Source organism: Aotus nancymaae, unplaced genomic scaffold (genome assembly GCF_030222135.1).
Source record: "Aotus nancymaae isolate 86718 unplaced genomic scaffold, 86718_ANA_hifiasm-v0.15.2.pri h1tg000014l, whole genome shotgun sequence".
NCBI lineage: Eukaryota > Metazoa > Chordata > Mammalia > Primates > Aotidae > Aotus > Aotus nancymaae.
In genome coordinates this window covers 19320266-19392354 of record NW_026988425.1, presented here as the reverse complement: position 1 = coordinate 19392354, position 72089 = coordinate 19320266, and the positions used below count along the sequence as shown (strand labels likewise).

At 37.5% G+C, this 72089-nt stretch overlaps 2 pseudogenes; both read right to left on the bottom strand.

Annotated features, from left to right (window-relative positions):
- Positions 1-3741: 3741 nt before the first annotated feature.
- On the bottom strand, positions 3742-11413 carry LOC105733003 (protein-arginine deiminase type-6-like; annotated as a pseudogene).
- Positions 11414-13057: 1644 nt separating this feature from the next.
- On the bottom strand, positions 13058-65134 carry LOC105733002 (U4/U6.U5 tri-snRNP-associated protein 1-like; annotated as a pseudogene).
- Between the last annotated feature and the right edge of the window lie 6955 nt (positions 65135-72089).

Below are 72089 nucleotides of genomic sequence, written 5' to 3'. Positions count from 1 at the left end.
AGCTACAGATAGGCTGTTGTGTTAGTATATTTGTGGAATGAAGATGGAAGGGGTTGACTTTTTCTGATTGTTTCTACAATATCTGTAACTTAGGAGACAGTATAATGTGTTGAACTTGTATATTTAGGAGGAGTGATTAGAGGACAACAATGAATTTTTAAAAGTAATTTCAAAGTATAAGTTATTTGGGAAAATTAATAGAATCCCTCAGGGTGTTGGGGGTCATCTGAATTTTGTGATAAATTTTACCTGCTCTGATGAAACTGTCTCCAGCAACTCTCACCTGGAGAAAATAGAAAGTTGAGTTTAGTCAAAGTGAGGATATTGCCAGTCAAGTCCAAAAAAAAAAAAAAATAGTCAAAGGTCTAAGGGAGTTGGAAGTATTTTAAGTATTGTTGTTGAGCTCATGATCTGTGAAATCTAATCAAGAAATGAAGAAATGAACATACTATTGAACTGGGAAGTTTATTCTATTATAAACATGCATGCATGTGTATGTTCATTCTAGCACTATTCACAACAGCAAAGCCCTTGAATTAACCCAAATGTCCGTGGGTGATAAACTAAACAAAGAAAATTTGGTACATATACACCATGGAATCCTATGCAGCCATAACAAAGGACGAGATCATGTCCTTTGCAAGAACGTGGATGGAGCTGGATGCCATTATCCTCAGCAAACTAGCATAGGAACAGAAAACCAAATACTGCATGTTCTCTTTTATAAGTGGGAGCTGAACAATGAGAACACATGGACACAGGGAGGGGAACAGTATACACTGGGACCTGTCTAGAGGAGCGGGGGAAGGGATAAATAGCTAATGCACGTGGGGCTTAATACTTAGGTGACAGGTTGATAGGTGCAGCAAATCACCATGGCACGCATTTACCTATGTAACAAACCTGTATGTCTTGTGCATGTATCCTGGAACTTAAAATCAAATTTAATTCAAAAAGATTAACGAATTAGAATTTTTTAAAATATCTGATGTCAATGGACTTGAGGTACCTGTGAAGTAGAAAACCAGCCCTAGTGGTAAACTTGGTGGAAGACAAGGAGCTGTGGCTTCCAAACAAATTATTGTGGGTGAACAAATTGTCTATAAGGTTTTAAATTTATTTTTACTTGGAAGATAAATTGATATTCATTTTGAATTTACGTGATTTAAGTAACCATCTTTTAACCAAATGTTGCCACGCTATCCTTTGATGAATGTTTCAAATTGTGCAGATAGTGTTAAATAGTGTTCCTAGTAGGAAAAAGACTTAATTCATGAATGAAGTATTTGCAATTGGTGAATACCAAGTGGTACAAGATTGTGTTGAACTAAGAGAAATATCACAAAAGTTGCAATAGAGAAAAGAAGAGAGAAAATTGAAAAATCACACATTAGACTTAATTAACACAAAAAATCTGACCTGTATCAATGATTTGCCTTTAATTGGGTAACAAAAGCCATCTTATTAACTGTATTATTCTAATTTAAAATTTGTTTTTGTAGTTTTGCTTGTATTAAGTTGAATGCATATTTTAATATCACAGTGTCATGATGTGGCTAAAAAACTGTTACTATTATCTAGCTTACACATATCTCACTGGTATAATTAAAATAATTTCATCAGAGAAGAAGGTTCAAATTTAAATTATGGCATTACAGTTGATATAAACATTTTAGATAATTTAAAAATGCTAAATAATTGTTCAGATGATAATTACGGGCCATATAGTGAAGATGACTATTTGTATGTGAATTAGAAAATAAACTCTAAAATAATTTAAGCTAGCTTTGGTTTGTGTTCCTCCCTTCTTGGATATATTCAAATCCCTTTGAAGTCCAAAAGCCCTAATTAAAGCTATGATTAACTAGTTGCATTTTCAAAACTGAGGTCTAATTATAAGTTCAGACACTTCCCTGCCTAACAAAGAAAAAGCCATTGCCGCTGACAGCTGCACAAGCTATAAACACTGAGAACTAAGTAAGGGAATTTGAAACAGCTGTGTGACATTGTCAGGGTAAAACCCTGATGTTTCTTTTATTGGCGGTGAGAGAAGATGTATCATTAAGCATACAACAAGACACATCTTTATATGAGGATCAACCACTCCTCATAGGTGGTAAACTCATAACTGACAATTTAAAAAAAGACTACAAACTACTGAAGTTTTAAATAAAAATGGAAATATTGCAATCACACAATGTTTACAAACTTTTCTGGGGAAAATTGCATTAATAGAGTTCTTGATCCCTTTATGTAACATAATTAGCTTCTTCTGTGTTGCAAAGAAAGTTCACTTAAAGAACAGAATTTCGAGGTACCCTGTGGCAGTATGATAAATTAAAAATATTTTATAATGTTAAATATCAGCAATTACATTTCCAAATCTTGATTGAAAGAGTACAACAGACTGAAAACTGATCTCTTCATCTCATACCTAACTTGAAATTCTGATTCCAATGTGGTAATGTTTGAGGGTCTGGTCTTTGGGTGGTAATTAGGTCACAGGGTTAGAGCCCTTGTGAATTGAATTACTGCCCTTATAAGAAATGACTGAAGATCTAGCTGGATCTTTTTCCTCCTTGTGAAGATACAGGATGAGTAGACTGTCTGCAACGTGGAAGTGGGGCCTCACCAGAACTTAACCACGCTCACACCCATATCTTGGACTTCTAACCTTCGGAATGATAAGAAATAAATTTTTGGTTTTTGTAAGCCACACAGTCTATGGTAATTTGTTATATAACAGCCACGCTTACTGAGACAGAAGTTGGTACCAATAAGTTGGGTGCTTCTGGAACAAATATCTAAAATTGTCGAAGAGCTTTGGAACTGAATCATGGATAGAAGTTGGAAGAATTTTGAAGTGCATGCTAGAAAAAGCCAAGATTGTCACTGCAGAGACTTAAAGGTGGATCTCGTAAGGGCTCAAAAGGAAAAGATGGGAGTTTTAAGGAAAGCTTTATTCATCTTAAAGAATGCATGAATATTCATGTACAGAATGTTGCTAGAAATAAGGACAATAAGTGCCATCTACTGAGATCTCAGACAGAGATTAGGAATTGTTATTGGACAACAGAGAAAAGGTGGTCCTTTTTATAAAGTGACAAATATTTTGACTGAATTGTATTCTTGTTCTTGTGTTTTGTGGAAATAGGATATTTAGCTGAGAAGGTTTTTAAGCAAAGTGTTGAATAAACACCTTGGTTCTTGATATGGCTTAATTTTTCGTCCCCACCAAAATCTCATGTTGAATATAATCCTCAAAGGAGGGTCTTTGTGGGAGGTGATTGGATCATGGAGTTGGTGCCTGCTTCCCCTTCACCTTCCACCATGATTGAAAGTCTCCTGAGTCCCCAACTCCCAGCCATGCTTTCTGTTCGGCCTGCGGAACCATGAGCCAATTAAACCTCTTTTCTTTATAGATTAGCTAGTCTCATTCATTTCTTTAGAGCAGTGCAAGAATGGACTAATACAGTTTTTTCTGACTAGTTATGGTTAAATGTAAGAAGAGAGATATTACTTAAAGATTGAATTTTAATAAAAAATGTACTTAAATATTTGGAAAATTGTCCAATCTATATTGCAAAAATAAGAAAGCATATTCAGAAGCAAATACTAAGTATACAATCAAGTGATTGTATATTATTTTTTTTTTTTTGCATTCATGACCCCTAGCGCTTTATTTGCTATTCAGTAAATGCCTCTTGGCTGAAGACTTTTCCATCTTTTCCCCGCAGGGGTTCAAACTGGCGGCATTTGCCATCCTATGGGGTCCGAGGGTCGGGGTGGACAGGGAAGAAAGGGCTGCGTTGCCTCGACTCTCCAGACTCCTCTGCTGGGCAAGGAGTCATGCTGTTGCATGATGACATTGGGCCATCCACACTGGGACAGAGCTGGCAGCTCCAGGGCCTGGGTCTGTGGTACCATCTTCCACCATTTGAAGGCAAAGGGCACCCAGCAGACAGTGACACAGGCACAGATGTCTCCCACGTCCGCCAGGTAGCAGTCAAAGTCATTGATGAAGGTGCACTTGAAGCCCAGGGGCTCCAGCAAGCGGCGCATCTTTTCTTCCAAGCAGCAGGTGCCCTTGACTTGGGGCCCCAAAGGCTTGGGGATCCCCAGGTTCTTGCCCATCACAATCATCCACAGCAGGTTAGGGAAGTATGGCCTCGCAAAGAGCCTCTTGTGCTGCTGGTCAGAGGGGTCGTTAGTCAGCTTCTCCAAGCAGAACAGCTGGGGAATCTCGATGATGTCCTGCTCCACCAGGTCCAGCTCCATCTTCAGTATGTCACGGTCAGGTGAATGCACTTCTCCATGTATTCATTCTGCTTCCTCAGGCTTTCATCAGCCAGAAGATGGTCCATGGTTTTAGTTTCCCTTCTGTTAGGAGCTAATCTGCTCTAACTCTGTCAAACAGAAGAGCATCACCATAGCCTTCCTTCTGTTTCTCTTGGAAGAGTTTGTAGTCAGCACCAAGGCTGGCCAGGAGCAGCTGGAAGCCCTTCTGCCCTCACTCTTCTCATCTGTGGGGCTGAAGCACATGAACTCATCCATGTGGCTCATCATTAGCCAGTGTGAGTAGAGCTCCACCAGAGACTGGACATGCTGGGCATAGAGGAAGTCTCTGAGGGTCTTACTCATGGCCTGGCCCTCCACGCTGGGGTAAAAGCTGCTGCCAATGAGGACTCTGCCCAGAAAGTACTCTTTCCCTTGGACCTTGACAGGTGGGGACACCATCAGGTTCCCAATGGAATCCATGCTGGCCACTTTATGGTCCTCTGTGTCCTGAGTGAGTATTTCATGGGGAACTCATCAAGATTGGGGCTCGAGGCATATCGAGGATCAAGGACATTACCTTGTGGGGAGCCTGGGTGTAGCAGAAGGCCATCTCATCCTGGAGTCACCTGCCCAGGCAGCTGGGGTCCTCATAGACAGAGACCATCAGGCTATTGCTCTTATCATTCAGCTCCATCACCATGTCCACAAAACCCTGCAGCTGCAGCTCCCTGCACAGATAAACCTCCAGAGGCACCTGGGTGCAGGCAATGAAGATGCAGGGAGCCACCCGGAACACCACCATGTCTTTGTACAGCAGAGTCTCTGGAACTGACAGGTCTTGAGACTCCTCCACCAGGGACACAGAGTAGGTGATCAGGCCCGAGAACTCGGCAGATGGGAACACTATAGCTTCGACACAGAGGGTCTCTTTCAAGTGGTCCCCAAGGAGGGCGAAGGTATGCAAAGAGTTAGTGGGAGGTTGCAGCTTGTCGAAGGGCTCAAAGACCTCCTTATAGTTATACTGCTTTATTAATTTATGCTTATATTGATAAGGACATTAATATAGATGTGAACAGAAAGAGTTCATCAGCTACTCCAGCAGGATAACTGCTAGTGTGAACTGAAGAGGAAAGAGCAAGAAACAAAGGTTGTTGGACCTCTTGAATGTTACAGGAGAGGATCATAGAGCTATTCTACTGTACCAAATTTGCTCTGTTCTTCAAGAAAAGGTAAGAATGACCTGAAAGTCAGTTCAGAATATATTAGGTGTGTCTGTTCAGTTTCAAAAGAAGGGACTTGTCAGTTTGTTTTCAGTAGACCAGATGATGTCTATGTAAAGTCTTAGGGATGGGGCTTCCCAAAACCATGGAGAATTGACTCCTGCCTGGCTGGGCTCTGACAGAGGAGCCTCCATCCAGGAGAGGTGCAAGTGCATTTCACTGCCCCAGTGGGTCGGGAAGCCAAGGCTGCTGCCTCAGTGAGTCCGCAAAGCTCTGCTGCTGCCCCCATATTCTTGGAAGGCAGACTATGAGGCCAAAGAGGTTTATTCTCAAGCCTTAAGATCTCATGAATTTTGCCTTCCTTGGTTTTGGACTTGCGTGGGACCCATCACTCTTTCCTTCTTTATTCCTCCATTTTGGGATGGGAATGTCTATCCTATTCTGGTCACACCATTTCATTTTAGAAGCGCATAACTTGTGATGGTTGGTTTTAGGTTTTCAACTTGACTGAATTAAGAAACAGCTAGAGAGCTAGTAGTGCATGATATCTGGGTGTGTCCATGTGTGGTGGTGTGTGCAGAAGAGATCGGCAAGTGAGTCAGTGGACGGGGTGAGAAACATCTGTCCTTAATATGGGCAGGTATCATCCAATTGGGTGTGGGCTCAGACAGAACAAAAAGTTAAATGAAAGGCAATTTATTTCTGTCTGTCTTGGAACTGGGACACCATTCTTCTCCTGCCTTTAAATATTAGAATTCCAGGTTCTTTTGCATTTCAACCCCAGGACTTATATCAGTAACCTCCTGGGGTTCTCAGGTCTTCAGCCTTGGACTGAGAGCTACATCATTACTCCCCTGGTTCTGAGGCTTTTGGACTTGGACTGAGTCATGCTGCTGGCATTTTAGGGTCTGCAACTTGCAGACAGCAAGCTGTCATAGGACCTTTTCAGAATCACATGAGCCAATTCCTCTAATAAATTTCTTCTCATATTTTTCCTTCCTTCCTTCCTTCCTTCCTTCCTTCCTTCCTTCCTTCCTTCCTTCCTTCCTTCCCTTCCTCCCTCTCTCTTTCTTTTTTTCTTCCTTTCTTTTCTCTCCTCTCCTTTCTCTTCCTTTCTTCTTCTTCTTTTTCCATCTCTTTACCTGTTCATCTATCCATCCTATTAGCTTTATCTCTCTGAAGAGCCCTAAAAAATATATGAGAGTTTACAGGTTCACAGCTAGAGAATTTTGTCTCAGGAAGAAATGTACTGCAAATCTTACTCATACTTAATTTAGACAAGACTTTGGACTTTTACTTTACAGTAGAGTTTGGAGTGAATTAATTTTGGGCCTATTCAGATCGAATGAATGCATTTTGCATGTGGAAAGGACATGAATTCTGGGGAGCCAGAAGTAGAATGCAAGGAACTAAATGTGTTCTGCCCAAATTCATATGTAGACACTTTAATCTCAATGTGATGGTATTTGGGAGTAGGGACTTTGGAAAGGAATTAGGTCATGAAGGTAAAACCCTCAGGAATAAGATTTGTGTCCTTAGAAAAAGAGGCCAGACAGCTAGCTTCCTCTCTTTCTAACTTGTGAAGACACAGTACAAAGACAGTACTTCAAAACTAGAAAGTCCTCACCAAAAACCCAACCATGCTGGAACCCTCATCTCAGACTTCCAGTCTCCAAAATGGTAAAAATTAAAAATGTTTGTTGTTTATCTGTTCTATAGTAATTTGTCATAGCAACCTGAACTAAGGCAAAGACATATGTTTTATAAAATAATAAAAGTACATATTATACATGACTATTTAATTTTCATATTAAAACCTTTTTACTAAAAAAATGAAATTTTCTTTACATAAACCGGGAGTTCTAAGATTGAAATAATTTTATTTTAATTTGTATCTTTGCTAATTTCACCATTAATAAACTCACACTCTGGAGAATTTTCTATTATGGGGCTTCATTTATACATTTATTCAACAAATATATATGGAATTTGTTCAACAGTTAATATACATTAGTCTGTTTGATCAAAGCGAATGCAATAGGCACAGCCTTATTCAACTTTCAGGCCAGAGGGAGAGTTAGCCAGTAGCCACTTTTTCAGTAATACTGAAATACACATAATTTTAATTAACATTTTAACATCTCTGAACTTAGTATTCATTGCCTTATTAATATTGTATTTCTGTTGCTGTGGTCTGGGGTGCAGTCTTTTAGTAAAAGTAGTTGTTATTATCAACCTACGTATATATTGTTTCAGGCTGTTTATATATTATCAAAGCAGTGGAATTAGGTACTATTTTATTCAAAAAATTCCTCAAATCTTAGGAAAAGGAATTCCCAGATATAGCATGCCTTTCAATAAAATAAAAGTAACAGTAATAAAATAAAGAAAATGGAATTTCCTTTCAACTTACAAATGAGAGAAGGAGCTGCCTACTGGGCAAAGGATACGGGAGAATGATTGAATGGGCTAGAATTTATAAGAAGTAGAAGTGATAAGGCAGCACTACTTGGTATAGACAGAGGTGTCAACAATTAAAGAACACGCTCGTGAAAAAGTGTGTCTGTGTGTTACTCCTGGTGTTATATCTGGAAAGCTACATCCATTGGCATTTCAACACACAGACTATTTCAGGACTATCTGAAGAAGGAGTAAGAGTCCAGAATCTTGATGACTTCTGCTATAATTCAGAAAATGCTGACATCAAAATTTGCAAAATGCATGCCAATAATTGACTTAAAAATTGGGAAATAAAGGCAAAGCAATCTTTATATAAATTATTTCCTTCATTCCTGCACTTGCCAATCCTTTAATGGCATGAAGGACAATGTTGCATGGAAAACATGAACAGCAACATCTGAATCAAAATACAACTTGGGAAATTTGAACTCTGAATTCAAGATTTAGGTTAAGGTTAAGGTTAATCTTCACCATTTTCTTTATATATAATTACATTTTTACACGGATAAGAGTAATAAATGTTGAATAAGATTCAAAATATCCTTTTAAAAAGTCTAAAATAAAAATTATGGGTGATACAAATGCAATATATTATTATTTAGCAAAGTTATTGTTTTTCTAGCAGCATATACAATAACTCAGTGAGAGACAAGCTTAATGAAACATATGGTAATTAAAATGTCACTTAAAGGAAACTGGGTAAGGGATAATACTCTAAGATGGAGAATGCTTTACAAAGAATTATCAGGCACATTTTTTGTATGAAGTGACATTTACTTTGAGAAATGAAGAATAAGAAGATTTTGCTTTGAAATTATAGATTTGCCATAGAATTTGCCAAAGTGTAGTCAATTCTGAGGGAAAGGGGGACACTCTTTAAAATGTTGGAACTCAGCAAGAAAGCCAATGAGCATGACCATGCCAAACTAAGCCCAAGTGAAGACTGTGGAAGGCAGAGGAAAATCTGGAATAATGGGGAAAACATTTGGCATGTGAGAGTAACACAAGACCATTTGCCTAGACTGTAATAAAAACAGAGAGAGTGATACTGAGATGAAATACAAAGATAAATGGGACAAGAACAGCCATTGACCTTACCAGCCTAATGTAAACAGCCAATACTTTATTCCAAGTTAAATATAAAAATATTTTAGTTGAAGTCTTCTAGCTACTCTGTGGAGAATGGATTGGAAGGATCAAGAGAGACACCTAGAAATGAGTTTGGAGGCTATTGCAATAAGCCATAGAAGAGATCGACCAAGGTGAAGAGAGAGGAGATCAGAAAAAATGGATATAAATGAAAAAATAAAACATAAGAAAGACGAATGCTTGAATATAATGGCTGAGGTAGGAAAAAATAAGTAAAAATGGCTGCATTTTTTTTGCCTGAATATCTAGATGAATTCCAGCACTATTTTTTGATATGTACAATTTTCAAGGAGAAGAAGATTTGGGGAGAAAAATGACCATTTCTACTTGTTATATGCTTACAATACATGAAAGACATTCACATGAAGATGTCAAGTAGAAATTTAGATATATGGGACTGGTACTCAGATGAAAAGTCTAGGCTAAAGAGGTAAAAGAAGAAAGCATCAGCACGATGTGTTGGCTAAAGCAACAAACTTTATTTTACCTAAGGAGATAGTAGAAAACAATAAAAAAAACAAAGATCTGAGGGATGCCAATGAAATATGGAAATGTGGGAAAAGGTCTGGCAAAGTAAGGTGAATACAACATGTAAAAAACTAAAGATCTTCATTTCGGGAAACCCAAGATTATTTCAAGAGAAAGAAAGAATAGTTGACTATATCAATTGCTATTGAATTGTTTAATAAGATGAGGTAAGAGTAATTTCCAATTAATTTCACAATAAAATTGATATGGGTTGGCTCCTTGTTCCCACTCAAATCTCACATCAAACTGTAATCCCCATGTATTGAGGAAGAACCCTTTGGGAGATGATTGAATCACGGGGAAGGTTTCCACTGTGATGTTCTTATGATAGTGAGAGAGTTCTCATGAGATCTGATGCTTTAAAAGTGGCATTTTCTGCTGCGCTATCTCTCCCTCCTGATGCCCTGCAAAGAAGGTGCTTTCTTCCCCTTCACCTTTCACCATGATTGTAAATTTCCTAAGGCCTCCTCAGCCACATGGAACTGTGAATCAATTAAACATGTTTTTTAAATAAATTACTTAGTCTCAGGAAATATCTTTATAGCAGTGTGAGAATGGACAAATACATAGAATTGGTACCTTCAGAGTTGGGTACTGCGATTCAGGTAACCTGAAAATGTGAAAGCAACTTTAGAACTGGGTAAAAGGCAGAGATTGGAATAGTTTGAAGGGCTCAGAAGAAGACAGGAAGATGTGGGAAAGTTTGAAACTTCCTAGAGAGTTGTTGAATGGTTTTGACCAAAATGCTGATAATGATATGGACAATGAAGTCCAGGCTGAGGTGATCTCAGATGAGGATAAGGAACTTAATGAAAACTGGAGAAAGGTCACTCTTGCTATGCTTTAACAAAGATATTGGCAGCATTTTTCCCTTGCCTTGGAGACCTGTGGAATTTTGAACTTGAGAGAGATGATTTAAGGTATCTGGCAGAAGAAATTTATAAACAGCAAAATGTTCAAGATATGGCCTGGCTTTTTCTGAAAACATTCAGTTATATGCATTTACAAAGATATAGTTTTAAATTGGAATTTATGTATAAAAGGAAAGCAGAGCATAAAGGTTTTGAAAATGTGAAGCCTTACTATGTGGTAGAAAATAAAAACCAATTTTTCTGGGGAAGAATTCAAGCCAGTTGCAAAAATTTGCCTAAATAATGAGAAGCCAAATGTTAATAGCCAAGACAATGTGAAAAATGTCTTTAGGGCATGTCAGAGATCTTCACAGGCCCAGAGGCCTAGGAAAAATAGTTTCATGGACCAGGCTCACGACTCTCTGGTTCTGTGCAGCCCTGTGTCATGGCACCTTGCATCCCAGCCACTCCAGCTCCAGCCATGGCTAAAAGAGGCTAAGGTACAACTCAGACTGTTCCTTCAGAGGGTGCAAGCTCCAAACATTGGTGACGTCCACGTAGTGTTGAGCCTGGAGGTGTGCAGAAGACAAGAGTTGATGTTTGAGAACCTCCACCTAGATTTCAGAGGATGTGTGAGAATGCATGGATGCTCAGGCAGAAGTCTGCTGCCTGGGCAGAGCCCCCATAGGGAACCGCTGCTAGGGCACTGCAAAAATGTGGGGTTGTAGTCCCTACACAGAGTCCCCACTGGGGCACTGCCTAGTGGAGTTGCAAGAAGGCTCCCATCCTCCAGCACTCAGAATGGTAGATCCACCAGCAGCTTGTACCCTGCACCTGGAAAAGCTGCAGGTACTCAACGCCAGCCATGAAAGCAGCCACAGGAGCTGCACCTTGCAAAGCCTTAGGGGTGGAGCTGTCCAAGGCCATCAGAGCTCACCTTTTGCATCAGCATGCCCTGGACTTGAGACATGGAGTCAAAGGAGATTTTGGAGCTTTAATATTTAATGACTGCCCTGCCATTTGGAGTTGCAAGAGGCCTGTGGCCTCTTTGCTTTGGCTAATTTCTCCCATTTGGAATGGAAACATTTACCCAATGCCTGTACCCCCATTGTGTCTTGGAAGTAATTAATTTGACTCTGATTTTACAGGATCATAGACTGAAGGGACTTGCCTTGGTTCAGATGAAACTTTGGACTTGGACTTTTGAGTTAGTGCGGGAATAAGTTAAGACTTTGGGGGACTGTTGGGAAGGCATAATTGTTTTTGACATGAGATTTAGGAGGGGCCAGGGATGAAGGTGAAATGATATGATTTGGTTCTGTGTCCTCAACCAAATCTCATCGCTAATTGTAATCCCCATGTGTTTAGGGAGAAATCTTTTGGTAGGTTATTGAATCATGGGGACAGTTTCCACCATGATGTTCTTGTGGTAGTAAGAGAGTTCTTATGAGATCTGATGGTTTAAAAGTGTCAGTTTCCTCTATGTTCTCTTTCTCTCCTATGACCCTTTGAAAAAGGTGCCTGCTTCCTCTTTACCTTCCACCATGATTATAAGTTTCCTGAGGCCTCCCCAGCCATGTGGAACTATGAGCCAATTAAACATCTTTTCTTTATAAATTACTCAGTCTCAGATAATAGCTTTTAAGCTGTTTGAGAACTAATACAAAGTTATTGAAAAAATATATATATATAGTAGAATTTGAATCAAACTAGCTGGACAGATAAGTAAATGACAGATCGAGAAGTCAAGATAAGATAGTGTGGGTAGACATTATCTCAAACAAGGTCGACAAAGGCAACCAGAAGAATGAGGTCTAAGAAGGAAATCAATTCAGTGTCAAGAGGGAGAATTATATTTATTATGATTATTACTATTTTATTACAGTATTTTAATGGGAATGTCCTAGCATAAAGATATATTCTTAGATGAGAAAGGAAGACAAGAAACAGTAGAAAGAACTCAATTGAATATGAGATAGCAAAAAGCAAAGCGACTGAGAAAGTAAGAAAAATTCTGAGTACAAGAACAAATATTGCTTTTAGGCCATGGAGACACTATGGTGTGAGGGGAGAGTGCACCTCACAGACCTCCAACTTCAAAACCCATAATTGAATAAGTTCCCCTGCTGCTGAGTAGCAACACCCAACGCTGCATTTGGACCAAGGCTATCTTTTTTTATAGGCTCTTCCCAGCCACTGACTGAATATAGAAACAATGTGAATGCAGGCCCATTCCTGAGAGATATGGAATTGCTTAGGCTGTGGAGGACTTTGGCATGATGACTCCTCAGTGTTTTGTTTGTTTGTTTCATTATACTTTAAGTTCTGGGGTATATGTGCAGACCTTGTAGGATTATTACATAGGTATATACATGCCACGATGGTTTGCTGCCTCCATCCCCTCATCACCTCCTCAGTGTTTTTTTTGTTTGTTTGTTTGTTTGTTTTTTTCCAAACCTTCCCTAGACCTAAAGTCCTGGAGATGTCACCTGGCTTGCCTTCATTTTGTGTTAGACCTGCATTGGTGTTTAACAGTTCCCCATTATCACACATTTCTCTTCTCAGTTCCTCTCACACAACTGGTTTCAGGTTCATTTGATAAAATCTATAGGCTAAATCTAATAGAAGTTCTGTCTTCTGCTTCACAGGCTGGGGACTGAAGCAGCACTGAGAGTATTCTGAAAACATAAGCACTAAAATGTGGATTTGAAATGTAGCTTCTGCACCTATGTATTCTGTTGTGGACACAGCACCAAATAGAGGCCCTGGACTTGATAAATATACTTGTCCTGAAGGAGGGCACATTGTTCTTTCAGGATGTTGCCTTTCAACTGGTATTTCAGCTCTGCCTTTAGATGGTTGTTCAAGCATTCGGTGAGGGCACTTGTGTCTGGATGTATTAGTCAGGGTTCTCTGAAGGAACAGAACTAATAAGATAGATGTATGTATAAAGGAGAGTTTATTAAAGAATATTGACTCACACAATCACAAGGTGATGTCCTACAATAATTCATCTGCAAACTGAAAAGCAAGAAAGCCAGGGCAAGTCCTAAAATCTCAAAAGGTGGGAAGCCAACAGTGCAGCCTTCAGTCTGTGGTCCAAGGTCTAAGAGTCCCAAAACTGAAGAATTTGGAATCTAATGTTCAGTGGAAGGAGGCATCCAGCATGGGAGAAATATGTAGCCCAGAAGACTAAATTTGTCTAATCTTTTCATCTTGTTCTGCTTGCTTTTATTCTGGCTGTGCTGGCAGCTGATTATATCGGGAAAGGCAGATCCACCCAGATTGCAGGTGAGTCTGCCTTTCCACTGACTCAAATGCTCATCTCCTTTGGCAACACCCTCATAGACACACCCAGAAACATTGCTATGCATACTTTAATCCAATCCAGTTGACACTCAATATTAAACATCACACTGGGTAAGAAGGACAAATTTTGAAAAAAAAAAAAAAAAAAAGGAAAAATGTTCCAAAGGACATATACAATTAAAATTTTAAATTACATATTTTAATTATCAGCATAGATAATACAGGAATTCTTGTTACCTGTCATTGCAAAGAGCTGAGTATATAAATAGCTTTAAATTTTTTGAGACATTACTGTTATCATTGAAAACTAAGACATTTAGGGTGTCCTCAATCATTGCAAGAGGGTTTGTCAAAAGATGCACATATACATGTAAGCAGTGGTGATGGTTGTGGTTTGACTGATTGAATCAATGTTTTCTGTACACTATAAATAGAAAAATAAAGCCTGGATGATAGCACATTTGTTTATAGCATGATTTACTACATATTTTAAACTCACTGTTGAGAACTAGTGCTCAAAAATGATTTCTTTCAACATATTACTGCTCATTGACAATGCATCTGGTTACCCAAGAGCTCTGATGGAGATGTACAGAATGATTAATGTTGTATTATTTATGCCTGCGGAAACAACATACATTCTATAGCCCATGGATCATGGAATAATTTTGACTTTCTTTTTTTTTTTTCTTTATAAGACAGAGTCTTGCATCTTGTGATTTCTGCACATTTTTTTATATCCTGAGACTTTGCTGAAGTTACTTATAAGTTTAAGGAGCTTTTGGGTGGAGATGATGGGGTCTTCTAAATATACAATCATGTCATCTGCAAATAGAGTCAGTCTATTTGTTAAAACTCGATGTTAAAATCCAGTACAAAAAGTCAGTCAAAAAGTCAGTCACTCCAGCAGAAGTTCTAAGGAATTCCTTTCATTGGCCAGTGGTCTTGGAGAAGGTGGGAATTCCTGCCAGTTTAAAAGTCCCGTTCTTCCACACCCCTTTGGACTCCATGTTTGGAGCCCGTTCCACAAACTCTCTCGTGGAAGCTTTCTCTCTTCTCCTATTTCTCTTTCTCTACCTATATAAATCACTTCTCTGCAAAAGCTTTTTGGGCTGGTCATTTACGAGCGCACTGCTTCTGGCATGGTCCCCTCTCTCGTTCTTGGGTGAGCGAGAGACTGAGAACCCAAAAAAACATTCTCCCAGGGGAGCTGTGCACCCCAAAACCCGGTTACACTAGAAGAGAGGACTTGAAATGTCTAATACATAGAACTGATGAATACTTGAGGTGAAAAATACCCTAAATTCCCTGACTTTATCATTGCACGTTCTATGCACATAAAAAATCATATGGACTTGATTACTATGTACAATTATTAAGTGTTAATTTAAAAAATAAGTTCTATGAAGTGCAATAAAGTGTAGCAAAATAAAATGAGATATGCCTGGAAAATGTTTTTAAAAAGGGAAATATTCATGTATTTGAGGAAAAATGATACCTTTGGCATTCATAATATAGTTGCAAAATATTCTTAAGACGTTCTCGACACCCTCCAATAGAAGAGTCACAAACCTGCTCTTTGAAGTGCAACAATTGATCTATATTATAAACTTAAAGGATGACTCTGTTTCCCCACACAAATGTTGCAGTATCCATTACAACCTGCAGTTAAGATACTACCCATTCTGCTCACACAAATCACAGTGAGTTTTAAAAGTATTCCTTTAGCCACTTTAAAAACATGAAGTGTTTTTTAAAACACTTTTCTTTTGTTTATGGCTTCTGGTCATACAACAAAATTCAAAGACTCTTATTTGACAATATTTTATAACCTCTTAATGATTGCTACTAATTTTCTTAGACTTTGAAAAGTGACTTTCTCTCTACCTAAATAACACCACCATCTTGCCTTTGTTCTTTAATGATTATGTGGTTAATTTAACTGTTTAAGCCACATTTTTACTGAAGTAACAAAATCTCAGTTACTTACAATAACATAAGTCTTTTGCTTTTGAGACTGACAGTGAGTTACAGCTTTTCTGAGCTCTGCTTACCTCAACTAAGCTCTTTTCCTTGGACCCAGGCTCAAAGAGTGCTCCTATCTGCGATGTGCTGATCTCATGTTCAGGTGCAGAAACAAAACGATGCAGAACAAAACCACAGAAATGTCCTGAATGCCTCTGCACAAGTGTGGAAAAAAATGTCTGCTCATACACTATTGGACAATCAAGTTGTGTGGTTAAGCTCAAAGTCAGAAAAATTATACTCATCATACAGGAAAATGTGGCAAGAGTGGGGAAGGAACAAAACCAGTGAATAATTAATACAGCTTACCACAGTGGAGAACATTCATTTTCCTCCAATGCAATTTCATTTATCCTCCTCTCAAAGACTCCAAAAGCTTCCTCCAGTTATTCCATCAAACTAAAATTTGTGGCCTTATGACCTGCATTAGGTTGGGATGCAGCTACACATGATCTAAGATGTGTTATCTGAAAGGATCAGGTATTGGTTTCCTCCAATCTCTCTCTCTCTTCCCTCCTCCCCCCACCACACACACACATAGAGAGAGCACATAGAATGGTGAAACAGGAACAAGACAACCACATATATTCTCAAATTCTCACATTTGGAAAGAAGAAAATAGTAGACAGATACAGGTCACTTGTGAATAGCAGTTTTGAAAATCTGGCAGAAGTTATATTCTTGATAAATGAAATAGTCTTTGCATAGGTTCTTGTTCATCCTAGAAGGAGCTCCCTGGAGCATTGGTCTCTGTGGCTCCTAACTCGGTCCTGTATGTAGTGATTTATTTTTTATCCATCTCCTTGGGTATATTTAATGAGAAAGGAAGGATATATTTTTCTAAACATGCTTCCTGTACCTAGTTATTTGAGAGCCTTTTGGGCCATTTTTTCAAACTGTGGATAGTTAAAATATTATTATTATTATTATTATTTTTTAGTCGGCATATCACTCTGTCACCCAGCCTGGAGTGCAGTGACATGATCTTGGCTTACTACAACCTCCACCTCCCTGGTTCAAATGTTCCTCCCACCTTAGCCACCAGAGTAGCTGGGACTACAGGTATGCACCAGCACACCCAGTTAATCTTCAGATACTTCAGAAAATAAAATCTAGAAACAATCTTTTTTAAAATAATTGAATACAATTAGCTCCAATTGTTTATAGCCACATGCCTCTCTCTATATGATTAAAGATATCTTTAGCTTCTCAAAATCCCATGAGATAATATCTTTGCTGTTTTTTTCTTCCTGGAGCCTTTGTGTTTGAAGAGAATTTCAAAGAGCAACATTAATCCAATCAGATATTTTAATAAAGGACGTGATGATCACATTTTTGATATTTTAAAAAATCTTTTACTACCTAGAATTGACAAGAAGTATATGTTCAAATCTGTCTTTCTAGTCCTGACTGTCTACTTCCTTTCAATTTCTTTTTTAATCCAGATTACAAAAATGCCTTTCTTTCTGAGTTAAACTAATTTTTATACTATTTATCAAAGGCAGCTAATAATAATAAACTAATGCTACCAATGCTCTATTTTGAGTAAAACCTTATTATCCAAAGCCACAAATTTATTTGACAGTTTCTGCCTTCCAAGTTGTTATAGATTTTAGTCATACACAAAGATTTTATGATACATAATATGAGTTGACATCTTAAAAAATTGAGTGGCCGTTTCTTGCTAATTTGTACCGAGAACCAAAGCTTATGTTATGTATTTTAGGTGTTTGCTGTGACAGCTCCCCATTTTTGTATCCATCTCACTGTTACGCAACTCTGACCGTAGAAACAAAAGACACCAATACTTTAAGACTGACAGAAACAAGTATGTTTCTATCACTTGCATTAAACGATGGCTGCAGATTAGATGCTGTTCTTCTGAGTTCTGCCAGCACTGCTTTTCTTCACACATCCTTTTGTTCCAGAATGCTGCTGAAGGAGGAACCCTGATAGAGGACGTGTATGCATGGCAGAGGGCAGAATTTCAAGAAACAGAGGCAGAACACATGAGTGAATTAAAAGGTTATGATTGGGCAGGTAGCATATTTCATCTGTGCACACTCCATTGCACAATAAAATCTCATGGCCAAGGTGAAGGCTAACTAGCAGTATTCCCAACCTAAAGGGAAGCATGTCATACTGTAGAGACAAACAACAATTGTGAATCATTATATATGTAATATTTCTCACCACCTGTTGTGGGCTGAATTGTGTCCCCACCCTATTCATACATTGAAGTTCTAACCCATAGTTGTTGGGAAGGGCATTCGTGCACAGTTTGTCCATCCTTGGATGGCTGCTTAAGCATGTGACATGAGCCTGGAACATGTTTCACATGGAGATATGAGCTCTCCGAGCCTTTGCTGAGTCGTGTCGCTGGCGCTCATCTTCAGGAGCGCCTCCTCCTCCAGCTTCATCCGCCGCTCAGTCTTCATCTTGCCTGAGCCCTTGTGGAGGAAACGGTGGGACAGCTGCGGAAGGCCTCCTTGGGCGTGAGTTTCCGGCCCGTCTCATCCATGTACTGGATTTTAACATCGAGTTTGTAGCCGTCCTTCTCATCGAAGTCCCGCCCGAAGCCTCGGTCCTCCTCCCGCCGGCCGTACCTGTCATCCATGGCCATGTTACCCTCGATGCAGTGCACGGCTGAGGGCAGCGACTTGTTGGGGGCCTTGACCCGGGCCGCCATCTGCACTGTGGCCTCCAGCAGCCCTTTGTTCTGACACAGGAGCAGGGCAGCCGCGAGCCCCTTATTCGCGATCGGCCCCTCGTCCAGGACGGGGGTGGAGGAGGCAGAGACATCCTGCTGCTGCTTCCCCTCGTCCGGGTTCACCGTGCTCCAGCCACCGTTCTCCTCCCCGTCAGATTCGGAGCCGCCGCGGGCCCAGCGCTCCTCGCCCAGCCAGTAGGTGGGGATCTCCCCCACGGTGCGGCAGAACTCAGGCGTGGCGTCGAACACGGTGGCCCCCTTCCGCTCGGGATCGGCAGCCTCCTCCCAGCCCCGACGGCGAGACTCTGGCTCCTTCACAGTCTCCACCACCTTCTCGCCGCCGTCTCGCAGCTGTCGCAGCGGCGCCCCTTCTCCGGCTGCTTCTGCAGCTCCAGCTCCGCGTGGTCCTCCTCCGGGACCTGCGGGGACCCCGCGGCGGAGCTCCACCCTCCTCCTCATCACTGAGGTCCAGGTTCTCCCCTGGGTGTCGTCCCACGGCAGGGGCTGAGGCACGGGCTCCTTCTCCTCCTCCACGGCGGACACTCGGGGGCGACCCCAGCCCCCCGGTCTGGAACCGCAGTCCCCATCCCGAGTCTGGTCCCCGAGAGGCAGCAGGTCATCCGCCCGCAGTACTACCTCCTCCTACTTCTTGTGGATTTTCTTCACCCTCCGCTTGGTCTTTTTAAAGGTCACCATCTCCTCAGGCGTGAGGTAGTCGGAGACCAGCCCGGGCGCCACCGAGCTCAGGGACTGAGCCTGCAGCCGCAGCTTGGCCGGGATCTCCTCCAGCTCCAGCTCCCGCAGGCCATCGGCCGCGCCGCCCTGCTCCAGGACGAAGGAGTGCGAGGCTCCCCCTCAAGCTCTTCGTTGTACTTGGACAGGACAGAGCGAGGTTTTTGCTGCACCAGGTCATCCAGGCTCCCATCCTCCGCATAGGGCAGGTTGGGCTGCTTCTTCCGCAGCTCCCCATTATCTCTGCGTGCTCCTTATCCACCGGGTTCACTTGCACCATCACGTCCTTCTCCTCCTCCTGCAGCACGCCTTTGTCCTTGAGGATGGGGACCATGGTCTCCCCTTCTCGGAAGGAATCAATGGCATGCTCCACGGTGAGGCCCTGCAGGTCCCGGGCACCATACAGGTCCTGCCGCCTCTGCCCGAACTCCTCTTCCTTATGTGAAAATTTTTTTTTTTCCTGTATTGGGTTTGATGTGTATTTCTTCGTTCCACTTACAGTGTACATCATAGAACACCTAGTGAACGCCACTGCTATATTTCTAGTGGAGAGGGAAAGGGGTCAAAATTCTTCTCCTATACATTGAGGCAGCACAAGAGGGCTGCTTGCAGACTCTCTCTCTGCATTGCTTGCGGTAACAGACTGGTTAGCCGTGAGGAACTTGTGCTCTCTACTGAAGCTGATTTTGCTGTCTCTTCCCCATGTGAGTGTTGTTCCGTACCATGCCTGTCTTTAAGCGTCTTGGAAATCCTGACACCTACAAATTATGTAGGGATTAACAACATAGAACTGATGCTTTTGATATGTTCTTTGGCATCCTTCTTGTATTAAGACTCATCAAGCCCTCAAGAAAAGGATTGCTTTTATAAATGGAACTGAGAGAGCTCCCTTGTACTTTCTGCCATGTGAAGATGCAGATAGAAGATAGTTATCCCTGAACCAGAAAGCAGGCCCACACCAGACACCAAATCTGCTGGTTCCTAGATGTTGAACTTCCCAGGTTCTAAAAGTGTAAGACATAAATTTCTGTTGTTATAAACCACCCAGTCCATGTGGGATTTTGTTGTAGGAACCCTAGTAGGATAACAAGGATACCTCCAGGACCTTGATTCTTTCTCAGTGTATGTAAAACATTGAATACATGTGTATTAACTTTCTTTCCTAATTAAGGAGATTGCTTTAGTGCAACATCAATGAGAGGAAATACCCAGTTTCTTCCTTTCTTGCCCTTCCATTGTATCTGCTTTTAATATGACCAATGTGATTTACATCTGTCTTTGTGATTGGATGTTTCTAACACCAGAATTCTATTGAAATTATTTTAAATAAAAGGGGATGATTAAAAGGAATCTCATAGCATATAGGAAGTAATTATCTTTACCCACACTGAAGTTGAGAGCTAGCTACTAAACTAGAATTGCCGTATTCTACCTACTCACCTTATTTCTTCCCTTTCATTATTATTTTTTGTCTTAGTTCACATTAGCATCTAACATTAGAATATTAGACACATTAAGGAAGGGTTATGTCTGTACCATTCATTGTTTTATTCCCTGTGCTTAGAATTCCATGAGGAATGTAGTACACACCTAATATAAATTAAAAGTAGGATGGAACAATGAATGTCTGGCTAGAGACATAACCTATAGCAAATAGTACTGAAGGTTCTCAGTAGAGAGAAGTCAGCATTGACTATTGACCTAGACTAGACAAGCTGAAGACATCTTGCTGTTAGACCCACCAGGTACTAGCTTTTTATCTGTCTTATTTCTCTATTTACCCTGTGTGTCTTACAGTTTACAAGCTGAATAATAAAGAGATCTGCTATGGTACAGAGAGAAATTATCTTTCCTCAACTCTCCGCAGTACAAAGGGCCAGTGTGTGTTGTTGGATAAATTAATTAAAAACAAAATTCCCTACCCATTTGGAAAACTTATACACAAAGATAGAAAATAAGGAAAATTGTTTTCTTATCAAATAAACATTAAGCAAGAATGACCATCATAGGCAGTCTGCTACGACACTGCAAAGACAGGACCAAATCTTACCTGTTGATACATCCATGCAGATACCACAAAGTACATACATGTTATAAAGACTTGACGGCAGCGTTTGTCATACACAGTTCATCCTAAATTCACCTGGTAATTGGAGTGACCATTTGTTACCTAAATGGCTTTATCCAAATGAACAATAAAGTTCCTATATCTTTAGAGTGGGATGCCTAAGTTAGGCTCCTGCCCTCCCTCAGAAACTGGAATAGGACCACTATTTTCTTTGATGATTATATTTCAAAGAGATAGTTCCTAGGTCTGAGAAAGGTATCCCTGCCTCATAAAGCTGATGAGAAGCTTATTTAGCTTGTAAAAGGATTTATATACATTTCAAAGAGTTAGAGAAAAATATTACAATCGTAGGTTGCTTAAGGTAAATGTTCTAATAACATTAGGAAGGGAAGGAGGAGTCTCTTCCTTTATTTTCAACATAGCTACTTAAGCCTTCTATTTTTAATTTATACTTCCCTTTACAATAGCAAACTCCTGCTATAAAAATGGCTGAGAGGTTAGGGGAAGTTCAAAAAGTAACGGTTTTGAGTTAATGACCTGGAACTAATCACATTTGGTCATTGTGTTTATGACATAAAATTACTATAAGAATAATTCATGAACTTAGGATGTTTGCTGGAATTTTCATGGGAGAATAAAAGAAAGGGCATAGTCACAGAACAGAGTTGAAGAGACACTGGGCTAAATCAATTGTTTTCAAAATTATACCTCTTAATTAAATAAAGTACACAAACCTACACACACACACACACACACAGCATGTCAGAACATATCCACAAGACCGGATAAAGCATATTTATCAACCAGGAAACTTGTGTCTATACTCGTTACTTGTTTACTATTTTACCAAAGGCAGCTGCCATTTTTTATTTTTTATGTTATTGAAAAACAGGTTAAATGTATAAATGTATATGGATGTGAAGACAATGAAGAAATAATGTTCATCATTATTCAACCAAATGCTCACCGTTTCCCCTTCAAGACTGTTAAAAGAGAGGAACTATTCTTGCTTCCTGCCCCACTCACCTAGAAGAGCCACCCCACAGAACAAGACATTGATTCCTAAATAAAAAGACATAGAAGAAGTTAAGTGAGAACTGTCTTTCTGACCTTTTTATTGTAAACCCTCAATACATAGTGTGTGTGTGTGTTTACATGAAATCCCTCATCATGTTTGTGTGAAATCAGTCAAGTGAACACACACACACACACACACACACTGAGTTGAATTTTGCAAATTTTCGGGGTTAAAACAGGTGTCACCTAGGCACACTATCTAAGAGTGAATGCTAAAACTGAATGCTAAATGTTCTTAGTTGAGAAGCTGTATCTTGCTGATAATTTATGGAAGTAGATAAGTAGAAACAGACCTTTAGGATCTCAATAATAGCTTCTAAACCCAGGATACAAACTGGCAGCTGTGATTGGAAATCCAGTGATTTCATATTTCTTTCTGGCAGAAGAACTTGATAAACAGCACAGCAATGCTGAAGGAAAATGCGGAACAGAGCCTTGATACCTGGGTGTATTTCATGAATGCTGGTTTACTGCAGGGCTTTGGACTCTCTTAGCTCGAACATGGATTTCAGTTATCATTTTTAACCTAACTCAGTTCCCACTTCAGTCTCAAAAATGTAATACTTATATTTTATAACTACTCATGGTTTCCTGATGACCTTCATCCTCAAACTCCTAGCAGCTCTGCATTCATAACAGTGATAGTTCTGCAATAAACACGTGCCTCAACAAGTGTACACCATATACAGCTGTGAAGACAATGAAGAAATAACGTACAACACTTTTGAACACAATCTGCTTAAATTACTAGGATATTATCTCCTCCACCAAAGACAATTTTCTTTACAGAATAATGTCATGGAATTGTGAAGGATAATAGGAATTATCTAGATCCAATCTCCCTAGAAGGCAGTTCCTCTCTAATTTCTGCTAATTTCAAGTGCAGAAACAATCTTATAATCTCCCAGGCTCCTTCACTTAGATGTTACCTGCAGTTTTAGTATAAAGCTGATTTGTGTTGAAAAAATTCTGACTTCTTGTAGCTAAACACCTAAGTGCTATCTGCTACATTTCTTTAGTAAAATTGCTTTATAATAAGCTTTAATTTCAGTGTTGTCTGCTAAACTGATTTCCGATTCTATAAATAAAAACCTTTGTTGATTTCATTTCCTATGGTAATAAGCTCCAGTAGAGAGTGTCTCTCATATAGTAGATGATTAACAAATATTCTGACTTGATGAGTTAATAATCTTATAAAATTGACTATATCAACTCTACAGATATTTTTGAAAATAATATGGAAGTCCTAGGAGTGTATTTTTTTCTGAATTTTGTACCAAAAATAATGTTTTTACACACTTGGTATAATTAGTTACAAAATTAATGAAATTTTTAAATTTTAGGTTGGATCGTTGGAAGATTAGAGTTGAAGATGTGGTTCACACATCAAATATTATTGTATCTACCTTGTCGATGAACCCACCTTAAACCACTTTCTTTTAATTTTTATTCATAGAAATTCTCGCATGACTCTAATTTGAGGGATCTTGGCATTAATAAATGTAACAGCTTATCACAAAGTACCTGAAATTCATTTTGGAAAAAAAAAGAAAAACAGTGAGTACATATGTATATTCAAGACAGAGATTGACATTTTTATTTCTAACTTATAATCAATAACACTTGCAAATCTAAATCTTGCTAATTGTAATATATTTAACATTGTTTAGATTCTTTCCCAAACCTCTTGTAAATCATTTAAATTACTTAGATTTCAGCATGAGTGTAACACTAGAACTTTAATAAAACTTGATAAATGCGTATTCCACAGCATTAGGCCAATTATTCACACATATGTTCATTTAAAGGCATCGTCCTCTCTGTCTTTTTAATTTCTTCTTTCAATTCCTTATCCTTTGGCCACTTTTAACAAACACAGTAAGTATTACACATATTGCTACATATTTTTCAGAAGTATTACTTATGTCATTATTGAAAGTCTGAAAAATACGAAGTGGCTTGATAAATATCTAGTAAAAAATTTTGAAAAGCTGTAATGTAAGAAACACATCAGTTATTTTCACACAACAAAATCAAAGACTCTTTCCTCTTAATAATTGGAATCATTTTTAAGAGTTTTTAAAATACATTAAGGTCTTTTATATTAGACCTTCAAAATATACTATAATTTCTAGATTTCACACTTGTGCATTTATGCAAGATTACTTGATATTAGGAAATGTATTTATTTATGTACAGGAAAATATTTAAAATTGAATAAAAGTTAATACTAACCTTTTTGAAAAGTATGGGATAATTAGAGACTGCTTTTCCTGATAACAAAAACAAATCCTTTTTCTTATCTAAAATATATTGTTTAGACATGAATTACAATTCACTAAAATCTTAGCTGGCTAGGGAATATATATAGTCCATTAACATATGTGTTCATATAAATACCCCTAACAACTTGCAAACAAAGTCCTTTAAAAAAAAAAAAAAAGCCTGTGTATAAAAATGTTAAAAGTGCCAAAGGTCAACTAACAGACTAGTTGCCCAATTCTCACTTATTTAACTAAAGAAAGAGTTCATATAAAAAAATAGTTTCAATAGTCCATTAATTTTTAATCTATGATGCTATGAAAACAGATTGTTGGAGTGACTGTCTTAAAAACTTCTCAATAAGGAGACTAAAAGGAATTCTACTTTCAGGATTAGCTAATTGTTATGTGTTGAATTGTGTTCTCTCAAATTTATATGTTGAATTTTTGATACCTCATTCCTCAGAAAAATATTTATTTGAAAATACAATCACTGCAGCTTTAATATGTTATATAAGGTCATATTGGAGTAGGGTGATTCCTAATCTATACAACTAGTGATATGGTTTGGCTGTGTCCCCACCCAAATTTTATCTTGAATTCTATCTCCCATAATCCTCACATGTCACAGGAGGGACTTGGTGAGAGGTAATTGAATCTTGGGAGCAGGCATGGGCATCCCTCCTGTTCTCATGATAGTGAGTAAGTCTCATGAGACCTGATGGCTTTAGAAAGGGCAGTTCCCCTGCACACGATCTTTTTGTCTGCCACCATGTAAGATGTGCCATTGCTCCTCTTTCACCTTCTCCCATGATTGTGAAGCCTCTCCAGCCATGAGGATCTGTGAGTCCATTAAACCTCTTTTGCTTTATAAATTACCCAGTCTCTGGTATGTCTTGATTAGCAGTATGAAAATGGACTAATATAGTAAATTGGTACCGGGAGTGGAGCACTGCTGTAAAGATACTCAAAAATTTGGAAGCAACTTTGGAACTGGGCATCAGGCAGAGGTTGGAACCACTTGGAGGGCTCAGAAGAAGACAGGAAGATGTGGGAAAGTTTGGAACGTCCTAGAAACTTGCTAATGGCTTTGACCAAAATGCTGATAGTTATATGGACAATGATCCAGGTTGAGGTAGTCCCAGATGGAGATAAGGAACTTGTTGGGAACTGAAGTAAAAGTTATTCTATTTATGCAAAGAGACTGGTGGCATTTTACCCCTTCCCTAGAGATCTGTGGAACTTCGAACTGGAGAGAGATTATCTGAAATTGGAAAATGTGTTTAAAAGGGAATCAGAGCATGAAAATTTGGAAAATTTGCAGCCTGACCATGCAGCAGAAAAGAAAAAGCCATTTCCTGGGGAGAAATTCAAGATGCTGCAAAAATTTCCATAAGTAACAAGGAACCATGGGAGAATTGGCAAGGCAAGCGGGAAAATGTCTCCAGGGCATATCAGAGAACTTCATGGCAGCCCCTCCCATCATAGACCTGGAAGCCTAGGAGAAAAAATGGTTTCCTGGGCTAGGTCCAAGATATCCTTTCTGTGTGCAGCCTTGGAACTTGGTGTCCTGCATCCCAGATGCTCTAGCCTTGGGTAGAATGGGCCAAGGTCCAGCTCAGGCCATTGCTTCAGAGAGTGCAAGCCCCAGGCCTTGGTAGCTTCCATTTAGTGTTGGACCTGCAGGTACACAGAAGACAGGAATTGTGGTTTGGGAACCAAAATCTGCCTAGATTTCAAAGAATGTATGGAAATACCTGAATATCCAGTCAGAAGTCTGCTGCAGGGGTGCAAACCTCATGGAGAACCTCTGCTTGGGGAGTGTGCAAGGGAAATGTGGGGTTGGAGCTCCCATACAGAATCCCCACTGGGCTCTGCCTAGTAGAGCTATGAGAAGAGGAGCACCATCCTTCATATCCCAAAATGGTAGATCCACTGATAGCTTTCACTGTGCACTTGAAAAAGCTGCAGACACTCAACACCAGCCCATTAAAACAACCGGGAAGAGGGCTATTCCCTGCAAAGCCATAGGGGTGGTGTGGCCCAAGATCATGGGAATGGTCCTCTTGCATCAGTGTGACTTAGATGTGAGACATGGAGTTAAAGGAGATCATTTCAGAGCTTTAAGATTTTACCGCCCCACTGAATTTTTGACTTGCCTGGGGCCTGTTGCCCCTCATTTTTGCCAATTTCTTCAATTTGAGACAGGTGTATTTACCCAGTGCCTGTACCCCCCATTGTATCTAGGAAGTAATTAACTTGCTTTTTATTTTACAAGCTCATAGATAGACAGGACTTGTCTTGTTTCATATGAGACTTTTGACCAAACTTTTGAGTTAATGCTAGAATGAATAAGACTTTGCAGGACTGTTGGGAGCCATGATTGGTTTTGAAATGTGAAGACATGAGATTTGGGAGGGACAAGGGGCAGAATAATATGGTTATGCTGTGTCCTCACCCAAATCTCATCTTGAATTATAGCTCCCATAATCCCTGTGTCATGTAAGGACCTAATGGGAAATAATTGAATCATAGGGGTGGGTTTTCCCTTGTTGTTCTCCTGAGAGTGAATTAGTTTCACAATATCTGATGGTTTTATAAAGAATAGTTCCCCCGCCCACACTCTCTTACTTGCTGCCATGTAAGGTGTGTCTTTGCTCTTCCTTCATTTTCTGCCATGAATTTGCAGCCTCCTCAGCCATGTAGAACTGAGTCAACAGTTTTTATTAAAAAAACTTCTGTTTAAGAAATAAATTACCCAGTCTAGGGTATTTTCTTATTAGCAGCATAATGAAAGGAGTAACATGTGAGGAAGGATGTGTTTGCTTTTCTTTCCACCATGACTGTAAGTTTTCTGAGGCCTCCCCAGCCATTCTGAACTGTGAGTCAATTAAACCCATTTCCTTTATAAATTATCCAGTCTCGGGTATGTGTTTATTAGCAGTGTGAGAATAAACTAATACAACTAATGTCCTTAGAAAATTGTAAAAGGCATATAGACAGGTAGACATAATGTCAACGTAAAGTTAGAGCTGTGTCTACAAGCCAAGGAATGTGAAAGATTGCCAGAAAATCACCAGAAGTAAGCGGAGAGGCATAGAACAGGTTCTTTTCTATAACTCTCAACAAAGAATCAACCCTGCTAACACATGGGTTTTGAGCTTGTAGCCTCTAGAAGTATGAGTCAATAAATTTTTGATATTTAAACTACCTATCATATAGCACTTTGTTACAGCAGTCCTGGACAATGAATACATAACGTGATTCATCATCTGTCATTGTTCTGCAGTAATTAAGCCACTGCCTACAGACAAAACACCAACGCACATTGATTATGTTTTTTCTGTTATATGTCTATTGTGATGAATTGATAATCATATATCTGCATAGTCAGTAACCTATTTATTTAGCTTTCACTTAGAGTGGGTGGTGTTTACAGCATTCTGAGTATTACTGATGTATCTGTACTGATCCAAAGATATTCTGAAGTGCGTATACATTCTCAGTTTTGCTACTTCTGAGGCAAAATACTCTATGTTTTTTGAACATTATTTTTAAGTTGAAATGCTTCTTAAGCTATAACTTTTATTGATTCAATCTTCTTTGATACAGTTTTTTCTCCTTCTTTATTGCTATATCTGACCCAGTACAAAGTGGTTCTTGGAATAATATCAAGATGATCTACCTGTGTTAGAGCTTCCTGCATCATCAGCTACAAAAGTTAAAAAATTATAATAATTTAAAAATTATGTTTGCTATGGTTTATGATGTACAAAGGGATAGACTTATTAGGCTTTTGTACCTGCATGCAAAGTTTAAAGTGATTGATGCCACATGTATGTGATGTATAAAGGTGGGTATGCTTACATATGTGTATAGATAGATAGATAGATAGATAGTTAGATAGATAGGTAAATGGAGATCTGGACCTAGATATAGATATAGATATTTTTAAATAGTCTCACAAGTTGCTTAAGTATTTTGGTTTTACTAATCATGATATGAGAAAGGATTCTTGTTTATCTCACTTTGCTTGCTTTCAGATGATATGTCTCTTTGGTCGATCCATTTTAGGTGGATGACATGATTTACTATCACACACTATGGGCTTCTTAACCCCAGAGATAGTACAAATTCCAATATGGACAACATACTTTATTGCTTTTATTATTTTAAGGGGACATTTAATACCTATTGTTTTATATTATTTTTACACAATTTCTCAGTTGGAGCATAGAGTAAACACTAAAGGATAGTAAGGAAAACTAACTGTAGTTGTTTAGGCTGGAAGTATCTTATTTAAAACAATCTGTCAATGAATTATTGTCTAGTTACTATGAAAAGCAAAATGTTAAAAGTCAGTTACAGTACACCCCGATATCACCTAGGATTCACGGATAATAGCTCTTCCCTTCACATAAGATGAAATCATCACTTAATTTATTTTGTTTCAATAACATAAAAATGTTCTCAGTATCAATGAGCATACCTCACACCCAAATCTTGTTTCTAATACCATTCTCCAATAAAAGAAATTAGGGTCCCATAGAAAAATAAGTGATTCTAGGATTGGGGCAGGAAATAGCGAAGATGTTTCTGCAACATCTCCTACTGCCAGTAAATAAAAAGAATGCATACACACATACATTCATATAATAATGGGAATATGTCAGAGAGTCATAGGAGCCAACCAAAAGAGCTCCCAAAGGCCAGAGATGGAATAATTTGAAACTCAACATTGATAAAATAGTATTGGATTAAAACTCTGTATTAGTGTGATTGGGCTATTATAACAATATACTACAGGCTGGGTAACTGAAACAACAGAACTTTATTTTCTTATAATTCTGGAGGCTAGAAGTCCCAGATCAAGGTGTCAACAGAGTTGTTTTCTGCTGAAGCATCTTTCTAGCTTGTTGATGGCTGTTTTTTGCTGCATCCTTGTATTACTCCATTTTCACTCAGCTGATAAAGACATAACAGAGACTGGGTAATTTATAAAGAAAAAGTTTAATGGACTTAGACCCACAGTTCCACGTGGCTAGGGAGGCCTCAAAATCACGGTGGAAGGCTAAATACATGTCTTATTTGGTGGCAGACAAGAGACAAATGAGAGCCAAGCAAAAGTTGAAACCCCTTATAAAACAATCTGATCTCATGAGACTTACTCACTGCCATGAGAACAGTATGGGGGAAACAGCCCCCATGATTCAACTGTCTCCCACTGGGTTCCTCACACAACATATGGGAATTATCCGAGCTACAATTCAAGATGAGATTTGGGTGGGGACACACCAAACCATATCAGTCCTCAAATGGCCTTTTCTCTGTGTGCAGAAAGAGAGACAGACAGAGACAGAGAGAGAGAGAGAGAGAGAGAGAGAGAGAGAGAGATTTTGCATTACTTCCTCTTCTTTTTGTTTGCTTTTATTTTTCTTTTGAGGAATCTTGCTCCGTCACCCAGGCTGGAGTGCAGTGACACATCTCAGCTCACTGCAACTTCCACCTCATAGATTCAAGCAATTCTCCTGCCTCAGCCTCCTAAGTAGCTGGGACAACAGGCATGTGCCACCAAGCCTGGCTAATGTTTTGTATTTTTAGTAGAGATGGGTTTCATCTTGTTTACCAGGATGGTCTCGATCTTCTGACCTCAAGATCCACCTGCTTTGGTCTCCCAAAGTGCTGGAATTACAGGCATGAGCCACCATCCCTGACCATCCTCTTCTTACAAGGACACAATAACAATTCCTATTGGATTGAGGATCACCCTATGACCTTATTAAATACCAATGGCATTTTTTTATGTCCCAATCTTCAAGTATAGTTAGGGATTAGGACTTCAAATCAAGTTAGCCTCTTTTGGACAATTCTACTATCAAAATCAAACTGTTTTCAATGAAAAGATAAAAAATAATGTTACATAGGATTTGAAGTTCATTTCGAAAGGAGAGTGCCACAATCCTTCTGAAACATCACACCGTCGTTGGCTTTATATATGCTCTATCATGGAGACTTTTATGAAGACAATCATACAAGTATTTGGAAGGAAATATTACAAGGGTATAGAAATAAAAGCATGATTCATAATAATACCTAATGCTTTCACTGTGGAGATAAATGACATATATTAAATTTTAAATTAAGGATATTTTCTTTATTTGCATGCCCTTAATGAAGGGTGGAGAAAATACACAATCAGCTATACTTACTACCTTGTTATTGAAAATGTATTTGTATGTACACCTGTTCAGACCAAGCATGTGGAACTAGCATATCTCATGGGACCTGTTTCTGAGAATGATATTTCTCTTATATTGGAATTCTCTTATGGCACAAAAGAAATATGGGGTGGGTTACTTTGTGACACAGGGAAAACTAGTATAGTGACTTGAGCAAACTATGAATGGCTCTCTCTGAGGACTATTTTTCACTACTTGCCAGAGTGTGTGGTATTACAAGATACTCTTACAAGACCACACTTAAATACATGGGCTAAGGATACTTACAACAGTAGTATCCTTAGTAGTAGTGAGTATGTCTTTATCATTTCCTATTTTGTGACTTTTGAATTTTACAAGGTATGGATTTATTTGTAAAGGTTGGTATGATTTCAAGTATAGTTAAATTAGTGGTAGATTTAAGGAAAACAGACTTTGGTAGGCTCAGACTCCAAGGAAACTCCCATCCACCATGATATTGAAGCAAGAGGCAGTTGAGGTGGAAGTGGGCATCAGGGAATGGAGAAGAATAACCTCCTTTTAAGGCAGTGTTACACTAGGATAATTAAAAAATAAAAGCCTCTAAGAATCCAATGGGTGCATTTTCTTCTGATTTCTCAGTCCTTATTGGAAGTCCCAGGATAAATTTGTGTGTGTCTCTCTGCATATACTGGAGATTTCCATGGTGGTTTTCACTTAATCTAATTTGGATTCCATAGGATAATCTTTTCTTTCTCTAAAGTGAAACTCTTACAGGGAGGTGAGCAGCTTTTCTTCTAGGCCTCTGAATTCAGCTTGAAAACTTGTTTTATTTTTTCCTTATGTAAAAGCCTAGCAATTTAAACTGTAACTTTTAAGGGACTTTGAATAATGTTTGATTCTTTCATGTTTTCATCATCTTACTTAAAAATTCCTGAGTATTAAATAATTTTTATAATTTAAAAATGTATGTGAGTTGTTGCAGTATTGTGTAAAAGATACAATTTTTTTGTATCTTTTATCGTGTGAGAGTATTGTGTAAAAGATACAATTTTTAACTTAAGTCATTCTACATTAATTATATGATTGTACATTTTAATTGGAATTACAAAGATGTTGTTCTAAAAGTCCAAATTTTCTAACACATTATAAATATGTAAAAATCCAAATTTGTATTTTTTTCTCCTGAATACAAAATTGTTAACACTGAGGATCATGTATCTTAAAGTTATGTTATCCACAAACTTCTAAACCTGTGTACTCCCAGAATTTACATGTTTTCACCCAGGTAAATCACTTGATTCAATTTTAAACTAGACTTCAAATATGTAAATGCATTTACCATTTAGTTCTAAAAATAAAACCTCTGAAATTGATGAGATATTCAGATTTATGAATCTCTTTTCATATATTTAAAGATTAATTTAAACCTGATAACATTTTTAATTTTAAAATATTTTTATGAACTTACACATGTTAAGAATTATTGAAAAGAAAATAGTAATTTGATGCAAAGTTCTACATTTCAAAGGACATACCTTCTAGGTTATCTGATTCTAGACTTTTATTATCTCTGAGCTATTTTGCATCTCTGAAAATTGTATGTAACTGAGAGCAATGCAATATGATTCTTTTTCTTTTGATCCTTAACTTCTTTTATCATTTTTTAATTTTTGCACAGTAATTCTTGTCTATAGTCATGTAAATCCTGTCCTATTAAGGTTAATTTGTCATTCCTCTCATGCTATGAAAATAAGAGCTGTTTCTCTATTTACATATTCATTTTAATATTACTTGTCTATATACTTGTCTGTTCTTTGAACTATCTTTGGAAACAGTTGGTTATAACATCTGCCTGATTTGCTCATTGATTTATGAGTAGATTAAAATCTTTAACGTATGTGCATTGTTATATCTGTACAAAAGTCATGATTTTAGCCTTTTAAGAGAATAAACTACAGATTGAACATTATATATTCACAGGCTTTGTCTTGTGTTTACAACTAATATATTATTCTATTGATATCCTTAGATCAGAAAATGTAATTCAATTGAGGCTCTCTTTAATTAAAGGAATTGAAAAAATATCTTTTTCCACCTAATATTTAGTTTATTGCTAAGGTTTGTATAACAAAAAGATTTTTTTAAAAAAGAAAAGCATACACATTTATTTAGTATAAACATGACTGAGGAGTCTTTGTAAGGAAATGAAGACCTTAAAGAAACAGATAAACTTTATACCTTTATGCTTGGATTTGATGAAGAGTGGACCATCCTGGAGAAGTATGATTGGACAAATAGGAGTTTGAAATAAAGGCAACAAAACTGGAGAACTTAGGATGGCCTGTTCGTTCAGATTCTTCTGTCTGTCCCTGTGTCTTCAGAGATAAGAATATTTCTTTCCTCATGTCCCTGTGTCTTCAGAGGTAAGAATATTCCTTTCCTCATGTCCCTGAGTCTTCAGAGATAAGAATATTCCTTTCCACAGACTATAGGAAGAATACCTTTTAAATGTGAGTCTTGTAACCTGCTTCAGGGGAGGAGGGCAGAAGAGGTCACAGAGTAACCTTCCTTGTTTTTATGACCTGATGTAGGGGAGAAGGACAAAAAGCAGGTGACAGTGACCTTCCTGTTTCTGCTATTTTCTCAAATGCCAAGGTGTGATATTTTGGGGTAGCATAAGCTGAACCCCATTGCAGAAAGAGTCAAGATTACTAGTATTATCACTAAAAAAAAATTAAAGAATAAAATATCCTATTCTAATCACATTCATTAGGATAATTTCTGTTAAATGTTTTATTTTTCTATACCATTAGCACCGATACCACTAGGGGCTCCTGCTTGTCATGGAATCAAGGTGTTTTAGACCACTATAGCCATTATTCTCTTCCTGATATTCAAATTGTTGCAAATTTTTCCAGTGGAGAGTCACTTAATCCTGCATGCTTATGATAGGACATTATTATTTGGAATTTTCTCTCTTCTGGCACAATAACATGTAACAAACCCAAATTTAATTTTTCCTGCCAGGCATTTAAGTCATGATTTCTCCAAGGTCCCCAGTCCCTTTTAGTTGAAGGGAGAAGATGGCATTAGGTCTTATAATATAATGTATACATTGTATATTATATTTGTCCCATCTGAAGAGATATGATTCTGGGGATATTTTGGTAGGCAGACATAAAAAAGATAATACAATATTTTTAAAAATTTTATTTAAAGGCATAATTCACAGAGATATTTTTAATCATGTTTTCACATTTTGATATTTATGCCTAATATTTTATAATAATAGCACCTGATTTCTGTTTTTTTAACAACTTTATTTCTTAACAAGGTAATTCTAACAAAATATCTTCAAAATTAATAAATAATACCAAGACAACAATACTGATACTAATAACAGTACAACTACTGTTGAATACATTTTAATATTTTCTTTGCAGATGTGATTTGGTGTGTTGTTTTCTCTAAGTGTGATTCCCCTTTCATGTATCCTATACATTCAATTAAACAGATATTCTGTTTTATAATTATTCATAATGCTGCATGTCACATTGCTATATAAATACTTTTCTAATATGTGATTTTTACATTAAAAATTTTCTATTGTTATCTGAGAGCTTAGTGGTATGGCTTTTCAGAAAATGATGGCTTTCACCTCTTGATTTATTGATGCAATGCAATATTGGAGAAGAATAGTAGAAATGTGTTTAATTATTTGCCTTATTAATTAGAATAGAAGGATTGGGCAGAGCAGAAACAATTTAATCTCCAAAGTTTTATACAAATATTTTTAATAGCTACTATTTGCAATAATTTTATGTGTGTGTGTGTGTCTACATAAAATTACATGTAGAAGATATATATACACATATTCTGATACAAAAGAATTGAACAGTAAAACTCTGCCCTGTATTCACTTTATAGAAATACATATAGTACGTAGATTATATATATATATTCACATATTTTATTAAAATTTAGCTTTACTAAATTCAATCCTGATATTACAGCTCTAAAAATTATCCTTCTACTTTTATCAACTGAATTATTTTGTTATTTTCACTTCAGCATTTACATTTATTTGTCAACTTAGTTTTATCACAGCACGTGTACCAAGGGTTACAATGAATGTATTCAATTGATCACTCAAGTTAGCATCATCTTGAAGCAGCATTGTCTTAAACTTCAATTTTTCTTTAAACGTACCTACTATTTAGAATATAATATCTTCTTACCAATTCAAAAGCTAAATTTCTTTTTGAGTTGCTATCTATGCTTTTTAAAAATACGTATTTACTGATTTTTAAATTAATTTGTCTAATTTTAACTATATAAATATACATAAGTTTCCCTTCTGAAAAGATCAAGAAAGTAAATCAAATTTAAAAAATGTGGATAGGCGAGTAAGTGTCTTGAAACAAAATCCAGGGAAAATGGAGGAGCCATATTCCAAAAAATGCTGTATTATCAATGCTCTCATTCTATAGTACAAAGAATCATGATTTTCTTTTTAATTTTAATGCAGAAATTAAAGTAGCTTTTTACAAACAATAGCGTCTTTGATTTGGTAAAATTACAGCACTCTAAATTTTTTAATATGAAATAAACATTTTCTATAAAAGGGGTCTTCAAAAGTAAAGTAGAATTGAATGTATATTAAAGCAAAAATTAGATATATGTACTTGTGTGTAATGTGTGTGTGGGTAAGTTTAAAGTTTCTTGCTGTATTAGGTTTCTAAATAAATTCAGTTCCTCAAGCCTCAAGTTTTTCCATGTAGACTTACTTTAAGGAGTGATTTCATTTTTGATCTATTAATTTAAGCTATATGAAATTATTGGTATTTGGGCAATTTAGACCTACGAAAGCAGCAATTTCATAAGGTCCAGCTAATATTTCCTATTACTCAAATGTCTCATATTTGATAGAGCATTATATATAACTCTGTACATTCTGCATTCATTATTCTGGGTCTTTATAGGGAGAGCCTTATAGGTCTAAACCTTGCTGTATCAACGTGAGAGAGGTAATTCTCTCTCAGAGAGACTACTGAGGACAGTATGGCTTTGAGTGATGGAGGACAGAGACAAAAGAGGAAGGCGTGTCTCACTTACCTGCCCTTACTTCCTAACTAGTTGTTTTAAATGAAAATGAATACATCTTTTTGAGAACCCATACAATTTCAAGCCATCCTTTGCATATCATTTCTTCTTTGGAAAAACCTATTTTTATGGTTCAGAACTATAACAACAAAATGCAAATTGAGCAGCACTGAAACTCACCTCCTAGAATGTAGGATATCTATGTTAGCTTGATCTAGCCTATGAAAGAAAACAAAGCATCCATTCTGCTGATGGAATCTTGTAAATAAAATATTCATGGCGAAAGAGGGGTAATGGAGAAACTAGACAGACAGACCAGCTCAGTTTGTGATCTCCACAGAATACAGTAGAGTTTTCTGGACTGAACAGAGATCAGGGTCAGAGGAAAGCCACGGTGGCTCCACGCAGAGGAGAAGGGGTGGCATGCAGTCACAGAACGCCAGGCGAAACACCTGACACTCCACGCTGTGGTCGCCTCCTGAAAACCTTTCTGCTGTCCTTGTGATGTTTCCTCCTCCAAATTTTAACAAGATCTTGCTAAATTCTTGAGAAATAGAGACTACAGTCCCAACATCTAAAGTAAACTGAATCTGTCCCATAACTTGGCCTGCAGAAAGAAGATGAGAATGTGGAGATTTCTGTCTGAGCACTGCTTGTCACTTTTCTCTCTCTTTTCTGCTTACTGAGATGAAGCAGCTAACAGAAAAAAATAGTTTAAATGGTTGCCATAACATAATGTGTCATCGGAGTTTAATTCTGGCAAGTAAGGGAGAGAGTGAGCAGTATGGCTGGATAGTTTGAGAAAGGAAGAGTCAGGAGTTCAAATGAGGATCTGTTTAATTCTATGCCAGTTGTTACCCAAAGAAATAAATGGCCAACTTTTGAGAAGAAACAAATAATCGGGCACATAATTAAATACGGAGAAAGGAAGAGAATGTGTAGAAGTATAAAATGGATTAAAGCTATTATTTTTAAAGTGTTTTAAACCAACAAAGTTTTTATGGTTAATGCAGAAAATTAATTATAGACTAGATACTTCTTAAAGGCTTTCTGAGTTTTTATTGAAATGCCAAAGAGAAAGAAAGATTAAAAACAGCCCAGAATATGATGAGAATTTCACTCCCTGCAGTGAGGAAATATCATGCTGAATATAATAGAGAGTAGTATATTCCTCAGATGGAACCTTCCAGAACTCAACCCAGAAAGAATAGCTTCTCTAGGTAGTCTCTGAATTAGACAACACATTAGCTAACATTTCTGACCCCAAAACTAGAGACCAGCCCAAACATTACAAGTACATATCTCTCCCAGGGCATTATAAATCATGTAATGTTACTTTATACTTAATAAGGTTAGGATATTTGTCCCCTCCAAATCTCATGTTGAAATGTGATTCCCATTATTGGAGGTGGGGCCTGGTAGGAGAGGCTTGAAACATCAGAGTAAATCTTTCATGAATTGCTTAGTGCCAGTCATGATGAGTGAGATTTTATTGTCTTAACACACATTTTAATTGCTGTTGAACAAATCTTATGGTACCAACTGCATGCATATTTTTTAAACACGACAATGGAGCTTTACTTTCTTCCGTGATTGAATACAATAGGACCTGGTTAAACTTTTCTGCAAAGAAATTTATTTTTATCTTTATAATGCCTTCTCTAAATAACAAGTGAATTATTGCTATTTAATATGATATTAACATCAATTATACTTAATCTTATTGATCAATTATTATATAAGGCTCTTAAAGTGAAGTAAGAGACTCGAGTACTCTTCAAGAAACTTGAACATTGTTATGAACATTTAGCAAGATTTTTGGAATTGTAATGCTTTTCCAGATCGTTTATCTTCATCCTAATCCATGCAAATTATGCATCAAGATGATTATAGGTACTAGAGGCAATTACATGTGTCTAACCTATGAAAAGTGCTCTAAATTTCACATAAATTAAGACTGTTTCCACGTATTAATTAACTAAATGCATAAAAACTTGATTATAAATTGGCCTTTGGCATTTGAAAAATTATTAATCCCTGTAAATTATCTTCTCTTATTGCGTCTCTTTTATTAAAACTCTCTAAATACAGTAAAATTACAAATTATATTACCAAAAAAGATACAGTATAGCTCTTCTTGATCTGGAAATTATACAGTTTCTTTCCTTTCATAGCACCTATCACCCAAGGAAATTGGCTAATGTCCAAAAGCCAAAATTTGAGGCAATAGTAAATAGCACTTTAAAAATGGAACTTAATTTCACAAAAGGGAAAGTGCTATTTGTTTTCAATTTCACAATTATACATTTTGATCATACTTTATGGTTTGAAAAATGCTTAAGACAAGAATGTGAGGAGGCTTATAAAATGGCAATTTGCAAGAATATCTTCTATGTTTTATAAATTTGGAGTCTGGAAAATAGACTGTAAATTCTCTTCATTACGGCTACTCAGTTTGTGAGCAAGGCCACGTAATTGTCCCTTGTTTACATGAGAAAATTCTAAAATGTGGGAGAATTTTAGTTTCTTTTCTTTTTGGGGGATGGAAGGTGCATGTGGGATCTGTACCTAATGAGTATTGCAGATCCGTTAATTTCATGTTGGGCATATTTTCTATCTCATTTATTTATTTATTTATTTATTTATTATTTAGTTTTTTTGGGGGGACAGAGTCTCACTCTGTTATCCAGGCTGGAATGCTGTGGCGTGATCTCAGCTCACTGCAACCTCCGCCTCCTGGTTTCAAACTATCCTCTTACCTTAGGGTCCCAAGTAGCTAGATTACAAGCATGTACCATCACATCTGGCTAATTTTTGTATTTTTAGTAGAGATGGTGTTTCATCATGTTGGCCAGGTTGGTCTTGAACTACTGACCTCAAGTGATCCACTTGCCAAGGGCTCCCAATGTGCTGGGATTACAGGCATGAGCCACCTTGCCTGGCGTATCTCATTTATTTATATTGAAAGCATCTGTATAACTTTCACAAGCCAGTTATAGATGAAGAATCTTATTCAAATCATACCACTTTAAATTTGTTTCTAAACAGCCATTTTCAATTCTTACGTTCATTTACATTCATTGTCAACATCTTACAAATGATGATTAGGCTCAAATAAAGAAAGCAGCATATCCATAAGATCCATCATTCAGAAATAACATTTTTAATAACTGTTGTGAGTTGAATTGCATATTTTCTCCAAAATGATATGTTTAAGCCTTAATCACCAGTACTTGTGAATATGATCTCATTTGGAAATAGATAGGCTCTATGCAGATGTGATCAAGTTAAGATGAGGGCATGATGAATAATTGTGGGTCTACACAGACAGAGAGGGAGAACACTCCATGAAAATGGAGCCAGAGATTATAGCAACACATTTACAAGTCAACAAATGCTAAGAATTGCATTCAACAACCAGAAGCTAGGAAGAGGAAAAGGAACAGTCTTTTTTTTTTTTTTTTTGGATGCAGAACTATCATAATCCTTCCAACACTCTGATTTTAGACTTCCAGCCTCCAGAACTATGAAAGAAAAAAAAAGTTGTTGTAAGCCACCCAGTTTGTGATTCTTTGTTAAGGCAACTCTAGAAAGCTAATAGTGCATGACTTTGTGGCTGTTTCTGGACATACGCTATGTTATTTTACAGCTTATTTATCTATTTATATGTATATCATAAATACTAGTTGGTTTAATAGATATTCTCAATTGAAATAATAATGATGACTATTATTAAACAAAAGAGGTCATTTTTCAGGTAAATGCACATTACCCATTGCAATGTTTATCTTCATCTTGACTGTGCCAAAGGGTGTTGGTATGGTTTGGATCTGTGTCCTCATTCAATTCTAATGTTCAATTGTTATCTGCAATGTTGGAGGTGGGGCCTGGTGGCAGGTAATTGAATCGTAGGTGTGGTCCTTCATGAATGGTTTAGCACCACCTCCCTGGTGCTGTTCTTGTGATAGTATGTAGCACTTCCCCCTTCACTCTTCTTCCTACTCTGGGCATGTGAATTGCCTCACTCTCCATTTACCTTCCATCATCATTGGAAGCTTCCTGAGGACTTCCCAGAAGCAGAAGTCACTATGCTTCCTGTACAGCCTGTCAATTAAACCTCTTTTCTTATAAATAACCCAGTTTCAGATTTTAAAAATATCAGTGAAAATGGACTAATACAGAACACTGGTACAGAGGAGTAGAGCATTGATGTAACAATACTTGAACATGTGGAAGCAGCTTTGGAAAATAAGTAATAGGCAGAGGTTGGATGAGTCTGAAGGGCTCAGAAGAAGACAGGAAGATGAGAGAAAATTTGAAACACCCTAGAGACTGGTTGAATTGTTGTGACCAAAATACTGATAGCGATACGGACAATGAAGACTAGGCTGATGAAGTCTCAGATGCAGATGAAGAACTTACTGGGAACTGGAGCAAAGGTCACTAGCAAGGAACCTGGTGGCACTGCGTCCCTGTTCTAGGGATCTGTGGAACTTTGAACTTGGGATTAATGATTTAGGAGGTGAAATATATTTCTAAGCAGCAAAGCATTCGTGTAGTAGCCTGGCTGCTTCTAAAAACAGCTCATATGCATGAGCAAAAAAAATGACCTGAAACAGAGAATTATCTTTAAAAGGGAAGCAGAATGTAAAAGTTTGAAAAATTTGCAGCCTGGCCATGTGGTACAAAAGCCCATTTTCAGGTGGAGAATTTGAAGCTGGCTGCAGAAATTTGCATAACTAAAAGAAAGGCAAATGCTGATACACAAGACAATGGGAAATAGGCCTTGAAGGCATTTCAGAGACCTTCATGGTAACCCCTCCCATCACAGACCCAGAGGTCTAGGGGGAAGAATAGTTTCATGGGCCAGACCAAGGATGTGTTGTCCTGTGCAGCTTCAAGACAATGTTCCCCATATCCCAGGCATTCCAGCTCCAGCCATGGCTCAGATGATCCCAGGTACAGCTCAGGCCACTGCTTCAGAGGATGCCAGCTGTGAGCCTTGGTGGCTTGGCTTCCATATGGTGTTAAGCATGTAGGTGCACAGAATGCAAAATTTGAAGATTGGGAACCTCCATGTATATTTCAGAGGATGTATCGAAAAACCTTGATGTCCAGGCAGCAGCCTGTTGCAGGGTGCAACCCTCATGCAGAACCTTTACTAGGGCAGTGCAGAGGGAGAAATGTGGGGTTGGAGACCCCATACAGAGCGCCCACAAGGGCACTGCCTAGTGGAGCTGTGAGAAGAGGGCCACCATTCTCCAAACCCCAAAGAATGATAGATCCACCAGCAGCTTGCATCCTGAACCTGGAAAAGTCACAGGAACTCAACAGCAGCCCTTGAGAGCAGCTACAGAACTTGAACCCTGCAAAATCACAGAGGCAGAGCTGCCCAAGCCCTTGGGAACCCATCCCTTGCATCAGTATTCCCCGGATATGAGACATGGAGTCAAAGGAGCTTATTTTGGAGCTTTAAGACTTCCCTGCTGGGTTTCAGACTTGCATGGAACCTGTAGCCCCTTTGTTCTGGCTGTCTTCTTCCTTTTGGAATGGAAATGATTACCCAATACCTATACCCGCTTTGTATCCTGGAAGTAACAAACTTATTTTTTATTTTACAGGCTCGTAGGCAGAAGGGACTAGCCTTGTCTCAGATGAGATTTTGGACTTTGGACTCTTGAGTTAATTTTGGAAATAAATTAAGGCTTTGCAGGATTTTTAGGAGGGTATGATTGGATTTTGCAATGTGAGAAGGACATGAGACTTGGGAGGACCCAGAGACAGAATGATAATGTTTGGATCTGTGTCCCCACCGAAATCTCATGTTCAACTGTAATCCCCAATGTTGAAGCTGGGTCTTGGTGGGAGGTGATTCAGTAAGGAGGGTGGAGTTCTCAGGAATGGTCTAGCACATCTCCTTGGTGCTGTTTTCCTGTTAGTGAGTGAGTGAGTTCTCATGAGACATGGTTGTTTAAAAGTGTGGAGCTCCTCCTCTCTCACTCTTTCTCCTACTCCAGTCATATGAAGTGCCTCATTCCCCCTTTGCCTTCTGCTATGTTTAAAAGTTTCCCGAGGCCTCCCCAGAGGCAGAAGTCACTATACACCCTGTACAGCCTGCAGAACTATGAGCCATTTGAACCTCTTTTCTTCATAAATTACTCAATCTCAAGTATTTCTTTATAGCAGTGTGAGAAGAGACTAATACAGGTGTTCAGGCTAAACATTATTTCTGGGTATTTGTGTGAGGGTATTTCCAGGCAATATTAGCATTGAAATGAGTGGATTCGGTGTAGAGGAATGTCCTCCGCAGTGTGGCTTGACATAATCCGAACTGCAGAGGGCGTGAATAGAGCAAAAGATAGAGAATGAGGAAATTCAGCCCCCTTTACTTCCTGGATGACTGGCGAACTGTGACATCAGTCTTCTGTCTTCGAATTAGGATTTATACCATTGACTCTTTGGGTTCTCAGGCCTTTGGTCCTGGACTAGAACTACATAATTGGCATTCCTGGGCCTCTAGATTGCAAAGGGGTAGATGGGTGACTTCTCAGTCTTCATAATATTTTTCATAATAAACATCTTAATGTATGTTGTGTGTGTGTGTGCATGTGTGTGTGTGTGTGTGTATGTGTGTGTGTGTCCTATTGATGCTTTCTCTCTGGAGAAGCTTGGCAAAATATACACAGCAAGCATTTTTAATTTATTTGTCTTTTGCATGCCTTTTAATTAAGTACATGTTTGATATTAAAGAATAAGTGTTAATATTTGGGAAATTATTTGCTTTTGGAAAAATTATATGGTGAATTTAATTGAAGGATGCTGATTATTTGATCATGGACAAACACATTTAGCTTTGGAATTAATTTTATACATAGTTGCATGTCCAATTTTACTATAGCTGATTATACAGTTTGTTTCTCAAATACTTTCTTTAAAATTACTATCAATTTAATTCTGAAAGAAATTTATTAAAACATCTAACTGTAATTACAATTGATCAACATTTTACATCTGTATTATTTCTCTTCATATATTCAGCTTCTACACAGTTTTGTGCATACATGATGAGATGAGTACCTTCTTTGTGAATTGTGACTTTATTCATCTCATAATATCTGTCTTGGCAATATTCTTTGTGTTATTTCTTTAGCATTTCATTTTGTTAGCTTTCTTATAAATAATGTGTAACTGGGTGTTTTTAAAATTAATTTGGAATCATTTTTAATTTTAAGGATATTTACTAATGAGCACTTAAGTAAACCATATGTAAGATTGTCTTTTCTTTATTCTACTTTAGATGTATTTATTTTATGCTATTGTTTTCTCCTGTTATTGTTTCCAATTATTGCCAATTTGATCAATGTACTATTCATCTTATTTAATCTTTATATTTACTGGTAATTTCCCTTGTACCTTTTTTTAATATTATATAATCTTTTTTCCAATGATCATAATGAAATATATGTTTACATGTTGTAACATACATCATTGTATAACATTGTATATGTATAAAGATATATTATGTCCTCCTCTATCTTTTCTCTTCCTACCATATTCAAAATCACCACATTAAATAAGCTATATAAAATGTTTTTCTTCAACACTCACTTTCCAAAGAAATTTTTAACTTTTTTTCTCTTTCTTCTACTTTCATATTTCAAAACTTTGAAGTTTTACTAACTAATATATGCAACATTTAGCTCTAAGTCTTGATTAGGATTCACAATAAGATATGTTTCCTCTTTTTCCAATGGTTTTATTAGTAATAATTACTTAATTCTATTTTTTTCTAGCCCTGTGCATTTAAAGTATCTCTGTTGTTTTGGACTGAACGTTTGTGACCTTCTATCTAAATTCGTATCTTGAAGCCCTACCAGCCACTGTGGTTGTATTTGGAAATGGAGCCGCTAAGAAACTAGTTAAGGTTAAGTGAGGTCATAAAAGTGGGACTCTGATTTCATGCATTAGTGTCATAGTAAGAGACATCAGAACTCTCCCTCTCTCTCCTACTTCCCTCTCTATACCCACATGCCAAGAAAAGCCATGTGATGGCAGGCACAGCTAGAAGGCTCACATCTGCAAGCCAGAGAGAGAGAGAGCTCTTCCAAGAAACTGGCCCTCTCATATCTTAATTTGGAATTTCCACCCTCTAGAATTTTGAGAAAATAATTTTCTCTTGTTTAAGCCACCTAGTTTATGGTATTTTGTTATGACAGCCTGAGGAAAAAAAATAACACATCTAATGTTCCTACTTCTGTTACAAAAACAAAAAACAGAAGGAAAAAAATTTCTTCTCTTAGGGAGTGATGTTAAGTGCCATAATGTAAGTGCTAATAAAAAGATCAGGGTTATTCTTTTTTGCTGATGTTTAAGTAACTCCTTCTGGTAGAGTGATATTTGAACAGATCTTAGGAGAGCAGAGACATCGCCGTGTGCAGTGGATCACGCCTGTAATCCCAGCACTTTGGGAAGTCAAAGCCGGCGGATCACCTGAGGTCAGGAGTTTGAGACCAGCCTGGTCAACATTGTGAAACACCATCGCTATTAAAGACATAAAAAAATAGTCTGTAGTGGTGGCGGGTGCCTGTAGTTCCAGCTACTTGGGAGGCTGAGGCAGGAGAATCACTTGAACCCAGGAGGCTGAGGCTGCAGTGAGCCAAGATCGCACCACTGCATTCCACCCTGGGCAACAGAGACCCCATCTCAAAAAAAAAAAAAAAAAAAAGTGGAGAGATCAGCCATGCATTTCCTGATTTCCTGGATTTCCTGGATGAATAGTGACCCAGGGAGTGAGAATAAGTGCAAAGACTGTGAGACAAAAGAGAAACTGGCCTAGGTTGGATACCAGCTGAAAAGGGTAGGTGAAGATGGTAAATTGAAATCAGAGAGGCGGTTCAGGACCAGAGAAAGAAAGCAATTTGAAGACCTTAAAATTTGTACTTTATTCTTAATGTAACGGTAAGAAAATGGGTGGTTTTGAGTGGAACGTTGACCTTGTTTCATTTGTAATTTCTAAGATCTCTAATGGTTGTATGGAGACTCTCGAGACAGAACTTAAAGGAAAGAGATACAGAAATTTTTCTGTATATTTTTAAAAATTTATATTTTCCCAAATCATATACCAGTGAAATAATACTTAAACTGCATTGTATTACTGTATAGTGTTTCTTTTTTTAACAAAATATTACTAGCCTAGGCACAGAATTTTTGGCATTTTATCTTGTATTTCTCTCATCTTTTAATTTAAAATGCTCAGTTCTTTTCAAATTTCCATTTGTGATGGCTAATTTTATATGTCACTTGGTTAAGGGAGCCCAGATGACTGATAAAACATTATTTCTGAGTGAGTCCATGAGAGTCTTTGTGAAAGACTTTATTGTTTACTGATTCAAATTAGCATTTGAATCAGTAAATAATAAAGAAAAGTAGCTGGATAGAAGTTTGAAAGTCCCAACTCCACGACTTACATCAGTGCATGTAGGGGAGTCAGAGATTACTTCGAATCCCAATTTTTCGTAGGCTTTTCAGCTGAATCAAGAGACCAAATTGACACCAAGCAGATAAATAAGAGAAAGGAAAGTACACAAATGTTACTGGTTTTACATGTACATGTGGATCTTTACAAGAGAGTGAATTCCAAAGAAGCTGCCAAAGCAAGATGCTTTTGTAATCTTTTAGACAAAGAGCAATATATTTGATGAGAAATGATAGAACAAAGAAAATCTGTTTAAGGTGGTGGAATTTTCTAGGGGAACCATGAGGGCAGAGGTTGGGTGGGTGGGCAGAGGTTAAACAGGTGGAAGATAAAGGTTACTTCATTAACTATGCTTATTCCAGTACACAGCAGCCTTCGATTCCAAGTATCTGGTGATCAGGGCTATTTTCTCACTGCAGTATGGAGAGGATACTCTTCCCAGAGAAATCTTTATCATTTGCTGAATGCAGGAAGAGACAGTTCAACTTACCATTCTGAAACAACAATTCCTCCAATGTTTTCCACTTGAAATGATATACTGATCTGACATAATTCAGGCTGGCCAAATCTTCACTCTTTCCAATGCCTCCCCTACTCTCCTGTTTCTCTGGCTCTCAGCTCTTCAGCCTTGGATTCAGAGTTATTGATTGGCTCCCCTGGTTCTCAACACTACAAATTAAAGCTGAATTACACCACCAGCAGATGGCAGATTATAGGACTTTTTGGCCTCCATGATCACATATGCCAACTCCCATAATAAATCTTCTTATATCTTCTCCTTACATATACTATATACAATCTCCATATATATATCTATATACACATAAACACACATACATACACTATTGGTTCTGTTTCTCTGGAGAAGCCTGACTAATACACCATTATTACTAATAAAGTCAACTGCATACATAGGACTACCTTTAAGACAATAATATTTTCCTCCAAGATTATAGCATGTTTTTACTCTAATTTATGGAATATTTTTTATTAGCATGTACATTTTTCTGGTTCAGTTCTTCAAAATGCTTGTGTTTTGCTTTCATTAGGATTTTCATGGCTTTGATATGTACATTCCTCTTTAATCTAGATCGGCGATGATAGTCTACAGGTCAGAGGTTAAATCTGGCCCCCTGTTTATTTAGGTAAATAGAGTTTTATTGGAAGGTAGCCATGCATATTTATTTCTGCATTTCTGTGATTATTTACCTAAGAGTTGAGTGGTCACAACAGAGACCATATGGGCAGCAAAGACTAAAGTATTTACTATCTGGCTCTTTACAGAAAAAGTGTTGCTGATCACCGATCTAAATCACTAATTAAATGTTGTACTCCTCTTCCTCTTCATTATAAATAATAATTCTTAGAAAATAGATTTCTAAATTGCCACTTTAATTTAATGTTCTTGCTATTTTTTAAAAAAAAATCTAGTTCTTCATCAGAAGCAAGTGTTTCTTTCTGGGAAACCCACATGTAGTTTTTCTCTCTATAGGCTAGCTATATTAGTTTGTTGGTACACTGCTGTAAAAAATACCTGAGAGTATGTAATTTATATTTAAAAAAAATATGTTTAGTTGGCTTACAGTTCTGCAGGCTGTACAGCATAGCTTTGGAAACCTCAGAAAACTGACAATCATGGCAGAAAGTAAAGGGTAAGCGGCCACATCTAACATGGCTGGAGAAGGAGGGAGAGGGAGAGAGAAAGGAGGTACTATATACTTTTAAACAACTATGTCTGAATAACTCACTCTTGCCACACCACCACCAATGGGGATGGTGTAAAACCATGAGAAACCACAACAATGATCCAATCGCTTCTCACCAGACTCTACATTCAAAACTGGAGATTACAGTTCAACATGAGATTTGGGAGGAGACACAGATAAAACCATATCATTCTGCTCCTGGCCCCTACAAAATCTCATGTCCTTCTCACATTGCAAAATCTAATCATGCCTTCCCAACAGTCCCCCAAGGTTCTAACTCATTACATTATTAAGTCAAAAGTCCAAAGTTTGAAGTCTCAACTGAGACAAGGCTAGTCTCTTCCACCTATGAGCCTATAAAATAAAATAAAAAAGTTAATTACTGCCAAAGTACAATCGGGCTGTAGGATGGGTAAACATCCCTTCTCCAAATGGAAGAAATTGGCCAAAAGAAAGAGGCTATAGGCCCCATGTAAGTCCAAAACCCACCAGGGAAATCACTAAACCTCAAAACTTCAAAATAATCTCTGTTGACTCTGTGTCTCACATCCAGGGATTGCTGATGCAAGGGGTGAGCTCCTAAGGGTCTGGGCAGCTCTGCCTCTGTGGTTTTGCAGGGTTCAGCCCTTGCAGCAGCTCTCAAGGGCTGTTATTGTGTTCCTGTTACTTTTCCAGGTGCAGATTCACCATTCTGAGGTTTGGAGAACAGTGGCCGTCTTCTCATAGCTCCAATAAGCAGTGCCCCTGTGGGGACTCTGTATGGAGTCTGCAACTCCACATTTCCCCCTCTGCCCTGCCCTCATGGAGTAGAAGTTCTCCATCCCTTCAGCAGACTTCCCAGGTATTTTTTTAGCAGTGTGAAAATTAACTAGTATAGCTAGCCTGCTGAGAGAGAAACAATAAGTGGACCTCCCAGAAATAAATAAAGTCTAGACATCCAGACTTTTCTATACATTCTCTGAAATCTAGGTGAAGGATCCAAAAGTCAACTCTTGTGCTCTGTCCACTGGTAGGCTTAACTTCACATGAAAGCCACCAACACTTACAGTTTGCACCCCCTGAAGCAGCATCCTGAGCTGTACTTGGGCCCCTTTTAGCCATAGCTGGAGATAGAGCAACCAGAATGCAGAATGCCATGTCCTGAAGCTGCACAGAGTAACAGGCCCTGAACCTGGCTTAAGTCATCATTCCTTCCTCCTAAATCTCTAGACCTGTGATGGGAGGAAGTGCTGAAGAGGTCTTGAAATGTTTCCCAGGCATTTTTCCCATTTTCTTATCTGTAAGCAATAGGCTCCTCTTTACTTAAGCAAATTTCTTGATTTGCCTAAATAAAGCCTGCTTGATTTCCTCCCCTGAAAATGAGTTTTACTTTTCTATCACATGGCCAGGCAGGAAATTTTTCAAACTTTTATATTCTGTTTCCCTTTTAAATATAAGTTCCAGTTTCAGATAATTTCTTTTCTCATGCACATGAGATAGACTTTTAGAAGCAGCCAGGCTACATCTTTAATCCTTTGCTGCTTAGAGATTTCTTCTGCCAGACACTCTAGATCATCTCTTTCAAGTTCAAATTTCCACAGATTCCCTACTACAGGGCAAAAATGCCACCAGTCTTTTCTCTTTGCTAAAGCATAACAAGAGTGACTTTTATTCCAAGTTTTAATAAGTTCCTCATTTCCATCTGTGACCTCCCCAATCTGGAATTTACTGTCCATTTCACTATCAGGATTTTGGTCACAACCATTCAACAAGTCTTTAGGAAGTTCCAAATTTCCCACACCTTTCTGTCTTCTTCTGAGTTCCCCAAACTGTTACAACCTGTGCCCATTATTAGATCCAAAAGTGCTTCCAGATTTTCAGATATCTTTATAGCAATCCCCACTCCCAGTACCAGTTTTCAGTATTAGTCTGTTCTCACATTGCTATAAAGAAATAACTGAGACTGTGTCATTTATAAAGAAAAGGGGTTTAATTGGCTCGTGGTTCTGCAGGCTGTACAGGAAGCATGAATGGGAGGCCTCAGGAAACTTACAATCACTGGAGAAGGTAAAGGGGATGCGGGCATATATTACATATCTGGAGTAGGTGGGAGAGAGAGAACAGGATGACGCTACACCCTTTTAAACAACCAGATGTTGTAATAACTCACTCTTGACATAACAATACTAAGGGGGATGGTGTTAAAACATGAGACACTGCCTCGTGATGTAATCACCTCCCACCAGGACCCACCATCAATGCTGGAGATTACAATTCCACATGAGATTTGGGTTGGGACACAGATTGTAACACTATCACTAGCCCTCCTATGTGTCTTATTTTTTCCTTTGCCTATTCTTGATCCTCATCAACCTTGAAGCTTAGGGTAAGCTAGTAAGGTAGCTTAATTAGCAAAGAACTTTCAAGCATGGTGGGGATGTTGCTGGCAGCTTCTGCTGATGAGTTAAATAGTGTGTTATGCTGCAGGCCTTGCCATAAAGAAATGCCTGATACTGGGTAATTCATGAAGAAAAGAGGTTTAATTGGCTCACATATCTGTAGGCTGTACAGCAAGCATGATGCAAACATCTACTTGGCTTCTGGGGAGGCATTAAGGAACTTTTACTCATGGCAGATGGTGAAGTAAGGGCTGGGTAGATGCCACATATTTTTAAACAATCAGATATCATGAGAAGCACTCACTATCTTGAAGACAGCACCAAGACATGAGCAATCCACCCCATCACCCAAAACAGTTTCCCACCAGTCCCTGCCTCCAACGTTGGGTATTATTAGGTTGGTGCAAAAAGAATTGCTGTTTTTGTCATTACTTTTAATGGCAAAAACTGCAACAAATTTTGTACCAACCTAATACATTTCAGCATGAGATTTGAGCAGGATAAATATCCAAACCATATCAGATCAGATAGTCAGACAAAGGTGGAGAATTTCTAAACTGATTTAGGATAGGCAAAGAATTACTAACAGGAGGCAGGATTTTATGAACTCAAGATTTGTTACAGGAGAGGATGGCTTTCCGGATGTCATAAGGGATCCTTCATCTAATTCATGCGTACATTGTTGATTGCAGTCCCTTTCCCCTTTCCTTCATTTCCTTCTGAACTTCCTTCGAAAATCTGAAATGGAGAGGTGGTAGTTATAAAATAGAGTATTACTTATAGGGCTTTGAAGTTTACTCTCTACTTATAAGTAGTCAAATCGCTCCTAAATGTATCACTGGAAAGTGTAAGATTGGTACAGTACATGGCAAATAGTAGCACACATTTTAAATTAAGATAGTTTTGGGCAGGTTTTATAAACTTTAAAAAAAATGCATTAGAGCAGAAGTGGGATATTATTTTTTAAAAATTAGATAGAGTTGACAAATTGAAATGGGAGTGGTGATTCCAAGAAGATGGCTGTCCCACTGTCATGCCCAACTTCCTAACTTCCATCTCTAAGTCAACTACCAAATACCTGTCTTGGTAGAACAGCTGCTAGGAGCAGGTGGAACCAAAGAGTTTATCCAAGATGTATGAGTATCTGGGGTTTTGGATAGAGAGAGTGAGTTCAGGCCTTTATTTTCTTTGTCATAAATGAGGAACTGGGCCAGAAATCCTTGGTGGAATGTTCAGAATGCCACAAAAAAGAGCAACCCACCTAAAGAGATCCACGAACCCCAGACAATGATCTTTAGGTGTGGTTGTGGGACAGCATGCTCATGATTTCCAGGGACACAAAGACTCTCCAGGAGGCTGTTAAACCTGCAGTTCAAATTCTACCCTCTCCCTTTAGTTTGGAATAGCCTTATGCTATTGCATTTAAAGAGGTTTAATTGCAATTAAACCTCTTGTAAAGCCTTATGCTTTACACAAATACATTTTAGGAACATAATATAAGAATAAGTGTATGTTAAATATCAGAATCCAAAGATTAAAAGAATATCCAATCATAAACTAGAGATCTAGAGAGGTCACATGGGACAGACACACATTTAGCATCACATCTCAGTGTCCTGTGATAAGTGCTGTGGCAATGGTTTCCTTAGGTATTTCAGAGTATTGACATCGGGATTAGATCAAATCAGTAACTTTGCTGAAAAACATCTCACGGTTTCTTTCATCTACTTAATTTCCTTTGCTTGGGATTGAAAACCATGATAAATTCTCAACTACCTATTTTTCTAATAAAATAGAACTTAAAATTGTGACTATTATCTAAGAATACAAATGTGTTTTTATAAATTTATCTTTTCACTTCATCTTAATGGGAAATTCTTTGAGGGATCATGCTCTAAATATTTATTGTAACCTTAGAAAACCTAGCATATCAAGATATCAATTATAATTCACTAAATTATATATAAACCACTCTGAACAAAGGATATAATAAGGTTATGTTTGGTTGTGTTAGAAAAATTATGAGCAAAAATAAAAATAAAATTTCTATGCCTGTTCTGGAAAGCCAGAATTTAATTTAATATTTTGTTAGTGATGTCAGATGATATTTAACATTTTAATTAAATTATTTCTTATGACTTGATTTATACAAACTAAAAAAAAAAGAGATTATTTTGATATATATTTTTTTCTGCCTATAAGCAATGAGTCAGTGAAAATATTAGATCAAAAGGAGAAGTTTCAAAACTACAATTTAAAACTAGCGTAGAATAGGGACATTGTTTCTATAAACTAGAGAATAGCACACTCTTCCTAACTGTTGTAAAGTTCTTAGTGGATTTAAAAATAAAATAAAAACTAAATCTTGTTGGCTTCATAGCCTGCGGTGAGAACACATTGAGCCTTAAATATTAACATCTGGTGTCATTTCTTGTTCTATTAATGTTATGATGAGACTAACTTTCACTAATTTATCTTCACACACTTCAATTTCATAGTATAACTGCAGACAAATGGACTAAAATAAGCTAAATATTCTGTACCTCATCTTCTTCTTTGCAATGATTTATTTCCCTAATAAAAAGCAACCAGTATTCTTTATTTTGAACAAGTACAATATAAATAATATAAAGTATAAAAAAATAAATGAAAGAAAAGAAGTCAACATATTATATATAGGAAATGACTTTGGTATCATAGGTCTAAGAATCTTAGGAGCTAAAGTTCATTTCAATCTACACTTGGGTGAATTGACTCAAGAACCCTGAAGGTAAAACAAAAACTTATTATTGCTAGAAAATAGAATTGGCTGCACTATTTCATTTTGGTGAGAGTTTGCTAGACATGATAAACTCTACAACATAAAAAATTGTGCTATCTTCATTATCAAGGCTAGAGTTTTGTTTATTGTTTAAAACTGAACAAACAGAATTATGCATTCCTTCAGTTTAATAACATTTCGGCTATAACATAAATATTAGATGTAGATTAATCTTAGAAAGTTTTGCATTGCATGCATTTTGCATTGTTGCACATAATATAAGCAAAATAGGTGTAAGATGTTTGCCAATTAGTGTTAGTTGACATTCATATTTTAATTAGTCTTTTTCTTCTATCATTTAGTATATCATAAGCATAATATGTTTGCCTAAATAACCTAAATGCAAGTGTATTTATTTCTATTGCTACCATAGCAAATTACCACAAATTTAGCAGCTTAAAATGAAGCTTACATTATCCCCTAGTTCTGACATAGTATTTATAAAGCTAACATACTGACAGAGCCGCATTATTTTCTTAAGGATCTAGGGGAGAATCTATTTACTTGCTCCTTCAAACTGTTGGTAGAATATAGTTTCTGCAAGTTGTAGACTCAAGCTCTCCTTTCCCTGATGGCTGCTCTAGGTGACCGCTATTCCCAGCTTCCAGAGGCCACTCCTGTTCTCTGGCTTGTGCCCATCCCCTCCTTTTTCATCTTCAAACATGGCAACCGTGAGTTGAATGCTTACGCTTTGAATGTGTCTTGCCTCTTTCTCCATACTTGCATTTCTCTTATGAAAACTTCTGCATTCCTGCTCCCCTTTTAGTGTTCCATCAGATTATTAACATTGGGCCCATCCAAGCAATCCAGAGTAATCTTCTAACTCAAAGGAACCTAATTCTACCTACAAAATTCATTTTGTCATTTAAAGACAGGTTCCACCAATTTGGATATGTACATCTGGGGAAGGGGCATTATTTCACCTACCAAGAGTTACTTGAAAATATTAAGACTTCTTTAGAATCTAGTCATTGGAAGAAGAAATAGTTGTCTTTTAACAAAATTTGAGAGAGTTGTTTACTTTCTCAGAGGCTCAATTTTTAAGCTGATAGCCTCTGTTCTCTACCCTCTAAGCCCAAAATAAAATACTAAGCACCCGCCAACTGTCTGAATGGACCCTTCCTCTCAGCCATTGGTATTCCAAAGTTAAAGTGAAAATGTAGTTCAGGCTAATAGAGGAAGGGAGGGTCAGACCACGTTAATACCCTCCTCTCTTTTAGAATTCAGGAAAAGCTGGCTAGTATTAACATCAATACAGATATTACTTCTGATAAGAAACACAATCTATTCTCTCTGAAGCCTGCTACTTGGAGGCTTCATCCGCATTATAAAACCCTGGTCTCCACAACCCCTCATTGTAACAAACCCTCTGCCCCCACTTTGAGTTGTCCCTCCCTTCCCAATCAAACCAATGTCAAGCTTACCTGCACTGATTGATGTCTTATGTCTCCCTAAAATGTATAAAAGCAAGCTGTACCCTGACAACTTTGGGTGCAAGTTGTCAGGACTGCCTAAGGCTATGTTATAGGCACATCCTTAACCTTACTAAAATAACTTTCTAAATTGATTGACACCAGTCTCAGGCACTTTTGGGGTTACAACCTCATTGAAGCTTTTGGCGTATCTGCTGGACCTAGTCAACCAGCTTTCCCATAGCAACTTTTCTCCCTTGGTCCAATTTGATTCAAAGATGAGTTACAGACAATGGCTGATGTTCAGGTAGTTTATTCTGGCAGTGACCTTACAAAATAATAAGCAGGTACAAGCTGGTGGCCCTGGTCAAATACAGTCAGGGGTCAAATTGTTTCAGGGAGATGGTCTCAGTCTTGAGGTCATTCTCAGATTCTTGGGGGCTTGTCCTCCTATTTTATTTCTGTACTCAGTCTGGATCAGCTACCAGGTGTTTCTTTCATAAAGGGAGGTTAAGCTACTCTTGTAAGGGGAAGCTTTATTTTAAGGTTCATGAAAGTTCCATCGGTGCTGAGATGGCTTTGTCTCTAGGGCAAACAGCTTATGGTTAATCCTATTGTCATGGAGACCTGGTAATCCCTGGGCCAGGGTTGGAAATCCCTAGGCCAGGTTACGTCATGTTGTTAAGTGACACATGATGTAGACCCTGCAGGAAGTCTGAGTGTGCCTTATGATGAATTTTCATCTTATTGCCAAGATATGCTCATGTAGGGTACAACACCCATAATATGGGTTTCAATATAGTAAATACTTCTCAATTCGTAGCTTAGCATGGCAACACAGAGTCAAAGAAAGATTTTCTTCATCTTCCTCTATCCTTTCCTTTATTTATTCTTTAATGTTTGTTGTATATAGAAAATGGCCTTTCTCTTTCCTCTTTTATATGCTCGCAAATCTCTCTGTCCAAATGCATAAATTCCAAAAGATGCTTGATACACTTTGGCTCTGTGTCCCCAGCAAAACCACATGTTCAATTGCAATTCCCAGTGTTGGCGGAGGGGCCTGCTGGGAGGTGATTGATTCACGGGGGTGGACTTTCCCCTTGCTCTTCCCATGATAGAATTCTCATAAGATCTGGCTGTTTAAAGAAATGTAGCGCCTCCCTACCACGACTCTCTTAATGGTCATGTGAAGATGTATTTGCTTACCCTTTGCCTTCCATAATGACTATATGTTTCCTGAAGTCTCCCAAGAAGCAGAAGCCTCTACAGCCTGCAGAACCATGAGCTAAATTGCCCAGTATCAGGTATGTCTTTACAGCAGTATGAGAATGGAGTAACACATGGGTTGATCCCTACTAGATGTCCCATAAGTAGGCAAATTTTATATATTTCTAACAGAACACATATGTTTAACCTCTATCTTCCCACGTCTACCTACTTCGTGTGTTTGCTGCTTAATTAGTGACATTCACCCCAATGACCAAGGCTAATGCCAGGGACTATGCTTGACATTTTTTCCTTTGTAACCAGCATCAGTCATTTGTTCAGGTGCGACTACCAAATAAAATCTTTCAAATATACCCATTTCTTATATCAGGATTTTAATTCTGGTTCATTAACCCCTTACTATTGTTCAGTAGCAAAAGTCAGTTCAAAGGATGCTTTTTAATGCTTGAGCTACTTGACCTCTCAAAAGTATTCAACAAGTTGGAGCACTTTTTCCTTCAAGTACTCATTATTTGTCTCTGTGGATTAAGATATTGTTTTTCCTTCTTCTATTCTCATGTGCCCTTGTAAGGGTTAATTTTTACATTTAAACTTCATTAGATTAGTGCCCAGCTGTTTAATCAAACACCAGCCTAGATGCTGCTGTAAATATATATATATAATTTTAGATGCAATTAACACTGACAATTAGTTGACTTTAAGTAAAGCAGATTACTCTCTACAATATGGGTGAGCCTTATCAAATCAATTGAAGGCCGTAAGAGCAGAGAGTGAGGATTCCAAAAGAAAATGAAATTCTGTCTCCAGACTGCACTATAGAAATTCTGTCTGAGTTTCCAGGCTTTGAACTCAGGACTGTAACATTCACTCATACCTGAATTTTCAGCATCCTGGCTGCACTGCATATTTCAAATTTGCCAGCCTCTAAAATCACTTTGAACCAATTTCTTAAAGTCTCTTTCTGCATGTATGTATCTGTGTGTGAGTATATATAATATATATATAAAGTAATAGGTTACATTTAATTAATAAAAATAATAGCAGATTTAATAAGATTTAATCTCATTACTGCCCTGAAATATAAATTTTATATCTAGGTATCATTCTTCTGACCTCATATTTTATTGATCCGTTCTCAATTTGTCTATCTCACACTCAGCATGTTCTAACCTGAGCTCAACGTTCCTCTTGTATCTACACCTCCATAATTAGTTCTGCTCCTCTTCCATTACTCATTCAGGAAGAAGAAAGTCAAACCTTAACCTTTTCCAATTTTAATCAGTTACCAATTTACCTTCCTGATGATTTCAATATAAAAATATCTTTACCTTTACTTCAAACAAAATCATTGTCTAACCCAGTCTAATCTTTTAATAAACTACTCTACATTCCTTTATTTTCTTTAATTTAGCCTTCCCGTAATAGTGTTTTTTTGACTTTCGGAAAAATCATAAATTCTTCCCATCTTATTTCTCCAGTTTCTTTTCTCATTATTTCCCCTCTCACAGTATGATTCTGTGGATGCTGCTTATGTATTTCTTTAAGTGCTTTTCTTGTTCTGTAGACAAGAAAAGACACTGCGACATTCTTTTTCACTTCTACCTGATTTATTTCTGCCTATAGTTAAATCTCACTGTGCCCATCTTTCATATATTTAGATAGGTCTTCAAGTTATTCTGTCACGCTCTCAGTGAACTCTTTATTTCCATTTGTTTTTAGCTTTCTTCAGACTTATTCTCACTAGTTCACTATCTCTCTGCCTTTCTCAATTGTAGACCTTTAAAGACATAGACTGAGTCTTTCTCATTCATAATTGTATCCCTGTGGCTAGCATAGATTCTTTAATATGTCTGTTGCTCAATGCACCTTTGTTCAAGAAGGAGTTAACTGATATATGAATGAACTTCTCCTTATTTGTTGTGTGTTTATTGATTCTCCTCAATTCTTTCTTTACTCAGTTGTTACATTCAGTGCCCTAAAATATAAAATATACCGTACTGGCCAAGCATGGTTTCTCACTCCTGTATTCCCAGCACTTAGAAAGGCTGAGGCAGGAGGATCACATAAGCCCAGGAGCTGGAGACTAGCCTGGACGACATAATGAGACACTATCTGTACAAAAAAATAAATAAATAATAAAAATAAATTAAAAAAATAAAAATGGACCATCAATCATCTGCTTAAAAGCATCCCATGGATTTTCATCAATTTTAGAATAAATATACATACCTTGCTACTGTACATTCAAACCTTTTTGCTTAAATTAGAAATTTTAAAAAAAGTTTAAACAATGAGGAGCCCTACTGCTCCATTTTTCCTTATAATCTCAATAATGAAAAGGCAGACAATATAATAGAATTAAAATCAGAAATGGCCTGGTTTCTTAATCAATTATTCTGAGCTCAAACAACTTCCCAGAGCACTGAGGACCCTGAAAAGTTCCCTGTTCTGAGGAATCAGAAGACAGTGAAAGTTTTTTCTTTGTCTTAAGTGTTCTACCTCTCCTCTACAGAGCCACATCCATTTGCCAAATCAGAAAGAAACAACTGTGAATGAAACGTAGACCCAGGTATTTGCACATCATCACATCCTGCCTTCTGTTATCGTACTGCTGCCTGAGCACTGCAGCATCAGCTTTAACTCCTGGTACTCCCTTTCAGCAGTATCAAATTAATGGCAGCTGCTAAAATTCATCATACTCTGTCATTCACTCCACAAAATATTCATTGAATGCTTATTGCACATCTGACAATTATCTATGCTTGAGAAACTTCAGTAAATAAAACAGATCTCCACTATATTATGAAATTTACGTTGCAGCATCATGCATTTGTACCTTCCATAGGCTAGTAAACTTCAATAAAACACAGTTTCCTAATTTCTGTACAAATATTTCAACATTGTCTTCAAACTCATTTTGAACATTATCTCTTATGAGAAATCTTCCACGTTTCCTCAATCCTATGCAAAGAATTATTACATCACATAATCTGCAAAATTGTAGTGTAGGTATTCTGTCGTCGTCACCTTTATATCTACAAGCTCCATCCATGGCTCAGATGAGGTTTTGAATGGAAATGCTAGACAAAACTGTCACTTTTAAATGCTATGTTTGCACCTAATAAAGGCCATGGGGAAAAGAGAGTGGGCAGATCAGTCTGGGTTATGGACCACTGAGGGAAATGACAGTGGGTGCCTGGCTTGAAGGAAAACAGTGACAGAAGTATCTTTGATAAGACATAGTACAAGCTGTATTACAATTATGTTTGTTCTAATCTTATTCTGGCTGCTTATGTGTTTGTACTAAAAGAGATGTTGGAGGAAGTGAGGTCAGTCTCATTGGATCTTCTGGCATTTGAATAGACTTCCTGACTTCTAGTTTATCTTATGTCTCTTAGGTCATCATAATACTGTAAGTTTAGATTCTCATTTTCGTTTCTGTAGAAATGTCCAGCTATGGAGCCAATAGTAGTATGCACGTTGCAGGAGAGGCAGCTCATATCTTTTCCTTTATTATTCTCTAAGCCTAATGAAATTGAGCATTTTAGATGCTCAGATGACTAGATCGCACTTTTTTGGGGGGGCAAACAATAAATCAGCATGCATTCTTCATGAAACTAATTTAAACAGACCTTAGTTAGACACCATAAAGAAATATCTTCCTCTTTATCCCTCTGGTTGGATGCCTTTATAATAAAAGGTTTTATTTTCTTTTCTTTCTCATTGATGCCTATGTTGGTATTCTTATTAGAATATTAGACCATCTGGACTGGACTCTGTTGAAATTTTTTCTCAAGCACTTGAAGGCTGAATTAAAGACTCTCTTTCTAGTCATCTCCCTAATGAGCAGAGAGATATATACAAAAAATGATCCTTTAGCTGACTCAGTTTTCTAAGTTCACAACTTCGTTTTATGGTTTCTGAGAAGAGGTTAAGGAATAAATCAGTATAATAGAGAGGGCAGAAAACTTGTGGGTAATTTCAAGAGGATTTCACTTTTATCTTTCTCAGTGGTAGAATTTATTTATTCATAACTGGCTAAATTTTCTATGTTTGCTATCAAAATGTAGTTCAGCTGATAAACTTAAGTCAAGAGATCTGTACTCTGAGGATACTGTGCAGAATCGAGGATCAAACCACGTAATTATTCCAGCTCACTGAGGCTTATCAATATTCATGGATTTAGGTCATCCTTATCATTTCTTGATTTGTGCAAATTGAAAAAAAATTAATTGTTCAACTATTTCCCCACCATCTAGTGAAAGCAAATAGATATTCTTAGTTTATATTATCATATATATTTAGATATTGTTTGCCCTGCGGATTATCCATCTCAAACACATAGCTGAATAACAATGTTGACCTTTTGTTAGTAAGATAATATACACATCAAAAAGAGTATAGCTGCTGTTGAAGGAAAACCTTCAGCTGAAATAAACTCTAAAATGAATGATTTTAGAATCAGCAATGAATGATTCATAAATGAGGCAGCTCCCAAAATTATAGCAGATTAAGAGATACTCCAGGGATGCCTTGTGGTCAGAACAAATTTATAGACTATACAAGAGAAGTGATGTACAGAAATCAAGGTGAGGTACAGAAACAGCTAGGCTGGTTACAGCTTGGCATCTGCCTTATTTGAACACAGTCTGAACACTCAGAGTATATGACTGGTTGAAGTATGGCTGCTGGGATTAGCCAAGACTCAGCTCTGGTTACAGGGACATACTCCTAAGTTAGGATTTCAATCTTGTCTACCTATTAAGTTACATTGCAGTTTGTTCATAAGGACTCAAATATGAAAGTACAGAGTCCTTCTTAGTCATATGTAGTTTGCTTTAACACTGCTAAAAACACAAATTGTAGAGTCAGACCGACTGGGTTCAAAACCTGGTCCACCCCATATAGGTCACAGGACTTTGCACACATCACTTAGTCTCCTTTGACTTCTTCAGCTATAAAATGGTGAGAATAGTGAAACATCTATCACAGAGTGGAATAAAGATTAAATAACGTAATTGATGGGAAATGCACAACACAGTGCTTGACACAGAACATGGCACAATAAATTTAGAACTTTATGGGTTATGCAATGAATATTAAAACAGAATTCAAGTTAACTTGGAAAGACAGAAAAAAGAGACACTAAATCTGCCTAATTTTCTAATATATACTGGTATGGTGTTGCTTGTAAAACAAGCAACTTAACAATTTCATTTCCATTACTTAACAATTTCTTTAGTAAGAACACAGCCCTCACTGAGATAAAAAGCCTGTATGAGACCCTTTAGAAGAAAATCAAATCTAATTGATGGTGATATAATCTGATTATAAGTAGTGTGACTGTACATCCTCATCTCTCTAACAGAATATTAATTTATACCTGTCACGGTGTAATAATTAATAGCATCCTCTTACTTTCTCAACATGATATTGTTTGCCTAAAAATTATATGGTCAAACTAATTTTAAAACATGTACAATAAGTTAAACATTAGGTAAACACTAACGAGGCCCTCAATTAATTTTTTTTGCTCAATTATATATTCCACAGGTAAATTGAAACAAAGTATAAGAAAATTTTGTGTTTGTTCACCAATCAACAGTTCAATTTGTCTACGTGGCCAGTGAAGTTTAATTGATAATAAATTATAATCTATTATATTATCATTGACAATCTAATTTCCATAAGGATATTCCAAATCAAATATTCAGAGTCAAAATACTTCCAGCTCGTGAACTCACAAAATACAACAAAAATTCCAGCTGGGTGTAGTGGCTCATGCCTGTAATCGCAGCAATTTGGGAAGCTTAGGCAGGCAGATCACCTGAGGTCAGGAGTTTGAGACTAGCCTGGGCAACATGGTGAAACCCAGTCTCTACTGAAAATAGAAAAAAATTAGCTGGGCGTGGTGGCAGGCACCTGTAATCCTAGCTACTCAGAAGGCTGAGACAGGAGAAATGCTTGAACCAGGGAGGCAGAGGTTGCAGTGAGCTGAAATCGCGTCACTGCACTCCAGACTGGGCTACAGAGCAAGACTCTGCCTCAGAAAAAAAAAATCCCTTGAATTTCAAAGCTACTCCACCAACAAGGGAAGCATTTTCTTTTTGATGCTAGAGTTCTAGTATGGAGACTGACATTTCAAAATCACATTTCCCTGACAACCAGGCCAACATACACATTTAATATGAAAAGCTCAATATCTAGGGTTGTTTTTAAAAGTTTATGGGTTACACTGCCGTTACTCTCCATCAAATCCTCATGTTTCCATGTATCTTTACGTGTAAACACAAGTTTTGTGTATTAAACCAAAGAGTAAGAGGACTATAATCTATACTGGGAAACAATTCTCAATGAACCTCTTGCATTTCTGCACATAATGCTAGCAGATATTGATGGTGTTTTCTTGGCCTATCTATCCACAAATATTTGTATAACAAACAACGTTGTAAGACAGTGATGGCATCTCCTTCCAGAACAGTGTGCTGGTGTGTTCAAGTTTAATTGAGATAATATCTTCACTCTGGGCAAAGTTTGGGCAGATTTGCTGGCATCTCATTATGAAAGTTTAGTGTTTTCTAAACTCAGGGTTCCTCAGGGTGATGTAAACCAACATTTACAGCGTCTGGTTAGGCCCACCTGTGTTGCTTCTCTGTGATTTGTGGTGCATGGAGAATAAGCAAGAATGCGAAGCTCACATTGCCTGTTCTGACATAATAATAAAATTATTTGCCATAGGACTTGAATCTTTTGCTGGCGACCATGAAACCATTGCAAGCTAATGAGTTAGTTTGCAAGGTAGTAAGTTTTCTCTATTAAATTGTAATAAGAAACATATTAGTATTATTGACGTAACATTTAATTTTTTTTTTTTTTTTGAGACGGAGTTCCGCTCTGATTGCCCAAGCTGGAGTGCAATGTTGCCATCTTGGCTCATTGCAACCTCGGCCTTCTAGGTTCAAGTGATTCTCCTGTCTCAGCCTCTTGAGTAGCTAGGATTACAGGCCCATGCCACCATATCCAGCTATTTTTTTGTATTTTCAGTAGAGACGGGATTTTATCATATTGGTTAGGCTGGTCTCAAACTCCTGACCTCAGGTGATTCTCCCGCCACAGCCTCCCAAATTGCTGGAATTACAGGTGTGAGTCACTGTGTCTGGCCCACATTTAATTTTTATACGTAAGCTTTACCTATGTCTGCCTAGGAATACACACTACTCTGTGTGTATGTGTGTATGTGTGTGTGTGTGTGTGTGTGCATATTTGCAATATATACTTTAAAGTAAATTATATTACTCAATAATAAATTCTATTTCACAACCATAGAAAATAGGAAATTATGACTTTACACAAAAGTAAATCTGATCATGTTATCAGAAAAAGTCATCCTGATTAAATAACAGGAATTTTTAAGATCTAGCACAAAGACAATTTTGGGGACAAAGACAAAATAACTAACTATGTGTATTAGTTTGGCTTCATGCTGTTAATAAAGACAGACCCAAGACTGGGTGATTAATAAACAAAAAAGGTTTAATTGACTGGCGGTTCAGTGTGACCGGGGAGGCCTCAGGAATTTTACAATCATGGCAGAAGGGAAAGCAAACGTGTCCTTCTCCACATGGCAGCAGCAAGGAGAGGTGCAGAGTGAAGCAGGGAGAAGCCCCTTATGAAACCTCGATATAGAGTCCAGCCCTACAGGGTTCTGTGAGCCCCTCCCTGCTGGTGCAGAGAGGAGAAACTGTAGAAATAAAAGACAGGACACAGAAGTAGAGAAAAGAGAGTTTGGGCTCGGGGTCCACTGCCAGCCAAAGCACACAGACCTGCAGTGACACTGGACACTCTGACATTTATTGAGTACAAAGTAACGGGCAGGGAAGGTGGGGTGAGGTAATGGTGGTCGGTAATAGGGTCAGGTAAATCGCGTGTCTTGAAGATAGGGGGCCCAAGACTTTCAATAGCTGAAGTGAGGAGAAAAGCTAATGCATCAGTGCTCTTCGCATATTTGTCAGAAATATCAAGGACACTAAGATTATGTTACTATTATTAATTCTTATCTTTTAAGAAAAAGAGAAACCAGGTGCAGAAGCAGAGCGTGAGAGTAGCCATGGAACGTGACCACTGAAGCGCAGCCTCACATGGAGACAGTTAAGCACCCAATGTCTGCACATCTCCTAACAGTCGTCAGGCCTTGCCACAAGAGCTTGGAGATGTGGAGTTTTTCCTAATTTCCCCTGGGAGATGTCTCAGCCTTTTTGGACATCTCCTTCCCTAGCTGGCTAAACAGCGGGTACTTTCACTGCACTGGCGCTGCCGCACAGCCGAGGCGCCCTCCAGCAGCCCTTATGCGGCATCACAGAGGGCTTAGAGCATCTTGCCTTAGGATCACTTTGTTCACAATGTCACCTCGGCTCCATGTTTCATAACCCGATAGTCACTAGTAAAATTAGAGGTTATATTGAGTACATATCTTTATGATTATAAGTGAGTAACTATAAGATTATATATGATTATATAAAGGAATAACTATATGCCTACATTTCTAATTCTTTTCTAAATCAGTATTTATATGGGAACAGACTGAAGCTTCAGAATTCTGCCACAGCATTTGTGGGGTTCCCCCTACACCTCAGATCTCATGAAAACTCACTATTACCAGAACAGCATGGAGCTAACCACACGCATGATTCAGTTACCTCCCACTGGGTCCTTCCAGTGACACATGGGGATTACGGGAGCTAAAATTCAAGATGGGTTTAGGTGGGGACACCACAAAACCAGACCACATCATTCCACCCCTCCCCCTCCCAAATCTCATGTCTTCACATTTCAAAACCCAATCATGCCTTCCCAATATTACCTCAAAGTCTTAACTCATTCCAGCATTAACTCAAAAGTCCTACTTCAAAATCTCATCTGAGACAAAGCAATTCCCTTCCACCTACAAGTCTATAAAATCAAAAGCAAGTGAGTTACCACCTAGGTACAATGAGGGTACAGGCACTGGGTAAACACATACGCTTGAAATGGGAGAAATTGTCCAAAAGAAAAGGACTAAAGGCCCCATATAAATTTTAAATCCAATAGGGCAGTCATTAAACCTTAAAGTTCCAAAATGATTTTCTTTAACTCCATGTCTCACATGCAGGTCACATTGATGCAAGAGGCTCCCATGTCCATGGGCATCTCTGCCTCATGACTGCAACTTTGCAGGGTACAACTCTCCTCCTGGCCATTTCATGGGCTGGCATTGAGTGTCTGCAGCTTTTCCAGGCACATGATACAAGCTGCTGGTGGATCTACCATTCAGGGGTCTGAACAATAATGGTCCTCTTCTTATTGCTCCAATAGGCAGTGTCCCAGTGGAGACTCCGTGTGGGGCTTCAACCCCATATTTCCCTTTCATAGTTCCCTAGCAGAAGTTCTCAATGAGGGCCCCACCCCTGCAGCAAATTTCTGCCTGGACTTCCAGGTATTTCCATACATACTCCGAAATCTAGGTGGAGGTTCTCAAACCTCAATTCTTGGCTTCTGTGTACCCTCAGACTCAACACCATGTGGAAGCTGCTAACACTTGGGGTTTGTACTCTCTCAAGCCATGGCCTGAGCTGTACCTTAACCCCTTTTAGCTAAGGGATGCAGGGCAGCAAATATGCAGGCTGCACACAGCAGTGGGGCCCGGGAAACCATTTTTTCCTCTTAAGTCTTCAGGCCTGTTATGAGAAGGGCTGCTGTGAAGTTCTCTGACATGCCCTAGACACATTTTCTCCATTGTCTTTTTGATTACCATTCAGCTTCTTGTTACTTAGACAAATTTCTACAGCTGGCTTCAATTTTTCCCAAGAAAATGTGATTTTCTTTTCTTTCACATAGTCAGACCGCAAAGTTTCTAAACTTTTCTTCTGTTTCCTCTTGAAAACTTTGCCACTTAGAACTTTTTTCTGCTGGACACCCTAAGTCATCTCTCTCAAGGTCAATTTTCCACAGATCTCTAGGGCAGGGGCAAAATGCTGCCAGTCTCTTTGCAGAGCAAGAGAGATCCTTACTCTAGTTCTACCAAATTTCTCATCTTCATCTGAGACCACTTCAGTTGGACATTACTGTCCATATCACTATCAGCATTTTGGTCAAAGCCATTCAACATGTTTCTAGGAAGTTCCAAATTTTCCCATACTTTCTTGTTTTCTTTTGAGCCCTCCAAACTGTTCCAGCCTCTGCCTGTTGTCTGTTCCAAATAAGTTGCTTCCACATTTTCATATATCTTTACAGCAGCACCTCCCTACCTGGTACCAATTTACTGTTTTAGTTCATTCTCATGCTGCTAATAAAGACATATCTGAGACTGGGTAATTTATAAAGAAAAGAGGTTTAATTGACTCACAGTTCAGCATGGTTTGAGAGGCCGCAGGAAACTTACAATCATAGCGGAAGGTGAAGCAAACGTCCTTCCTAACCCATGTTAAGACTTCAGGGTAGCAATAAAATGTGCAGAGCAAGGGGGTGGGGAAGCCCCTTATAAGACCATCAGATCCCCTGACAAGTCACTCACTATGATGACAACAGCATGAGAGAAATAACCAGTCCCATGATCCAATTACCTCTCACTGGGTCCCTCCCACAAGATGTGAGGATTATAGGAACTACAATTCAAGATCAGATTTGATTGGGGCACAAAGACCGTATCACCATGTTCTTAATGATTTTCTGTAATAAGCATAAAAATAAGTATATATGTTTGTGTGTGGGTGTATATATATACTCAAATGCTCATTTCATTCCTTTATCACCACTACAATTAATGGATAGAAAAATTACATTTAAAATTAAAAAGAAAAGCAAAAATGTGCCTGTAAGCCCAGCACTGTGGGAGGCCAAGGCGGACATATCACCTGAGATTGGGAGTTCGAGACCAGCCTGATCAACATGGAAAAAACCAATCTCTACTAAAAATACAAAATTAGCCAGGCATGGTGGCACATGCTTGTAATCCCAGCTACTTGGGAGGCTGAGGCAGGAGAATTGCTTAAACCCAGGAGGAAGAGGTGGCCGTGAGTCAAGATCGTGCCATTGCACTCTAGCCTGGGCAACAAGAGTGAAACTCCATCTCAAACACAAACAAACAAATAATGAAAAAGAAATCCCCATTGCTCGAAAAATGTGATCCTACTCTACAGCTGGAAATCCATGCTTTTTCCTGAACTGCCCCTAAACTAGTTTAAAAATTCTATCACACTTCTCCTCTGAATCTTAAACACAAATCTATTTTCAATATTCCTCAAGTTAAACCTTTTCTTTCAACCTATCAGCTTTTGCACACACTGATTCCTTTTTCTATGGTACTCCCCATCACCCTTTCCTCCATTTGTCCAATTCTAAATATTCTTTCTAAATCCTGCCTCCTCTTGAAAATCTCCAGGAGACATGATAATAATTACTTGTTCCATTAGCTTTATTTCCACATGACTCTTTGCATTTATTATGTAGAAAAAGAGTATAGAAACTCTGTTTTCTTATTAGATTTTGATTCCTTCATGGAAGATGGTAATGCACTATTACAGACCCTTGCACTTAATATTTATTTGCAGATTCTCTCTCAGTAAAAGAACCAATAATATTTTTCTTCAAATATCAACTTGCCCTGGTCAAGTTGTTCAGAAAGAACATTATACTCTTATATATGTCCTATGAAAGTAAAATCAATAAGTACAAATAAGCTTTTTTATTATAATCAAAAGCAAAATAAGAAAATATGGGATGAACTATTCAGGTTCTCTCTCCTCATGAAGATTCTCCATTTTTACAAACATATGTCAAATATTTCTTAAACTTGTTTCTTATTCAAACTTACTTAGATTTTACCTAACATCATTAGCTAGCTGTATGATACTTGCAATTATTAGGCAATTTTTTTATAATTCATGAAATCATTGTGAATCAATAGTTTCCATAATCTAGCAGGGAGAGCTCTAAGACTACCCCTGACATGTCTGTTTCCTGGTAAAATCCTCTTCTCTTGAGTATAGATGAAAATCTGACCTCCTTTCAACAATATAATATGGCAAAATGATGGGATATTATTAAGTCTTACATTATACAAGGCTCTGCGGTAGCAGAGTAGAGACAGAGAAAGTCTCCTGCTGGCCTTGAAGAAATATCCTCTAGGCTATGAATAACTTATGGGGAAGGCCACGTGGTAAGGAACCTCAGCTGACATTTCGGAACTGAGAGCCACGACCAAACAGTGACAAGAAAATAAATTTTGCCAACAAGCTGTGTGAGTCCAGATACAGATTATTTTCCAGGTGGGCCTCCAGATGAGGGGGCAGCCCAACTGAAAACATAACTGCAACTGTGTGTGAACCTGAGCAAAGGATCCAGCTAAGCGGTGCCTGGATTCCTGACTCACATAGACTGTGGGAAAATAAATGTGTGTTACTTTAGGACATTAACTCTTGTGGTAATTTGTTACACAGCTTTAGAAAACTAATTCAGAACAACAACTGAACTCTAATGCACATAATAATGGCTGCTAAATTTAGGCACATGGTTAATGTAGAATCATTTTAAACACCATAGTAGAAATTTCTCAGAATACAAAAAATCTAGAGACTATTCATGGGTTACTTCAATTATCTTTAATTCATACTCATATATTGTTTAAATATATTCAGTTTTGACCACATTCATTTCCGTCTCCTGCTTATGAGATTTCTCTCGTTTTTACATGTCTTATTGTTCCTGACCCCTCACCTCCTGGAGCAGATTTATTGTGAAGTTAAATGATCCTAGCATTGTGGTCACATTTTATTAAAACATGCATGTTTAAGGTATTTTAACCACAATTGTTTAAGACTGCTGCTTCTAGCCTGCATACTTTTCCTCTTGTGAGAGATTTTTAAAAGTCTAGAGTTATTTCTGTGATCCAGCTATGGAAAAATGATTTGGGATACATTTAGTTAGAATTTAGCATAATATATTCATGTTCAGAGTCATATCTATATATTTTTAAGTTATTGCCAACCTTCCTGATGTTGTGATGTCTTCCAGAAATAATTTTATGACCTGGACTTCTGACTCACATAAAGTCATGACACCAAGGATTTGTATAATATGTGCTTGTACAGGTCTGAATCTAATCAGGGAAAAGGCTACCTCCACACTACCTAAGTTCGTCAGCTCTTACTACCTTGCAGTTTCTTATATACTCTTATTTCAAATTCAGCTAGCTGCCAATTTGGATTTTTTTATAAGTGTAATGAGATAATCTGCCCACTTTTAAAGCTGTTCACACTTTGCAATATGGGTATAAATCATTTTAAGCATTCTAAAACATATTTTCAAAATCTCAGAAGTGGAATCCAAACACAAATAAAATCCTATATTTTATTCAAAAAGTTTATGTGGCTCAAAAATGTCATTCAATTGCAATTTGAAAAACATTTCAGAATGCTTTAATAAAACACATGAGGAATAACAGATGCCTGATTTGGACAGTTACAGAGGGTTTCAATTTTGTTGGATCCATTTTTTTCTTATTGAAGAGCTGAGAAAAGAAATTAGATTACAAAATAGGTGGAATGTGAGGAAATAGTGTTAAATATGTTATTAAATCAGTAGAAATATTTTGATATTAAGAAGCAAATTATAACCAAAAATTTCAGGTAATATTAAATGTATTAATGGATTAAGAGAAAGAAGTAAGTTTAAAGAAGAATTGATGTACAAGGTCTTAGGTTTTGCTAATCCATTTATCTAAAATATCATAAGTACATATCTTGAAAATGTACATTTCTTGTTGTTTTGAAACATAATACCAATGCAGTAAATATAAAATAAAGTATTTTTCCATAAAGATATTAAAGACACCCTAGTTGATGAGTTAATACTTAAGATCAGTCACTGCAGAAAAAATTTTGAAATAACCTGAAACCTTATAGTTCATATATCAAAAATATTTGATAGAGTTTCCTCACATTTGACAACATTTCTAAAAAGTTATATGGCATTAAAAATTGATTTTCAAAGATACTTTCCTAAACATCAATATTAATAATAAGAATATATCAACTATACTAGAGGAAAGACTGAAAACTTTTTCTCTTAAAAACATAAAATATTTTTATATTAGAGCATGATCAGAGTATATAGCCAAATATTCTCAAAAATTGTTGTGGGGTTAATTAATTAATAAATATGTTTTTTATGTAGCTTGTTAATTTGTGAGTCTTTAAAAATTTATAATGTATTTTCTTATATTAATATAGTCACTTTCATAATTTATTTTATAGTGTTTTTTACTAATTTTTTTTTAATTAAAATGGATCACTCGAAATGCATAACCTTGAAGCCAACCTGACTTTAGTGTGGGGAGTGAAACAGTGTTTTTCGTATAATTTCATTTCTTTTCTAGTGAGAGTTTAGTAATGTTTTTTATATTCAGACTTTGAGTAGATACAGTTAGCATTTAGAACACCCAGTTTGGGATTTATATGTTCTTTGAGACAGGTCAATTCTATTCTCTAGCCTCACATTACACAGAAGCCTGGAACAATTTTTGGATAGAGACTTCTCAACTTGGCAAGTTTTTAATGTTCCATCTCTTGCAATAATGTAAAAGATGATAGACGATCCAGGTGATATGGAAGAGACCTAATGATCTACTTGAGCATAATGCTTAGCTGTTACTCTTTGAGATTGCCTTTTCTTTCTTTCTTTCTTGCTCTTTCTCCTTTTGTTTTCCTTTCTAAGAAAAAGTAAATTTCTGGTGATTGCTAGGGAAGCTTAATTAAATTTCAAAGTCAATTTTGCAAAAATTTTTGCAAAACTAGTGTTAAGGTTATCATTGATAAGTTATCTAGACCTTGGCTTACCTAGAGCTAAGATACAAAGCAGTCACCTACTGAATGTGCCTAGATCTATATATAACACTTTATAACCTGATCTGTCCTAACTCTCATTTGCTCATCTTTTGCTCCTAGATTTAAGATAATCCATTTTCTTTTACATGTTTTAAGAGATATGTGATAAGAAAGAATGCCGTGAAACATTCACCATTAGAAGAGTCAGACGTAGTCTTTGCAAAAGCTGTGGCCTCATGGATTCCTGGGGAAATAGGGGAGGAAAAGGCTTGTTGGTGTTTATTGATTTCATGGTGTTGACTAGTGCAAACCAGATTTCCATTCAAAAGGAAACAGTGGGCCACAGCAACATATCCATATGCTCAAGATTATTTTAAATTTGAAAAATGAGATTTTCGTATATACTTTTGTAAATAATTCTGCAAGCATTGCAAAAGCTTTAAAACCATGCAACTTGCATAGGTTTCCAAACACTGTTTATGAGTTTGTAATATAAGACGACACCAACTTAAGCTAGCATTTGTCATTGTTCTTTAAAGATTCCAAGTTACATATATTTTAACTGTCAATAAAGCTAAGGATTTTCAATCAGGGGAGACCCATTGTTTGGGGCTCAAACAAGAGCGATAGGAAAATTTCATCTTTCACTCACTAATCATACCTAAGAACTAATGTCAGATCTTCGGGTGAAAAAGAGAGGACAGGACAGAATCAAATGCACTCTGCTTGTTTGAGGCCATTCCAACTCTGTTTGAATTTTATCACTTCTTATTATTAACAATAGTCTTCTACAGAAAGAAGACACTTGAAATTTAATATTCATCAACCCATTTCTTATCAAGTCTTTTGAGCACAGTTTTTCTTACATTATTCATGTCTACTTGAAGATTCTTGTGAGAAATTCTTCCTGACTCTTAGTTTTAAAAAGCATAATGCTACAGGGCAAATAGTTTTATTTTCATCTTATGAATATGGTTAATTGCATGAATTATAACGTTTCTGATATGCTTGCCAGAAAACCTAGAGCTAAGATACAAAACAACCATCTACTGAATGTACCGAGATGTCTACCTAAAATTTTTGTATGCTGATGTGTTCTAACCCGTATTTGCCCATCTTCTGCTCCTAGATTTAAGACCAGCCATTTTCTTTTATGTTTTAACAAGTCACTTAAAATCTATTTTAGGATAAAGCATGATATAAAAAAATTATTAATAATCAAATAATGAATGTAATGAAAGCTGAATCATGACATGAGCCTAGCTTTATGAGTTTCTCTCACTAGTTTCCTGGCATAGTTTTGAAGTTGAGATAATTTACCTTAATTCCATTGTTCTATTTTTAAAAACCCAAAGCTTCTCTAGTATATTTTAGTTAGAAATGCCACATTGCCCAAGGTTCTGGGATTTTCTTTGCTTAAATAGTCATGTCACTTCACATATTAGTTTCTATGACCTAGATTTTTAAAGCCTTGTTTGATTGATTGATTGATTGATTAATACAAGTATTAAGGTCTTTTCACTGCACACTCAATACTCACCTACCCAGAATTAATCTTGAATTAATTCTGAGGAATACTTTAAAGATTTTGACTACAATTGTGGAATGTTTAGATTTAAGTTATGATTTCAAAGATCTATCTATATATCCAACGTTGTTAGATTAAGGTTTTATATCTATGTTCTTATCAAAGTTTTGCTTAATTTTCTAACTCATTCAATTTCCGTAAAAAGTAAAGCCATCTACGAATCATTTTTGGTACCCTGCCTGATCTTTGCCAGGACATTCTTTTGAAACTAGACCATTTCCCAAACTCTTAGCCAGTAGTTAGATGGTTTATCTAAACAAAAGAACCACGTCTTAACACATGAATAATTGCAACAGGAACCCTATTTAAAACTCCATGTTTGCTTTGTCCAACAATGATGGATTGTCTTATATCATCAATTGAGTCACAAGATAAGAACTTGCCACTTGGCTTACAAATAGGTTCATGCCAGCAGCCCATATTGCATTTCTATTATTGCCTGCTCATCTTCATGGAGCAGTGCTGACTGCTAAGTTTATAGCAAGGCCACAGAGTATGACATCTCTTTATTCTCCTTCCTATGTGGAGAATGAAAAATTGTGGTTTTTATTCTAAGGATGGAAATTTCTGTTTTGAAAGCGAGGATTGTTTCCATGCAAAATAGGCAAGGAACACTTACTAGTTTAAAGAACCTTCATGGTGTTTTGTTTTGT